Here is a 55,203-nt window from a genome sequence, read left to right on the forward strand (position 1 = left end):
CTCTACCGTTGTTTCCCTGTAAATTTTTTTTATTTCAATTAGTGAATCCTTTGTTTCTGACTGGATCTTTTTATGATGTTGAGGTTCTCACTAAGTTTCTTGAGCATCTCTATAACCAGTGTTTTGAACTCTGCATCTGATAGATTGCTTATCTCCATTTTGTTTAGCTCTTTTTCTGGAGTTTTGATTTGTTCTTTCATTTGGGCCATGTTTCATTGTCTTCTCATTTTGGCAGTCTCCCTGTGTTTGTTTCTGTGTATTAGGTAGAACTGCTTTGACTCTGTGTCTCGGTTGTGAGGCCTAATGTAGTAGGTGTCCTGTAGGGTCCAGTGGCACAGCCTTCCCTATCACCCAAGCTGGGAACTTGAGGTACACCCTTCTTGTGGACTGAGTACACCATCCTCTCATAGTTGAGTCTTAGTTGCTGTTGGCAGATCAATTAGAGGGATTTATCCAGGCCAGTTGGGGTCAAGGATGGGCTGTGACCACTTACCACCAACCTCTACCCTCCATGGATGATCAGCTGTGCAGCGGCAGGGTGGTGGTACTCTGACATCACCTGTATCTGTCTACTGGGTGCACTGGCCTTGGATTTCCCAGGTGGTGCAGGCCAAGGTCAGCCCCCACCTGTGTTTTACCCAGGGCCTCCATGCCTGAGCTATAAAGCACTCTGAGATGGCTGCTACTTGTGCTGGGCTTGGAGATGCCCAGGCAAAGCCAAGCTGCGAATCTTGGCTGGCTGGTGTTAGTGCCAGGCCTGGGGTTCACTGAGGCCAAGTGTTGCTTGTTTGAGAGGATTTAGGAAGTTGTGCAGCATGAGCCAAGACCAGGCATTCATATGGAAAAACCACTTGGGGGGCTAGTAATTTGGGTGGGGCAGAGTCTCTAGGGATCTCCAAGGTGGTCAAACACTATTAGCCAGGTTGAAAGAGTCTTAGATATGGCACCAGCTTGTCAGCTCTGTGGCTGTGGGGGGGAGGGTTTAGCAATGGGACAATGGCCTCTGCTCACTTTGATGCCCCAGGAGAAAGTTCAGTTTCTCCCAGTACGCTTCTGGTGCCTTTCAAGCTGCTACCTAAGCGCTGGAGCTCAGAGGGAGTGAGTCTGAGTAGGTGAGTCTGTGTGTGTGGGTTCTTTAAGAGGAACTGCCTGGGGCTCCAGCAGTTCCTTCTGCCAACTCAAATTCTACTGGTTTTTGCAGACAAAAGTTATGGGGATTTATCCCCATGGCACGGGAACCGGGGCTGGGAAGCCTGGTGTGGGGCAGGGACTCCTGGCTCCGGAGATATCCCTCCTGAATTTTTATCCACCACAAGTGTGTGTGGGACCAGCCCGTTCCACATCTGTGCTCTCCCTACCAGTCTGGATGGATGTGGTTTCTTTAATTCCATAGTCGTCAGACTTCCATTCAACTAGATTTCTGATGTTTCTTAATGATGGTTGTTCTATATTTTAGTTTTAATTTTGATGTGGCTGTGCAAAGAGGCAAGTAATGTCTGCCCATGTCACCATATTGACTGGAAGTGCCTCAGTAATTCTTTCATGAACAAAGTTTGGGAAATATTGCCAGACTACTCATGTGAGAACTGGGCTAAATTATGTCCTGGGAGAGTCTAGCAGGACACTCTGCACTGAGTTAGAATAGATGAAATTGTAACCCAGTGGGTTTGTGGAAGATGGATTTCTGGTCCTGATTTGCTGGTCTCTAGTAGAGGGCTGATGGTGTCTAATTGAAGAGGGCAGGCACATGCTCAGGCCCATCTGGAAGAGCTGGGTCAGGACAAGGACTGAGGCAAAGGCAGAGCAGACCAAATCTTGCCAGCTCTAGACCTGTGTTTCCAATGGCCTTCTAAACATCTCCTGGGTGTTCCTCAGAAACCTCTATTGGTATTCTGGAGTTGGCTTATACTCTTCATTATTTTATTTTATTTTAAATTTACTTGTCTTAAAGAATTTTTAAATTTATTTTTACAGAGAGGGGAAGTGAGGGAAAAAGAGAGGGAGAAAAACATTCATGTGTGGTTGCCTCTCATGCGCCCTCTACTAGCGACCTGGCCTGCAACCCAGGCATGTGTCCTGACTGGGAATTGAACTGGCAGATCCTTTGGCTTGCAGGCCAGCACTCAGTCCACTGAGCTGCACCAGCCAGGGCTGTTTTTTTCTTTTTAAAAAGATTTTATTTATTTATTTTTAGAGAGAGGGAAGGGGGGAGAAAGAGAGGGACAGAAATATTGATGTATGAGAGAAACATCAGTTCATTGCCTCTTTCATGTGCTTTTTTTAGAGCAGCCTTAGATTCACAGCAAAATTGAGAGGAAGTTACATGTACCCATGCCCCCATACGTCATAGCCTCCCCCATTATCACCAACTCCCCCCAGAGTGGCATATTTGTTACAGTTGATGGACTTGCACTGACACATCATCATCACCCAGAGTCTCTAGTTTACATTAGGGTTTACTCTAGGCATTGTGCATTCTATGGTTTTGGATAAATGTATAATGGCATGTATCCACCATTATATCATTATGCAGAGTAGTTTCTGCATGATGCTGCACTAACCCTCCTCTGTACACTGGGTACTAGACATATCAGGGTAGTCACTTTGAAGGGTTATATAAATGTCTAATAATTGCGTTGTACACCTGAAGCTGATGTAATAGTTATTGTATGGCAACAGTAATTGAAGTTTTTATAATTTTTAAAAATAAAACTGATAAAATAAATCAATAAAATGTTTAAAAGAAATCAACGGTACCACTATAAAATGATGATTTCATTCCTAAAAATGGTAAGACTTCAAAAGTGAAAAATTGCCCATTAAAATGCAACTGAAACCACAAAATGTATTTCTTTTGACTGACCCCAAGGTGGTCTACAATATTTTGTGATGTTTATATTCCATTTAATCTCTCAGCAAAAATGTAAGCAAGTGATACTACAACCTAACTATTATCCTTCAATAAAAATTTCCCTGATTAAAAAAATCCCATTCATCACTCCTCAAACCCCTAACCCTTGGCAACCACTGATCTTTTCACTGTCTACATAGTTTTTCCAGAATGTTATGTAGTTGGAATCATACAGTATTTAGTCTTTTTCAATGGACTCCTTTCATTCAATAATATGCATTTAAGGTTCCTCTATGTCTTTTTATGGGTTGATACCTCATTTCTTTTTAGCAAATGAATAATATTCCACTGTTTGAATGTACTAAAGTTTATTTATCCATTCGCCTACTGAAGGACATCTTGGTTACTACCAAGTTGTGGCAATTATGAGTAAAGTTACCATAAACATCTGTGTACAGGTTTTTGAGTGAACAGAAGTTTTCAACTCCTTTGAGTAAATACCAAGAAGAGACATTTCTGAATCATACGGTCAGAGTGTGTTTAGTTTTGTAAGAAACTACCAGACTGTCTTCTAAAGTGTCTTCAAAGTGTCTTTGTATGCTCACTAGCATTTGGTGTTGTCAGTGTTCAGTTTAGCCATTCTGATAAGTGCACAGTGGTTGGTATCTTACTGTTGTTTTTTATCCTCACCTGAGGACATTTTTTTTCTTATTGCTTTTAGAAAGAAAGGAAGGTAGAGAGAGAAAAACATCCAAGTGAGAGAGAAACATCGATTGGTTGCCTGTGGTATGCACTCAGACCAGGGATCAAGCCTGCTATCCAAGAATGTGCTCTGGCCAGGAATCGAACCCACAACCATTTAGTGATGAGATGATGCTCCAACTAACTCAGCCTCACTGGCTAAGGCAAAGTGTTTTTTTTTGGGGGGGGGAGTACACTTATTAATGCTGGGGACAGTGAAACAAGCAAGGGCCCAGGATAGAAGAAGTAACAGGAGAGAACCTAGGAGGGGCTGTTTTGGCTCACTAGAAACATTATAGGAAAGAAGTGAGTCAAGGAGGGGTTGCTGTCAGCTCACCAGAGAGCCATAGAAAGGGGGGCTGTGGGGACAGGTTCAGGAGGTTAGCCCAGGATAAGCTGTTGGTGCCCATTGCTCCCCTGGTTGTAGGTGTTGTGAGGAGTAAGAGGTAAGAGGGGGAAGGGAAAGCTGTGGTCATGTACCCAGGAGGGAGAGCATGCTTATTATTCCGTTTTTTAAAGAAGATTTTATTTATTTATTTTTAGAAAGGGGAAAGAGGAAGAAATAGAGGGAGAGAAATAGCCATCTGTGGTTGCCTCTCGCATGCCCTCTACTGGGGACCTGGTGCACAACCCAGGCATGTGCCCTGACTGGGAAACGAACAAGTGACTTTTTAGTTGGCAGGCTGGTGCTCAATCCACTGAGCCTCATCAGCCAGAACTTTATTATCCTGTTAATGTTTGTGGATCTGTGGTGATGATCCCTCTTTCATTTCTGATATTAGTAGTTTTTGTCTTCTCTCTTCTTAGCTTGGATAGAAGCTTATCAATTTTATTGACCTTTTCAAAGACTCTGCTTTTATTTTCATTTATTTTCTCTATTGATTTTCTGTTTTCAATTTCATTGACTTCTGCTCTAATCCTTGTCCTTGTTAATTTTTTTCTTTTGCTTGCTCTGGATTTGATTTGCTCTTTTTCTCTAGTTTCCTAAGATGGAAACTTAGATTACTGATTTTTAAATATTCTTTGTTAATACAGGCACTCAATACTATAAATTTTTCTTGTTGATAATTTGTTGTATTTATTTTTTAATCCTCACCCAAGAACATGCTTATTGATGAGAGGGAAAGGGAGAGAGAGAGAGAGAGGGAGAGAGAGAGAGAAACATCAGTTGGTTGCCTCCCATACACACCCTGATCAGGAATCAAACCTGCAACCTTTTGGTTTATGGGACAATGCTCCAACCAAGTGAACCACCTGGCCAGGGCCACCTCCACCTTTCTGATTTCTGTGTACAAAATAAACCTGGTGTCATTAGATTTTTTTTCATACCCCATTCCAGGAAGTACTGCAATACAGGGTTGATGCACAGAGTGGATGAAGCAAGATCTTATTACATCTCCCAGCTCCAAAAATTCATTTGATATAATGTCCTTGGATAGAGGATGTATCAAATATTAAACTGATAAGAATAGATACTACACTTGGTCTTAGCCAAAAGGCCAAGAAGCAATAGGTGTCATTAGATTTAGCATGATTATTTGCATAAATGCATCAAGAATGATAATGAACACATAGGCCTTTAAAAGTTCGCTTTGCTAGAAGTTTTCATAAGGAATTTCACATTAGACTTTTAAAAGCCTTCTGGAGCCCTGGATGCTGTGGCTCAGTTGATTGAGCACTGGCCTGGGAACCAAAGTGTTGCTGGTTGGATTCCCAGTCAGGGCACATGCCTGGGTTTCAGGTCACATCCCCAGTGCGAGGTGTGTGAGAGGCAACCACACATGGATGTTTCTCTCTTACTTTTTCTCCCTCCCTTCCCCTCTCTCTAGAAATAAATAAATAAAGTCTTTTTAAAAACCCAATAGCTTTTAAAAAAGAGCCAACCAATGAGTGCATAAATAAGTGGAACAACAAATCAACATCTCTTTCTACCTCCCCCAACCCCCATCCAGCCAGAGCTGGTAGCTAACATTTACTAACACATAGTGGACACCTCCAAGTCAGTATGTTCCAAACCAAACTCTTCTTCTTCTGTCAAACCTGTTCTTCCTCCTAGAGTCCCAATCCATGTGTGAACAACGTCGCCACAGGCTCAAGTAAGACATTTTGCTTTGTCCATGGCTACTTTCTCCATAATCACTCACCATATCAATCACTGATTCTTACCAAGTCTCCCCCAGAGCTATTTTCCTGAATTAATCCTCTCTGTCACTATCTTAGCTCAAACTCTCATTGTTTTTCTTTCTTTTTTTTTAAATATTTTATTTACCTTTTTAGAGGGGAAGGGAAGGAGAGAGGAAAGAAACTTCAATGTATGGTTGCTTCTTGTGCATCCCCTGCCGGAAACTGGCCTGCAACCCAAGCATGTGCCCTGACTGGGAATTGAACCACGATCGTCTGGTTCGCAGGCCCGCGCTCATCATTGTTTTTCTAAAAAGATTTTATTTCTTTATGTTTAGAAAGAGAGAAAGGGAGGGAGATAAAACATCAATGTGTGATTGCATGCCATCAACCTGGGTCTTGGCCCACAACCTAGCCATGTGCCCTGACTGGGAATTGAAATTTTGTGGGGCGACATCCAACTTACTGAGCCACACCAACCAGGGCAAACTCCTATCGTTTTTTGCCTGCCCGATTGCAATAACCTCCCGAATGATCTGCCTGCCTCCAGTGCATCTGGGTATTATTTGCCAGGTAGTCTTCCTAAAACTCATCAATGCAGCCTAGACGCTTGTGGACATGAAGACCATAGCTGGCCTTCCTTTACCTATGGGAGGATGTCTGAGCTCTTTAGCAGCACCCACAAAAGCCTTCGTAACCCTGACTGGTGTAGCTCAGTTGTTTGGGCGTTGTCTCACAAAGTGAAAGGTTGCTGCTTCAATTCCTGGTCATGACAGGTGCCTGGGTTGCAGTTCGGTCCCTGGTCAAGGTATGTAAGAGAAGCAACTGATCTATGTTTCTCTCCCTTTCTTTCTTCCCCCCTTCCCCTCTCTCTAAAAATAAATTAATAAATAAATAAAATATTTTAATTAAAACTTTCATAATCTGGCCTTAAGACTCATAGTTTGCACCTCTCCCTACCATATACCCCAGTATAAATTGCTTATTGTTCATCAGATGTGTCCTACTCTTTCAAAACTTTATGCCTTGATCCATGTTATCCCCTCTGCCTGGAATCCTCTGCACCACTCAGAGCCTGGGAACTTTCTCCTCCTCTTTAAAGACCCAATTCAGAGTTCATGTTCTCTTTGAGCTCTCCCAAGAAAAGTTAGTTTCTTCACCTCCATACACACAATCTGTTTGTACCTCTAATAGAGAACTAATCACATAGTATCGTAGCTGCCTGTTTTTTACATGTATGACTTCCCCACTAGACTGTCTTACCCCAGTGCCTACCATAGCACTCACAACATAGTGAGAGCTCAAAAGTGTTGTTTAAAGAGTGGTTAGGGCCCTGGCTGGTGTAGCTCAGTGGATTGAGTGCAAGCCTGCGAACCGGACGATCGCGGTTCGATTCCCAGTCAGGGCACATGCTTGGGTTGCAAGCCAGTTTCCGGCAGGGGCCAGTTCCCGGCAGGGATGCACGAGAAGCAACCATACATTGATGTTTCTTTCCTCTCTCCTTCCCTTCCCCTCTAAAAGATAAATAAATAAAGTATTTTAAAGAGTGGTTAGGAGCGTGAATGAATGGAGTTGATTCCTAGCTCTGATAACTGGACTGTTCTCTGGTTTCTTATACAAAAGCATCTCTTAAGCCCTTTTTCTGGCATCCCCAGCTCCTTAGTCTTACCTTGATGGCCTGTCTAGCACCATAGTCTTGGCAGGAATAGCGCTTCACTTAGCTCTGGCCAGAGCTTTTGACATCTGACATTCTTCTCTGGAAGACCATCTGCTGCTGGCTGCCAGATACCCTGGCTGCCCACCCCCTGCTTGTTTGGGCTTCCTGTGAGTGTCTGCTGCATCCTGGTTACCCAGATGCTTCCTCTACCTGCCTGTCTACAGAGCTGGCTGGGGGCCATGCTGCTGCTCTGGGATCTTCTGCTTTACACTGGTCTTCCCTCCCCGTTCCAGCTTCCCTTGCCACCAAAGTCATCCCATTTTTATCATTGCCCAACTAAAAGATTAGGTAGAGAACACTGATTAAATTCATGAGCTGTAGACTCTGACTAAATTCAAATATCACCTTTTCCACTTACAGCCAGTTGTGTGATCTTGGGGCAAGTCACTTCTTGTCTTTGAACCACAGTTGGCTTATGGTGTCAAATGGGCCCGATAATGATACTTACATCATAAGGTCAAGATGAGGTTTAAATAAGACAATGTGCTTGACATAGTACCTGGCACATAGTAAGTACTCAAGAGCTATTTGCTATCATTATTATTTTTATGTTCCCAATATCTATGACATCCAACAGATGTGCATTGAGATGGGAGGAGGAGAAGAAATGACAGTCACAAGTTACTGAAGCATTCCTTATCAAAGTCTACTTGATCTGCTAATTCCATTCCCACCTCAGATGCAAACACTGTATGGCCATTTTTTAAAGATTTTATTTATTTATCTTTAGAAGGGAAGGAGAGAGGGAGAGAAATATCAATGTATGGCTGCCTCCCGTGCGTCCCCTGCCAGGAACCAGGAACTGGCCTGCAACCCAGGCATGTGCCCTTGACTGGGAATCGAACTGCGATTGTGTGGTTCACAGGCCCGCACTCAATCCACTGAGCTATACCAGCCAGGGCTGTATGGACATTTGGTTCTGTAACTCAGTTGTTTCTGAAATCCCACCTCCTTCAGGAATCCTTTGCCATTGACGGCCAATAGCTTTACTCTCCCAATCTCCCAAAACTTTCCCAATAGTCCACCCCCACTTTCCATTGCAATTACATGCATTTATCCTGACTCCTTTGCCCCAAATTGCACTAACCCCCGGATGTGTCACTGGTGTCATCACCTGTGAACTACACAGTTTACACATTAACCCACTTCCCCTCCCACGTGTATGTGCTTTCTTCATTTTTGGTGTCATTCAACCCTTGTTGCCTCTGATTGTTAGGACAAGGATTGTGTATAAAGGAATGAGAATAGACAGAGCCCTGGCACAGAGAAATGTTTAAGAATTGTCTTGTGATGTAGATGAAGGAGAGGAGGTGGAAGTAGAATCTAGAAAGTAGATTGTGTCTCCACTTAATGTTCCCTCCAACAGGGGCAGAAAGCATGCCGCCTCTTTCCTGGTCATTGGCTACATTCCGCTCAGAGACTGGAGGGGCAAGCCTGGACAATGCAAATGAGCTGTGGATGGGACTTAGCCAGGGGACTTTCAAAGGGGAGCTGAGGGGCTGGCTAAGAGGGAATAGCAAAGGAAGGTGCCTACATTTCTCAGCACCTGTGTTTGCCCCAAGCTGAAAAGTACTTTTTTAAATATATTTTTTATTTATTTGTCTTTAGAGGGGAAGGGAAGGAGGGAGGAAGAGAAACATCAATGTATGGTTGCTTCTCGTGCATCCCCTGCTGGGAACTGGCCCCTGCCAGGAACTGGCCTGCAACCCAGGCATGTGCCCTGACTGGGAATCAAACCGTGATCTCCTGGTTCACAGGCCCACACTCAATCCACTGAGCTACACCAGCCAGGGCTGAAAAGTACTCTTTTTATCCCAAAGACACAATACCAGAGTGTAAAAACTCCCTCCCATGAGAAGCCTACAGACTGGGTGGTCTCTGAGTCTTTAGCCTTTGGTATGACACTCAGGATTTGTTGTGCACCCACTATGGACAAACCCTATACAAGGAAGGCGGTGTTAAACTTAGGCAGAACTGCAAGATTTCAATCACAGTTTTTGCTGTGGCATAGAAGTGGTGATGATTGCCTGGGCATGAAAGAGCAACTTAGCCTACAAATGCCCAAAGGGGACAAATTTAGCCAGCTCCTCACCAGCTTCCTACTGTAGATCTATTCGCTTCACTTGACCTTGTCCAGGAATTCATGCTGTGAGGACCTGCATGGGCACAGCGTGGCAACTGACCCTTGCCTCTATGGAAGTCATTTACCTATTTAAAGGCACTGGGGTCCAGGACAGTTTCTTAGTTCAGTCTTATCCCCCTACTTGGTTTTGCTTCCTTTTCTCTCTTCCCTCTATTAATTACTCAATGTCTGTTTCCTCTTCAGGAGTGCAATCCCCGGCAAACTGGTCATTTATGCCTGATGCAGATGCCTGAGACCCACAAAAATGTTTGGAAACTTTCAAGCCTGATTGTGCCTGCATGGATTCCTCCCTCACTGAGGCCAGCGTTGGAGTGGGGCAGCTTGACCTTGGCTAGGTACTCAGAGCTGCAAGGGGTTTGTAGTTGAGCTGGAAACAGAGGTAGGAGCCCGGCTGGCATTTCTCACTCACCCACCCCCATCACGTGAAAGGGAGAGTCCAAAGCACAGTCACAGGTTAAGCTCCTTATAAGGAAATGAACCTCCTTTTTCCTATGCGAATTTTTTTGGCTTCCATATGTTTAAAGTGCCTTGTAAAAACTATACCCGACAGGATTCACACAACCCATTCCCCTAAGGGTGGGGGAACTCGGAGCCAAGAGAGAAGAGATGGGCGGGGCAAGTCTGAGAAAGGCATGTGAGAGAAAAATTTCAGGGATGAGTCATCAAAAAGAAGCTGGAAAAGAGAGCGGAACTAGTCATCTGAGCTGGGAAAGAGACGAGCATTCATTAGAGCCAGATCGTGTCAATCACATCTGTTCCACAAATGATCTGAGAGCCTGCCGGGTCTTTCCAGACGGAAAAGGGGTCTCGGTGGGCGGTCTCAAGGCTTTGAAATAGGAGAAGATATTGCAAGCATCCGTCAGAGGAATCTGAGGCAGCGCAGGCAGGTTTGTTAGAAAGATGGCGTTTGTTATCAAGGTCATATGGCCACTTTATAGCACTAACAGAAACGCTAGTGAGAATAATAGAAAGCGCTACCATAGGGTCCAGATTTTCAGAAGCAGTCTCGAATCTATCTCTTTAACAGCAAACACACTTGTATTTGTCAGAACACCTGTCCTCAAAACATCATCAAATCAATATGTGAAGGGGTCGAGTTTCACTGGTGCTCTTTGCCAGATGTGTCTTGGGGAGCAGAAGAGAGTGGGGGACCCCAGGGGTCAGGATAAAAGGCAGCACTGGCCAGGCCAGAGGCCACCTGGAAAGCTGATTGTACCAGAGTCTGCCAGTGTCACCAGATCTATGTCAGGTTAAAGTGCACGTAGCTCGGTCTAACCTCTGACCTTTCACTTGTTTTGACAGGTTGCCCTGGCCAAAAAGGACTTGGTTGGATGTCTGCACATTGCACCAGACAAATTTACCTAAAGTTGGATTTTGGTCAATCCATGATAGGATAAGAAAGTGCTTGGTTAATGTGAATTAACCAAGCACTTTGTGAATCAAGCACTTTGTGTGTATGTTCTTGTCATTTTGTTTTCTAGCAGATGTTACTTTTTAAAAATTGCAACCCTACTGTGTCTAAAGTACAGTATAAAAAGGGGGTTGTTAAGTTCTTAGGCAGTCCAGTTAGGGGGCCTCCATTCATGCAGGCAGGTATAGTAGAGACCAGAGGAGAGGCCGGGCATGTACAAGCAGTGATCTGAGAATTGAAGCCTTCTAATCTAGCTAATTCTTTCCTTTTACCCTTCAGCCATTTTCATGCTCCCATCCACCATCCGTACTCCAAACTGAAAGCAGGCACTCGGGAGAACCTGAAAAGGCTATGCCAGGGACAGCGGGGCACTGCAAGCGGGCCTGACACGGAGGCAGTGGAAGAGGGATGAACTTTTTCACAAGCCTGGTCTTGTCCTTACTCAGCTGTCCTGATTCCAGCCATTCACTCATCCTACCCTCTGCTATTACCTTCTTGTGAGGCATCATTAGACCAATCTGGTTTTAGTTTTACAAACCACGTTGAGTCTATTCAGGAAGAGGATTAGAGGGAAAAGGGGCCACCATATCTGTTCTATTCTCCAAGGCCCCATTTCTCCCTCCCCTAGCTTTTTAAAGATTTTATTTAGTTGTATTTTTTTAAATTTTATTTATTTATCTTTAGAGGGAAAGGGAAGGAGAGAGGGAGAGAAATATCGATGTATGGTTGCCTCTCGGGAGTCCCCTGCCGGGAACTGGCCTGCAATCCAGGCATGAGCCCTGACTGGGAATTGAACCGCGACCGTGTGGTTCGCAGGCCCGCACTCAATCCACTGAGCTACACCAGCCAGGGCTATTTAGTTGTATTTTTAAAGAGAAGGGGAGGGAGGGAGAAAGAGAGAGAGACTGTGGAGAGCAGGACCAATAAAATGGCATTGGTCTAGTCAAGATACCATAAAGTATATAGAACAAAGTCTCCACTTTGTCACTCATGTCAACCAAAGGTGGCTGTCAGTCAGCCAGGACACTTTGGCTCAAGAGGGAAACTACCTACCCAAGTCAGAGCAGACACATCTGGCAAGGAGACATACCTAAGATATCTGCACACATGACCAGAACAGCCGTGTCTACAGAGGGGGACGACCCATAGATAGGCTACTGGGGAAATTCAACACTTGCCAGCAGGGGCATCAAGACACTTAAGAGACCCAGAAGGGTGGAGCACACCACTCTCAAGGTATAACCGAGGCAGGCTGCAGACCACTGCTGAGACAGCCGAGCTCCACACCCCAGGGGGCTGCTCCACACCACGCTGACCCCCCTTGACATCGGCCACTGGGGGCTCTGCCCTGCTGGACTGGGGACTTCGTCTGCCCTGCTGCCCACTTGGCTCCGGAGATCCTTCCCTGCACAATGCTGACGACTCCCTTGCCTACTGTGCTGTGTCCCGGACCTGCAGGCTGAGACTCTGGGACTCGGGCTTAGTATCCCCCATTGATAGCTGTGTGTGTGTTATTTCTCTTACACTGTTAGAGTGTGAGTAGGATATCAGTGTGTGTTGATGTTCTACTTTGAGTGAACCTGCATTCAGTAAAAGCCGAGTGAATAGCATGGTGACTATGCGTGACTCTGGTCTATTCCTTGGTGCCGGGCCACTCAGCAGGCAGCTAGCCGGGCAGTCGTCCAGCTGACTTTTGGGAAAGACTGTATCATGAACACATGCTCGTGGCACTCATAAAATGTCCTTCATATATGATATATAGATAATTTAAGACACAGGTGGCAAACACAGGGCCCACGTGCCAAATCCGGCCCTCCTACCTTGCTTTATTCAGGCCCACACCTTGTTTCTATCCAGCGGCAGCGCTGAGCTCTCGCTTAACTGTTAAGGAGTAGTTACATGTATACAGTCCTAAAGTTACATTTGGCCCTTTAAAGGCAACTGCAAGGCTGTTGTGGCCCCCCGTGCAAGTGAGTATGACACCCCTCGTGTAAGAGAATCAACTGAGATACTGTTAAAATTAAACAGAAGAGTTTAGGTGTTTTTTGTAAATTATAGTTTATTGATTATGCTATTACAGTAGTCCAAATTTCTCCCATTGTTCCCCTCTACCCAGCATCCCCAACTCCCTCAGGCAATCCCCACACCATTTTTCATGTCCTTGGGTTATGCATATAATTCTTTGGCTACTCCATTTCCTATACTGTACTTTATATCATCCTGGCTATTCTGTAACTACCTATTTGTACTTCTTAATCTCCTCATCTAGAAGAGTTTAGGTTCTGTTTTACATTTTTTTAAGATTTTATTTATTTATCTTTAGAAGGGAAGGGAAGGAGAGAAGGAGAGAAATATCAATGTATGGTTGCCTCTCGTGAGTCCCCTGCTGGGAACTGGCCTGCAACCCAGGCATGTGCCCTGACTGGGAATCGGACCTCGATCCTTTGGTTTGCAGGCCCACGCTCAATCCACTGAGCTACACCAGCCAGGGAGTTTAGGGTCTAAATCAATAACTTCTCTATAGAAAAATAATATCTAGCCCTGGCCAGGTAGCTCAGTTGATTAGAGTTTCATCCTGATATACCAAGCTTGTGGGTTCAATCCCTGGTTCAGGGCAAATACAAGAATCAACCAATGAGTGTACAAATAAGTAGAACAACAAATCAATGTTTCTCTCTCTCAAACAACAACAACAACAAAAACCCCAATTATCCAAATGGAGGAAAAAAGATCCCATTTACAGTAGAAAAACAAACAAACAAACAAACAAACAAAAAAGATGGGAATAAACCTAACAAAAAATGTACAAAGAACTTACATGAATAAAACTACAAAACATTGCCCTGGCCAGCAAGGCTCAATGGATTGAGTGCTGGCCTGTGAAGTGAGAGGTCATTGGTGCGATTCCCAGTCAGGCACCTGCCTGGGTTGCAGGCCAGGTCCCCAGTTGCAGGTGTGTGAGAGGCAACCACACATCGATGTTTCTCTCCCTCTCTTTCTCCCTCCCTTCTCCTCTCTCTAAAAATAAGTAAATAAAGCCTTTAAAAAATATTACTGAAGTCTACAACTATGAAAATATGATAAGTGGATAGATGTACAATATTCCTGAAGGAAAAGTTTCATAATTTAAAAAATCTCAAGTAACTAAATTTCCATAACAATTTCATTGGGATGTGAGGGGAGAGGTGGAAACACTCGGCAAGCTGGTTCTGAATTTAAACTGGAAGAATATGCAAAAAGAACCAAGAAACCTTTAAAAGGGGGAACAAGGGAAGACTTACCTACCAGGTATCAAATTATTATACAAAGCTGTGATATGGCTCAAAAATACACAAACAGCCCTGGCTGGTGTAGCTCAGTGGATTGAGCATGGGCCTGCGAACCAGAAGATCATGGTTCAATTCCCAGTCAAGGAACATGCCTGGGTTGCAGGCCAGTTCCCAGCAGGGGACACACGAGAGGCAACCATACATTGATATTTCTCTCCCTCTCTCCTTCCCTTCCCCTCTAAACATAAATAAATAAAATCTAAACAAATTTTTAAAAAATATATTAAAAAAAGAAAAGACAAACAGATAAATGGAATTGAATAGAGGCAGTTACATAGGGGAATTATGTATATGACAAATATAACATTTCAATTCCCTTCTGAGACACCTGTAAAGGTACACTAAAATAATATATAAAATACATACAAACCCCAAAGGACAAAAAGTTCCAAGGGTTCTCTAGTGGCAGGAAAGTCATTTGAGAAATGGTAGCTGAAATAATATCTGGGAAGAAATTCTGGTCTAGTGCAGAGATGGACACAGATGAGAAGAGGCCATTTTACCAGTAAAACTATGGAAAGCTCCAGGATCCAAGACATCAGGTACAGCAGAGAAGGGGCGTGACCCAATGGAAGCTGAAAAAAGAGTTTAATTACAAGTTTATATATGAGCCCTGGCTGGTGTAGCTCAGTGGATTGAGCATGGGCTGTGAACCAAAAGGTCACCGGTTCGATTCCCAGTCAGGGCATATGCCTAGGTTGCGGGCCAGGTCCCCAGTGGGGGGCCACATGAGAGGCAACCACACATGGATGTTTCTCTCCCTCTCTTTCTCCCTCCTTTCCCCTCTCTCTAAAATATATATATATATATATATGTATGTGTGTGTGTGTATATATATGTATATATAAATATTTTTTTAAGTTTACACATGATTATTCATTAAAAAAATCCTCACCCTCTCCTACAATCAGAGGAAACATAAAATAAAAATGAGCCCTGGCTGGTGGCTGAGCGGATTGAGCGTGAGCTGCAAACCAAAGGTTCTCCAGTTTGTTTCCCAGTCAGGGCACACATCTGGTTGTGGGCCAGGTCCCCAGTAGGGGGCGCATAAGAGGCAACCACACATTGATGTTTCTCTCCCGCTCTCCACCTCTTCCCCTCTCTAAAAATAAATAAAGAAAATACGTTTTAAAAATGAGATACTGGGAAGAACTGAGGGTGGGAGATGGGGGTGGGTGCAGCGGGACAAAGTGGTGATGGGAAAATGGAGACAACTGTACTTGAACAACAATAAAAAATCAGATACCATTATTTGAACATCTGGTTGGTAAAAAAAATCTTAATTGATAACAGAAAGTATTGATGAGGGCCATTGGGAAACTGTTGGGTGGTCATGTAAATTGCAAGAGCCTTTATGGAAGAAAATGGAGCAGCATCTATTAACATTTTAGATACGGAAGAATGTGTGTGGCCCTGGATGGTGTGGCCCTGGCTTTGTAGGCCAGTGGATTGAGCACTGGCCTACAAACCAAGGGGTCACCAGTTTGATCCCCAATTAGGACACATACCTGGGTTGTTGGCTGGGTCCCGAGTGGAGGGGCTCACAAGAGACAACCACACATTGAGGTTTCTCTCTCTTTCTCCCTCCCCTCCATCCTCTCTAAAATAAATAAAAATCTTTTTAAAAAAGAGAATGTGTATGCCTTCTTTCCAGCAAACTTCCTTCTATGAATTTATCCTTAAAAAATATGAGCACAAATATTCAAAGATACATGTACGATTTTCATTGCTGTATAATATGTAACAAAAAATTGCAAACAACCTAAGTGTTCATCAATAGCAGAATAGTTAAATAAATTATGGCATATCCATGTAATAAAGTACTATGCAGCAAAAGAATGTCAAAGATCTATACATACATACATATATATATATATATATATATATATATTTTTATTTATTTATTTTTAGAGAGAAGGGAAAGGGAAGGAGAAAGCATGGGAGAGAAACATCAATGTGTGGTTGCCTCTCATGTGTCCCCTACTGGGGACCTGGCCTGCAACCCAGGCATGTGCCCTGACTGGGAATCGAACCTGCGACCCTTTGCTTCACAGGCCCGTGCTCAATCCACTGAGCTACACCAGCCAGGGCTATAAATATTTTTTTTGAGATCTATACATATTAACATGGGAATATAAGGACTATAAGGTGATATATGCTTAAAGACTAAGCAAGTTACTGAAAGATATTGCAGAATGATTCCAGACTGGCCAAAAAAGAAAAAAACACTTCTCCATACATATGTAGGTTTTCACTCAGACTTTTACTATATGTCTCCATGTGTCGTGTGCCAATATATGTTTACAAATGCATAGAAAATGTTTGAAGGATACACACAAACTACTAACAGTGACTTCCTCTGAAGAATAAATTTAAAGCTTCACAGCCTGGCTCGTGTGGCTCCATGGATTGAGCACTCAAATGGTGGCAGGTTTGATTCCCAGTCAGGGCACATGCCTGGGTTGTGGGCCAGGTCCCCAATAGGGGGTGCGTGACAGGCAACCACACATTGATGTTTCTCTCCCTTCCTTCCTCTCTCTAAAGATAAATAAATAAAATCTTTCTTTGAAAAATGTAAGGCTTCAACTACTTTGTTTTCCACTGTATTCACTTCGGCAAGTTTTTGTTTTGTAAAGATGAAAGAAGCTCTTACACCAGAAAGTTGAATATTTCAGTGCCACACTGATGCAGACGATACTCAAATCTATCTTCTGTGCAGACTTTTCTCATGAATTCCATTTCTGCATTTATATTTAACTGCCTGCTAGCACTTTCACTCATGTTTTACCCTCATCTCAAACTTGTATCTAAAATAAAATTAATTATCAGGATATCCAAATAGTATTACTTCTAGTTCCTCATTTTCCAATTTCTTTAAAAAATTTATTTATTTATTAGATTTTATTTATCTTTAGAAGGGAAGGAAAGAGAGAGAGAGAGAAATATCAATGTATGGTTGCTTCTCGTGTGTCTCCTGCTGGGAAGTAGCCCCCGCTAGGAACTGGCCTGCAACCCAGGCATGTGCCCTGACTGGGAATCGAACCGTGATCCTTTGGTTCACAGGCCCGTGCTCAATCCACTGAGCTACACCAGCCAGGGCTCTCATTTTCCAATTTCTATTAAAAGCATTAGCCCTCTTTTGGTGAGTGCTTTTGACATTTTTCATTGCTTTTATTTATTTCTTAAATTTAATCTTTATTATATTTTTTCCCATTACCAATTAGTCCCCTAGCATTAGCCTTCTATCCATTACTTAAGGTTGAAGCCTTGGAGTCCTTGCCTTATACCCTCTCCTATCACAAAAAAATGAAGTCTAAGGTATTTTTCTTCCTGTTAAATATCTCACATGTCTCTTTCCTATCTATTGTTTGCCACCCTAATTCAGACCTCTCACTCAACAAATATTTACTGAGTATGTATTAAGTGTGTGCTGGTCAGTTTTAGGTGCTGGAAATTGTGTGGAAAGACTTGTGGAGGAGCCAAGATTTGAACCTGGGCAGCTTGATGTTACAGTTTTGTCCTCCTAACTGTTAACGCTATAATTGATTCTTATGTAGGGAAATCTCAGTTGATATGGGCTATGGAGAAATCAAACAGGGTAATGTGATAGTAACTTGGATAGTAGGTGCTGGTTTAGAGAGCATGGTAAAGAAAGGCCTCTCTGAGAGGTGATTTTGTGTGTGTGTGAAAGAACTGTTTCTCACTGTGGATTTTGCTGATTGCGCATGCATAGGACAGTTCTGTATTTCCTGCAAATTGGCAACTGGATCCAGAGACAAGATCAAACTTGGCTTCCATCCCTTTAGTATGCCTATCGGATAGGCGTAATGTTTGATGTCTCTCTCTCTCTTTTTGTCATCTTAGAAGCTCTTTTTTAAAAGCTTTCATTTATTTATCTTTAGAAGGAAGGGAAGGAGAGAAGGAGAGAAGGAGAGAAATATCAATGTATGGTTGCCTTTCATGCGTCCCCTGCTGGGAACTGGCCTGCAACCCAGGCACGTGCCCTGACTGGGAATCGAACCGCGATCGTGTGGTTCGCAGGCCCGTGCTCAATCCACTGAGCTACACCAGCCAGGGCATCTTAGAAGCTCTTAATGCAGGGGTGTCACACTCATTTTCACCAGGGGCCACATCAGCCTTACAGTTGTCTTCAAAGGGCCGCATGTAATTTTAGGACTGTGTAAATGTAACTACCCCTGAACTGTTAAGTAGTTGAAATTACATTTGGCCCTTTGAAGGAAACCGTGAGGCTGATGTGGCTGGTGAAAATGAGTTTGACACCCTTATGTTAATGTTTACCATCTACATCTGTTTATCAAGGGTTGCAGAATGGTGATATTCTTTTTTTTCTTTTTCTTTTTTTTATATTCCAATTTTACTATTATTTTCTTCATTGGAATAGGTTTGTGAAAAGACAGGTCTCTCGTCGCACTGTTTTGTTATCTAGTTCATCTAGGAAAGCAGGATAAATGCTTGATTCTCTCCTTTTATTTTTACGTTTTAAAGATTTGATTTATTTACTATTAGAAGAGAGGAAAGAGAGGAAGAGAAACATCAGTGTGTGAGAGATATATCCATTGGTTCACCTCACATGCCCCCAACTGGGGACCTGACCCACCCACAACACAGGCACATGCCCTGATGGGAATTGAACTGGCAACCTTGCAGTTTACAAGTCGGCACTCAGTCCACTGAGCCACACCAGCCAGGGCTGATTCTCTCCCTTTATTGTTGAATTTTGAAGGTAATGAATTGGTTTTCTATCGTGAGTGATGATATTTGAGCTGAGATAGGAATGACAAAAAGGAGCCAGATATTCAAAGACCTAGAGAAAGACTATCCCCAGGCAGGGGAATCAGACGGGATAGAGGTACTAAGGAAGGAGTGAGCTGCTTAAACTCAAAGAACACAGAACAGTAGCATGGCCACATTACTTTTCACTCCTACCTGTGGAATTACTGCATTTTGCCTAGTATAATGCACTCCCATGTATAATACGCACTCACAATTTTGGCCCAAACTTTCAGGGGGAAAATTCTTTCGTTTTAATTTTTTCATTCCATTTTTTATTTATTTATATTTAGAAACAAAACCAATGATTGTATTCCAGGGTACTATTTTGCATATGGATATTGTTATTGCTTTCTAGAGTCACACTGTTAACACATAAGCATAAATAGAAAAACATTTATATAGATACGAACTTAGTATTACCCATGTATAATGTGCATCCTATTTTTCCCTCAAAAATTTGGGTAAAACACTGAGCATTATACATGGCAAAATATGGTTTCCTGTTATAGACTGACCATGTCCCCCTAAAATTCTTATGTTGAAATCCTATCCCCAGTGTGATGGGATTAGGAGATGAGGCCTTTGGGAGGTAATTAGGACTGGATGAGATCATGAATGGGATGGGTGCCCTTCAGGGCGTCAGGACAGAGTTGCTTTCTCTGCTCTCCACCAGGCAGAGGGCGCCCTGATCTTGGACTTTCAGCCACCGGAACTGTAAGATATACATTTCTGTGTCTATAAACCACCCAGGCTATGGTACTTGGTTACGGCAGCCTGAATGAAGACATATCTCTTCAATCAGGGATGTCAAACTCATTTTCACTGGGGGCCACGTCAGCCTTTCAGTTGCCTTCCAAGGGCTGAATGTAATTTCAACTCCTTAATAGTTAAGGAGTAGTTACATTTATACAACCCTAAAATTATTTCGCCCCTTCAAAGACAACCACGAGAAATGATGTGGCCCCTGGTGAAAATGAGTTTGACAGCCGTGTCTCAAATCCATCACTCTCCTCCACTCTTTCTGTCAGAGCAACTTAGTCTGGGGAGTCATACTGCACCCAAGCAGCTCTTTCTACCTACAGAGTTAACTCCTTACTCACCAGAACCTCACAACTCTGTGTATGATTCTTTTTTTTTTAATATATTTTTTAAACATTTTATTTATTTATCTTTAGAGGGGAAGGGAAGGAGAGAAGGAGAGAAATATCAATGTATGGTTGCTTCTCGTGCATTCCCTGCAGGGAACTGGCCCCTGCCGGAAACTGGCCTGCAACCCAAGCATGTACCCTGACTGGGAATCGAACCGCGATCGTCTGGTTCGCAGGCCCATGCTCAATCCACTGAGCTACACCAGCCAGGGCCGTGTATGATTCTTTTTTAACCAAAAAAAATTTTTTTTTGAAGATTTTATTTATTTATTTTTAGAGAGGGGAAGAGAGGGAGAGAAACGTCAATGTGTGGTTGCTTCTCATGTGTCCCCTACGAGGGACCTGGCTCACAACCCAGGCATGTGCCCTGACTGGGAATCGAACTGGCTACCCTTTGATTCACAGGCCAGCACTCAGTCCACCGAGTCACACTAGCCAGCACCGTGTGTGTGATTCTTTTTTGCTGGGAATGCATCTACAATTTTATAACAAGTGTCACTGGAAAATAAGATTCATTTATTACAGGCAAGTGTGGTTGCCACCGAAGAATACAGGCTTTGTGGTCAGACCTGAATTTGACTCCAAGCTCTGACACTTAAGAGCTATTTGACCTAGGGAAAATTATGTATCCTCCCCTAGCTTCAGATTCCTCATCTACTAAAAAAATGATAATAGCCCTGTCTGATGTAGCTTAGTGGATTGAGAGCCAGCCTGTGAACCAAAGGGTCGCCTGTTTGATTCCCAGCCAGGGCACACGTCTGGGTTGCAGGCCGGGTCCCACGTGGGGGTTGCACAAGAGTCAACCACACATTGATGTTTGTCTCCCTCTCTTTCCTCTTCCCTTCCCCTCTCTAAAAATAAATAACATCTTAAAAATTATTTTAAAAAATAATAATGCTTTAAAAAACACTGTCATGAGCCCTGGTCAGTGTGGTTCAGTTGGTTGGAGTGTTGTTCCATGAACTGAAAGGTTATGGGTTCAACTACCAGCGAGAGCACATGTTTAGGTTGCAGGTTTGGTCCCCAGACTGGGTGTATGTGAGAGGCAACTGATCAATGTTTTTCACATCGATGTTTCTCTCCCACTCTCTCCCTCCCTTCCCCACTGTCTAAAATCAATAAGCATGTCCTCAAGTGAGGATAAAAAAGTACACTGTCATGAGATTTCATGAGAACATATAATACATATATATATATATTTCAGGGAGTATAGAGAAAAATATATCTTTATCACAGTGCTTAAATTATAGTAAAAGCCCAACAAAGAGTAGTTTATACGTAATTTTTAAATGACATTTATACCAAGCCTCTAGCAGAAGCTCCAGTTTCAGTGATGAATTCCACCTGCTTAAAACCTCAGTCATTGCTAAGGGCCGTCCTGAAGCCATTTGAGAACATCCCAAACCTGAGGGCCCCACTGGGATCATAGAAGAGGAACTTGACACCATGCCCCTGTGGCCTAGCACAGTCCCTCTGACGAGCCTGACGGGAAACCAGCAAGGCCCTTGGTTGATCAATGAGATCTCACACCAATGTAACACTTTCCCAAACAACTTCTGTGTCTCTGATCACATCACCTCCAACCTCAGAGGGGTCTCTAGGTATTTTACCTTTCACAACATCCAGACCAGTAATTATCTCCCAGGTACACCAGACTCAGTGCTACTGTCTCTGGGACCCCTGACTGCACTGTCCTCTTTCCTCCTTCCCACTCCCCAAGTTCCAGCGCACTGCTAGAAGGAGAACCCGGCAGACCGGTGTGAATGCACGCCGTCCAGTTTCAACATGGCCCTTGCCGCAGCTCAGCAACCCTTCTATTTGTCTCATGCATCCCTGGCACTCTCCCCACAGGGCCTGTTGCAGACCTTCCTCTTTCTTTTCAAACTACAAATTCCAATCTCCTCTCCTTCCACAGACTTCATATTAGATACTCTCATCAGAATAACTGTCCCTCTTGCAACACATCGATAATAGCTTTCTCACTTCCAGGCCTGTCCTCAGGCCATGCAGTTCCCTTCCTGGGAAAGTGATCACCGATCTCTTATGTATCCTTTCAGAGAGGTTTTATGACTCTAACAAGCAAAAATACGAAAATATGGAAAAGAGGGAACTTGTGCTGGGCATTCAAGATAAGTAGGCTTTGAATAGGTGGAGGAAAAGGGGACGATACCCCAAGCAGAGGACACATCCTGGGCAAAAGCACAGAGATGGAAATGAGTAAGATATATTTAGAAAACGGGGTATAGCAAATAGAGTAATCCCCGGAGAAATAATCCCAGCTGCTGCCTGAAGTGCTACCTCTCCTTTTCCAGTTCTGACTTCAGCCTGATCATTCCTCCACTGCCTGTCCTGCTCCACATACCAGCAGACGGGAAATCTGACACTACATGGCCCCTCACCCTCCTATCTTGCCTAGACTTCTGTTACTATTTATTGAGCTTTGACCCCCAACCATCTGTTTCAGTTCTGATAAAGAGGTCCTAGCTCCTTCCTGAGTCACTCTCCGAGCCAGAAACCTTCCCTTTCTTGGGTCACATGGACAATTTGCTCACATCACTGAAAACAGGACAAGAAATTAAAAAAAAAAGATGCATTGTACAGATGTTATTGATTTTACCAATATGTATGACAGAGGTCAAGGAAACAAGTAAACTATATAATGGAGATGTAATCAGCAAAAGTCAGACTGTGTGAAACTCTACTGAAAAACAACTCCAATTTCCTCAACCAAAACTTCCAAGGAAAAGAAGAAATGAAAGGGAACCCTTAGTTTAAAAGTGACATATAATATGTACCCACCAATCACAATACATAGACTTTATTTGGAGACTGATTCAAACACACACACACACACACACAAAAAAAAACAACCCAACATTTATGAAACTACTGGAAGTTGAAATACTGACTTAGTATTTGATGAAATTAAGGAATTATTGCTTGTTAATTTTATATGTGCTAATGGCACTACAATTGTGACTTTTTAAAAAAGGATTCTTACCTTTTAAAGATACATCATTTAGGTATGGAATATTTAGGTATGAAATATTTAGGTATGGAATGATATCATGTTTGGGATTTGCTCCAAACAATGTGGGAGGGAGGACACAGAGGGAACAAGAATGCCCAAGAGTTGAGACTAGTTGAAGCGGAGTGGTATATGAGGATTCATTATATTATCGTCTACTTTCGTACATGTTTGAAATTCTCCATGTAAAAAAAGTTTTAAGCCCTGGCTGGTGTAGCTCAGTGGATTGAGCTCAGGCTGCGAACCAAAGGGTCACCAGTTTGATTCCCAGTCAGGGCACATGTCTGGGTTGCAGGCCAGGTCCCCACTGTGGGCCATGTGAGAGGCAACCACACATTGATGTTTCTCTCCCTCTCTTTCTCCCTCCCTTCCCCTCTAAATAAATAAATAAAATCTTAAAAAAAAGTTTTAAGATGTTATTGAATTGCTAAGTATCTGCGAAAGTGTGTGTGTGTTATTCTGAAAGAGTGGAACAGGAGGAGCTGGAATTTGAGAAGAGGAAGGTCTGGAACAGGCCCTGTGGGGAGAGTGCCAGGAATGTATGAGACAAATAGAAGGGTTGCTGAGCCGCGGCAAGAGCCATGTTGAAACTGGACGGCGTGAATTCACACTGGTCTGCCTGGTTCTCTTATCAGAGACACAGAAGTTGTTTGGGAACGTGGTACATCGGTGTGAGATCTCATTGATCAACCAAGGGCCTTGCTGGTTTCCCGTCAGGCTTTGTCAGAGGGACTGTGCTAGGCCACAGGGGCATGGTGTCAAGTTCCTCTTCTATGATCCCAGTGGGGCCCTCAGGCTTGGGATGTTCTCAAATGGCTCCAGGACGGTCCCTAGCAATGACTGAGGTTTTTAGCTGTAGTCTTGTGACCTCAAACAAGCTATTTCCTTTTTTAAGCCTTGGTTTCCTCATTTATAAAAATCTGGGCAAATGGCCCTGGCTGGTGTGGCTCAGTGGACTGAGCTTCCGCCTATGAATCAATGGGTCGCTGGTTTGATTCCCAGTCAGGACATATGCCTGGGTTGCTCGCCAGGTCCCCAGTAGGGGGCATGTGAGAAGCAACCACACACTGATATTTATCTCCCTCACTTCCCCTAAAAATAAAACCTTAAAAAATGGGATAACTGTAATAGCATAATCAATAAAATATATTTTTAAAAAAGAATAGCAAAATCTGACTGGCAAGAAAATGCTATATTCTTACTGAAACATATAAAATTGGATACTGGGGATGTGTCCCTCCTAAGAAAAAAACACCCTAATTTTCCAAATAGTCTGTGGACAAAGCTTTTGCTAAAGAGAAAGAGGAATGATAGTACTAATAATAGCAAACACTTATATTGTACTTGCTATATGCCAGACGCTGTTCCAAATACGTGTTAGCTATTAGTACTGTAATACTCAGTTCAGGGCTTCAAAGGAAAGTTATGTCCTAGAGAGAAAAATGTGCGAGCCACTGGCATGTGGGTGATATTTCAAATCATGGGCATAGATGAGAGTGTACAGAAGAGTTACATATAAGATAGAAGGCCTAGGGGCTGAGTCCTCAAGAACTTCGTCACTGAATGGCCAGGTAGAAAAGGAGGAGCCTGGAAAGGAGACCAAAAGGAATGGCCACAGATGCAGAAGGACAGCCAAGAGGAGTGGTGGGTCACAGAAGCCAATGTGTTTCAAGGAAGACACCATCCTGGGTGGCAGGTTTTTCTTGAGAGATCAAGCAAAGTGAGGACTAAAAAAGTAAGTATCCATTGGATTCAGTGACTTGGTGGCCCATGGTGACTTGATCACCACAGATTGAGAGGGTTGGAAGACAGACTGAAGTGTGTTGTGAAGGGATTAGAAGGCAGAAAATGGAAAAAGTAGTTATTTCAAGTTTAGTTATAAAGGAGAGAAGAGAGTTAAGTAGTAGCTAGAGAGGGAAATGGTGTTTGTAAGATTGGAGAGACCTGAACCTATTTAAATGCCAATGAAAATATCCAATGAGAGGGAAAGGTTGAATATACAGGAAAGAGAAAAAATAACTAACAGTGTTAAGGTTTCTGGGAAGATGTGAGGGAATAGGATACAGAGCACCACAGGGAGAAATGAGAAGTATAAAAGGAGACAGGGAGAGGATCTGTACTAATGTGAGCAAATATAAATATATCATAGCGGGAAGTGGGGGATTAAATTAGATAATACGTGCAAAGCGCTTAGCACGGTGCTTGGCAGGTGAGTTTGTATCAGAAATGGTAGCTGTGGTTGTTGTTATCAATGTTATATGCCTGCTTGAAAATTTCTTATATTTTAAGCCTTTGAGTTATGTAAAATGAGCCAGTACACTGCTTTATCAAAGCTATGAATTTGAAATTTCATATATGAAGTTTATATGCAACAAGTGTTACTTGAACTTTCTGATTCCTCACCTCCATCCTCTCCTGGATTTCTGGGTAGCTTCTGGTCCCCTGATTTTGACAAGAAGATAGAAAAAAGTTGTACATTAAGATCAGTGCACTTTATGCCCCAGCCTGGGACCGCATGCACAACCCTGGCCATGGGCCCCGACTGGAATTCGAACCAGTGACCTTTCAGTTTGCAGGATGACACCAAACCAACTAAGCCACGTGGGCCAGAAGTATGATCAATTGATTTTCAACTATAGTGCCAAGACAATTCACTGGGGACAGAGGAGTTGTCCAAAAATGGTGCTGGGACAATTGGATATCGATATGCATAAATGTAAAGCTGGACCCTCTCCTTTGGCCCACATACAAAAAGTGAACTCAAGATGGGTCAAAGACCTAAATGTAAGAGCTAAAACTATAAAAGTCTTAGAAGAAAAAAGTAGGAGCAAATCTTTATGACCTTGGGTTAGGCAATGGTTTCTTGGATATGACATCAAAGTATAAGAAACCAAAGGAAAATCAGGGTCACGGGACTTCATGGAACACCATCAAGGAAGTGGAATAACAACACACACGATGTGAGAAAATACGTATAAATCACGTATCTGACAAGAGACTTGTCTCCAAAATATATTTTAAAAAACTCTTACAACTCAATAAAAAGACAAATAACCCGATTAGCAAATGGGCAAAGGGTATGACGACATTCTTCCAAATTAAGAGACAAACTGCCAATAGGCAAATGTAAAGATGCTCAACATCATTAGCCATCAGGGTAACGCAAATTAAGACCACAAGATTCCACTGCGCACCGACTAGGATGGATGTAATAAAATAAAACAAATAACTGTTATTGAGGATGTGGAGAAATTGGAACCCTCTTCCACAGCTGGTGGGAATGTAAACTGGTGCAGTCTCTTTGGAAACAGTTTGGCAGTTGCTCAAAAGGTTAGAGCTACCATTTGACTCAGAAGTTACACTCCTAGGTATATACCCAAGAGAAATGAAAACATAGGTCCGCATAAAAACTTCTATTGTACGTGGATGTTCAGAGCAGCACTACTCATAACAGCCAAAAAGTGGGAAAAACCCAAATGTCCTTCATCTGATAAATGGATAAACAAAATGTAGTATATCATATGGTGGGATATTATTTGTTCACAAAAAGGAGTGAAGTCCTGATACATGTTAAACATGGTTGAACTTTGAAAATATTATTCTAAGAGGCCAGTCAAGAAAGAACAAATAGTATACGAAACGAGTCCATTCATATGAAATAGCCACGATAGGTAAATCCATGGAGGCAGAAAGTAGATTAGTGATTTCCCAGGACTATGAGTTTGAAGGGAAATTAGGAGCGACTGCTAATGGGTACAGGGTTTCTTTTGGAGTGACGAAAATGTTCTAAAATGGACTGTGGTCGCACAGCTGTGAGTATGCTAAAAAAAAAACATTGAACTTTACACTTTAAATGGGTGTTGTATGGTATATGAACTGTATCTCAATAAAGCTGCAAAAAAAAAGTACTTCTTCCATGGAGCCTTCCCTTTCTACTTACAGTCCACATTCATCTCTCCATTCTCGCAGTTCCTACAGTTCTTAAAAACTGGACTGCACCATTTAGCACTCAGTTTAACTACCTGATAATGTTTATTATCATTTCCTGTAGCTTAGCAATGACTTGTCGGCCAGACTGTAATTTTCCTGAGAGGAATGAATAAGTCTGCTGTTTCTCAAATATCTCTAAACCACCCAACCCATAACTGGGCACATAGTAAGTATTCAGGAAATACCCAGTGGCTGTGAAGACTAGATCAAATGTTCATGTGTTTGTTTCTGCATGTGTGTGCCCAACACACACAGAAGTTGGGGGGGGGGATGAATACAATTTTACATGGTGAGGTGAGAGAACGACACTATGTGAAACTGTAGAATACAAGATTTATTTAAAGGAAAACACAGCATGGTTTGGATACTTCTGTTCTCCCCTCCTTCAGCCTCCTGCTGCTCAAGACCACATGGTCAACCATACCCTGGTCTCTGAGACCCTAAAGAGAGTCATTGAGGTTCTGTCCCGTCACTTGACTGTCTGGTGTCCCTATTCCCCCATTGCTTCCTCCTCCTCCTCCTCCTCCTCTGTCCAGCTCAGATCATCTGAATCCTCAGATTCTTCCTCATCCATCTCTAAACCATCCCCTGCCTTAGCTTTCTCAGCTAGTGAGTCAGGGTGCTCCAGCTGGGCCCAGGATCCTGGGTCAGCCTTCACCAGGGAGATTTCAACCCGAGATGGCATCAAGGAGACAGAGCTCTGCTCCACGTTTATGACCTGAGGAAGAGGGAAAGGTAGAGGAACGGAGAAAAAAAAAAGAAAATGGGGACATCAAAGGGATTGAGGTCAGGGTGGGATGGTGATAAATGACAGGGAGAAAAATCCAAATGTAAGGTGGGGGAAACGATGGAGAAATAAGACAACATAGTAAAGGAGAGAGAAAGAAGAAAGGAAGGAAGTGGAGAGGGAAAAGGGGGAGGAGAGGGAGAAAAAGAGGGAGGGAGAAGGTGAGAGAGAGTTTCAAAGCAAATGAAGAGAAAACCTCCACTTTTTCCCACAGCAGCTCCTTTCCTGAAGACACCCTCTCTTCACTGCAGTCTGGCCCTTCTTTTCACCCCACCTGCCCCCCTCCTGTGGCCCCTTATCTTCACTTACCCCCCAGAGCTTCATCTGGGCTTGGAATACACGGTTACCATCAAAGACAATGTGGACATGAAGCTGAGAGAAAAGAATGACAGGGATAGTAACAATGCCAGAAGAGCAAAATGAGTCATTAAGACAATGAACCAGGCCACAGCTATGATCCACACATCCATAAGTCAGTCAGATAACCATGGCCTAACAGCTCTACCTTCCTGTCAGGGGACTGTGGAGCCCACATGTTAACCACACACAGCCACTCTGCCTGTAAGATTGTAATATCACCCAATTCACTAGCCTCCTATCTGGCATCAGACATTCCTCACCTCAGTTTGACTGGCCTTCACCCAGTTGAACGCAGGAAGTGGAATCTGGCCATACACAGTCACCACTACTAAGGAATCTGTCTGGTGCCAGTCATGACGGCAAGATGCTGGTAGCTAAAGAGAAGATGTGAAATGCTGGTAAAAAAAAAATTAACTCTTAACCCAAGAGGAGTTCTCACGGTTTCTGTGGAAAAGAGACAGGGCCTCAGAAATATTACCACCACCTTATATTGCAAGGCTTCCAGGCTGTTGAGGGATAAGGAGCAGTATCTTATCTGGTCCATATAAAAGGGAGAAGATAGCGTAGCTATGAGGTACAGGGAGGAAAAATAATTTCTGCAATTGGATTCTAATCAAGAGTTCAGGAATGTTGGAGCTTACCTGCTTTCCCCAGTCATGCCTACCAACTCTGCATCCTGGCTGTGCCAGGAATGCCCCAAAATCCAGAGTCTGGATGCCACAACAGCTCCAAGACTTCATCCTGAGATAGGAAGATAATTCACCTGAATCCCTTTCCAATCCCACAAGCCTTCACTCCTACCTTATTCTATCTTATGATCAACATTGGGAGAAACCTTTCTCGAAGCCCACCCAGTACTCTCCCTTACCCCTCATGAAATCGAGGTGCTCCTGGGTGGTAGGTACATGGAGTAGCATCACTCTCAGGGCCTTGGTAAACCTAAAATCAAAGAGAATAGAAAAACAATCAGGTCATTCTAAAGTGTACCCCACACGCCGTGGCTGGTATGTTTCAGTGGACTGAGCACCAGCCTGCCAACCAAAAGGTTGCCAGTTCAATTCCTGGTCAGGGCACACACCTGGGTTGCGAGCCAGGTCCCCAGTAGGGGGTGTGTGAGAGGCAACCACACATTGATGTTTCTCTCCCTCTCTTTCTCCCTCCCTTCACCTCTCTAAAAATCAATAAAATCTTTTTAAAAAGTATACCCCACACAACCTCGTATCTATTCCCGGTCATCCCTAGGGCATAGTATCCCTCAGCCACACGCTTGAGCCCCCACAAACTCTCACTCACAGCATCACATCCTGGGTTCTGGCAGCTGGAACCAGTCCGGATCAGACTACTGTCAATTCCTAGGCCAGGGAAACAGAGTCAGGAACCTATCCATTCCCTCCACCCAATTGCCGCTTTCACTAAATTCCAGTCTGTGAGGCCTGTCCTACTAAGAACCCAGTTACCTGCTCCGGATTCGTGGTCTAATTCCTTCTGTTCCAATGCCATTTCCAGGGCTTGGGATATATTTAGTGGAAGCTGCTTTGGAGGCAACTCTGACCTAGGGATAAGGGGGAGTGATTTAGTTCTGACTCATTAACCATGATTGACAGCTCCAACACTCCCCAGTACTAACGGAGTCAAAGAAGTCTGGTGAAAGTGGGGTTAGGGTTGGAGAGGCCGGGTAGCAGCCCCATCGCCAGTTTTCCTCTGTGGCGTCCCAAATCCCTGACCCTGGGGAAATCCCCAGGACTTCTCTTGCCCATCTACTCGGTTGCTTTAAATCTCGTATTTCTCTGTAGAGTTGCACCATTTCCTCTTCCTCTGATTAACTGTGGACCTAATATGGCTTTCTTCTGTTGTGCACACTATTCCCACAAAATTAACTAACTCTTCTCTGCCGCCTCTTGGCTGCCAATATTGCTGCACCCTTTTCTTGATGTAAAACTATTTTAGCCCTGGCCAGGTAGCTCAGTTGGTTGGAGCACCATTCCTATAGGCTAAGGTTGCCGATTCAATCCCCGGTCAAGGCACATACCAGAATCAACCAATGAATGCATCCATGGGCGGAACAACAAGCCAATGTTTCTCTCTCTACCCGTCCTGTCTCTCTCTAATCAATTTCTTAAAAAACTATTTTAGCCCTGGATGGTGTAGTTCAATGGATTGAGTGCTGGCCTGCAAACCAGTCAGTGGTTGGATTCCTAGTCAGGGCACATGCCTGGGTTGCAGGCCAAGTCCCCAGTAGCGTGCATATGAGAAGCAACAGCACAATAATGTTTCTCTCCCTCTTTTCCCCTCCCTTCCCCTCTCTCTAAAAACAGAAACAAATAAAATAAAATAAACTATTATAAAGCTCTTTTCCAAAAAGAGAAGAATTAAGTCCTTCCCATCAGTCCCCCTTGCATTGTAACTAAGTATGTGTTCACAGGGGGGCCACGTGCTCTGTTAACATAGCTATCCCATCACCCCAAACCACCCTACAGCAAAGGACACTATTATTTCGGGACAGATTTCCCCCATGACACGAAATATACACCAAGTCCTGACACCTGGTCCTCCTCCCATCTCCCTAGCTCCTAAACCCCAGTGACTCATTAGTAGTCAGTCCTAGAAAGCTCCATGAATGTAGCAAAAACTCTGGAACTTCCTCTTTACTTGGGCCTCTCTCGGAGCAAAGCCTCTGCTGACTTTGGAATCGCAGTCAGTGTTTGCTCCTGAAGTGAACTGCTTGTGCCAGGGCCCTCAGGTTGAGGGGCTTCAGGGAGCTTCTCAGCACAGTGTGGTCCAACAGTACAGCCCTAGTACACAGGATAAGGAGAGAAGGATTAGAGATAGAATCCTTCTATTGGGGCAGAATCTTAAGGAAGAATTTACCTTGATGTTTAAGAACTCAGAGAAATCTACAGTTCGCTTCCGGCAGCAGGACCAACCCTGATAATGAGACCCAGCTCAGCTTAGATTCCTGGGTGCATTTCCTTTGGGAATGGCTCTTGCTATGCCCCCCTCACCTACACCTCACCTTAAGTGCATCGTGGAAGATTGGGATCCCAGGGTGATGGCAACAGGAATCTGTGGATACCGGTCGAAGGATCAAGGAAGGAAATGATACCAAATGTCACCTCTTACCTCTTCCCCAGGTTTACATGCTATGGGTTTTCCATATAATACAAAAAAAACAACAATCAGTAAAGATCAAAGACCGCCCAGACCAGTTTAACTAGTGCAGGTATGCTAAATGTTTCTACTCCTTTAACAGACTGCCCGCAGAGGACCACTCCCCAGCACCCACAGAGCCCCCTGGCAAAACTAAGATTACTCACCAGGAAAGTTGGTACTGGGGTCAAAGTGCTGCCCACAGCCTTTGTTATGGCACAGCAGAGACATGGAGGCGTTGATAAATTACTGAAAGGGTATTTCAAGGAGTCTGGCTGCCGAGTGGGGAACACCTCTTAGTCTGGAAGCTTTTAGTTGCCTGGAAGGGCCAGCTGTGGCTATCTTTAGTTCAGGAGGCGTACACCTCCTAACATGGGCAAGGGAACTTCAACTGCTCTTCCCAACCAATAGGAAAAAAGCTCAGGAGCATTTCAGCTCTGAGGCTCAAGGAAAGGATCAGGCAGAGTAGGGCTTGGAACTTGGGTGAGGTCAGCGAACCACTGAGACCGTTTTAGATTTACCATGCCAATTCCAACCCTCTGACATACCAGCAGCTGCTCAGAAACAAATAGCAACGGAGACCCCTCCCAGCTCAATGAGGGTACCCCAGCCGCCCAGCCCATTTTCTTTCAGCTTCCTTCCCATCCGTATTGCTTCTGTGTGCCACCAATAGCACTGATCTTTGTCAACCACTTCACCCACAGTATGCACCCAACCCCTGCCATGTTTGCCTAGATGGATACTTTATAAAACCTACCGCTCATCTCCTGAGACAGAACCCCCCTCCCTCCCTTCCCCTTCAAAAATAGCACAGAAGATTAAAAGGCTTAAAATGTATTTTAATAAGTTGATGCTGCATTACTGCTCCATTTTCCAGAAAAACTCCAGAGGTATCAGGGACAAATCAAACATGGTACACCAATTTAAAAAATGCACAGCATAACTACCTAAGATAGGCAAGGCTAAGAGCTACTGTCGAACATTCAGCATACAGCAACCCTGTTCCCAAGATTGTACTAGGCCTATCAAGAAAAGCTGTTATCGGCACATCAGACACAAAACCGCCATTCCTGGGTCGTCCCTACCCAAGAAGGAGGAGGCAAGTTAACACAAGATTTTTTAAAAGATATACTAAAATGAAAATGTCTAAGAGAAAATGTCTTCCTTAGGACACGAAGGGATAATATATGGGATATAACAGAACCGTATGTATGTTATCTGTGACCTCTGCGGACATTTGCCTGAATTCCCACCTGGGAGTGAACGAAGTGATGGGGCTAAATTCATTGGGGGATGTTGGTGGGTTTTGCGGTATATGTGGCAGTGTCTCTGGGGTTGGGGAACTTAAGAATGAGAAAGCAAATACAATAGGATAAACAAAGAATGGAATGATCAAGATTAATGGGGGCTCTAACTGGATCCATGTTGCCATTGTTCCCTCCCTCCCAGGCCCTCAATAATCTCATGAGACTTCAGGAATGCACCACACAGATATGATTAAATGATATACCATACAGAATTCATTTGTTAAATATTGCCCCTCCCTTGCCCTCTGCCTCCAGCATACTCTCTAGATAGAGTAGTACAGGCAGGGAAGACCTAACTATTGGGAGGAATCCCTAACACTTTTCCAGGGTAGAATTCTGGCTAGTCCAAAAAGGGTCCTTCTCTTAAGGGTTTTGGGGAACTAGACAATGCAATTTTATTAGTAACGGCGACGTTTGTTTGGAGCAAATTCAGCTCCAGGAGCTGCACGGTTGAATGCAGGAGGGGTTCCACCAATTGCCCCTATTCCTTCCATTGTAGCAGCTTGGCCGAAGCGTTCGGTAGTTGGTGGGGTCTTAAAGGGAAAAAGAGTAACATTATGATATAACCTATGTCCTAAGCTTCCCACCCATATGCAGCCCCTCCCTTGGAGGCCATCTCCACCCAATTTTTCAAGGCTCCTGATGTTGGGGGTGCCTAAGCCTGTTTAAAACTCTGTGGATAGACGTCCCTGAAAGAAAGGTTGCCTGGATTACAGACCCACCCACCCATCCTACCTTTAACTTTCTAGCCCTATTCTTATTGGCTAAGCAGTACCACAGACTAAATTCCTAGGATGGGTAAATTCTACCTACATCTTTTGTCCTGAACTAGGTACACGGACAAGGGCAGGTGACCACTATTCAAGCAACCTGAAACTTACCCTGTTTTAACATTTTTGACATGAGAACTAAAACTACCTCAGGATTAGATGAACCATAAAGCCTTTTGCATTCACACCTATTTTAGGTGATAATGCCTAGCCTTCACTGCCTTCTTGACAAAGAACCTGTTCATCCAGGGAAGCAACAAAACAGTAAGACGGGCCTATCAGAGGCCTCTGCTTACTCTTAATGAAGTACAGTTTGAGATTGGGTTTGTTCAAAAATAAAGATCTTGAGGTTACATTTAACGGACAACAGTGGTTCTAAACACTGTTATCTACAGCAAAATTATGGCAGGCCCAGGGACTGTGGAGGCAAAGTCTTTTCTTCTCCTATCACCATTTAGAGTTACTCTAAGGCCCCACATTTTATTACCAATCCCAAGGTTCCATCTGGCATCATAGTGGCAGGTCCTGGAGGAGCTGGGGTACCAGCCGGCACAGGAGCAGGGGGCATGGCGCCTCTGTTATTTATGCCCATAGCACCTAAAGCAGAGCAGTGTGATCAGTATAGGAGACACATATCATCAGTCTCTTTCTGTTCTAAAGGAAACAATTCAAGATCTTTGGGCTAAGACATGTCCCCCCCCCACCAAATGATGCTCCCAGAAATGTGAACTACTTAAATCTGGCCTATGTGATAAGCTACATAGTTCAGCAGAGATGAGACAAAAATGGAAATCAGAGCCATTAACCTCCTGATTCCTTACCTCCCATAGCCATCTGGCCCATCCGTATCTCCTGCTCTCTCTAAAAAAACAAAGAAACACGCTTTGTGTCTAAGACGGCACTGCATTCTACCACACCCACTGAGGACCATACACTAGGGGAAGTAGACAGAGTGATAACACATCCCAAGTGCACTGGGACCAAGCTGAGGAACACCAATAGCTCCTCCCAAGTTATGCAGTGAGTTCAAGACCAGCTAATAGGACACAAGTCAGAGCCTCCTCTTAGGTATAGGAGAGTTGAAAGGAGAAAGATGGTTGAGTTCTTCTACAACTCCAACAATAGCAGGGGACACATCAAGGTTGCTACAGAACTGGATTTACCCCGCCCTGCAGTCACTAAGTCTAAACTGCATATGCTGGGCCCCATCCTACACTGCCTATGGGGCAAAAAGAGCTCTCCTTCAAACCTTACCTTTCTTTCCTGTGAATTCTTTCTAAAAGGAATTGCACAGACTAGAAAAATTTATCATAACCTGGTGTACTGTATAGCCCTAATGGCAGACGATTCATGGTGGCTTTATCATATCACGACTGGCCTGGTACAGCATGGGCATAAAGAAGATATACCGCATCAGGGAAGGTTCCCTTGAATCCTTCCTGCTGCCTCCGCATCATTTCTTCCTGCTGCCTCCGCATCTCTTCTTCACGGCGTCTGCGCTCCTCTTCCTGCCTACACAGAGAATCACCAACGTATTTAAGCAGAGGCATTCCAGAACTTGAACAGATAATAGGGGACTCAGCCAAAGGGATCAAAAGCCCAGTGAAAATTATCATAGTTCTCCAGCAAACTCAAGGTTAAATGTGCCCAGCTCTAAAGCAGCCCAGATATGTCCCTTGGGGGAAAAAAGTTCTCCTTTCCCAAAGGAGCCTCATGAGACCAGCATTCAGCTTCAGCTGCTTTCTCTTTGGGGTAGCCCTGAATAATTCCCAAAACAACAGGCAACTGAAATATCTCCCGTCCAAAGGGAAAACTTCAGAAATGGCCAGAAATGTTTGCCACTATATTTACAAATGCACGAGGTAGCATGGTGGTAGGAACCACTAGTGAGAAATTACCTTTTAGAGTTGTTGGAGAAAAGGGGGTGAGAAGGGTTACCTGAGCTCCAGTTGCTTTCGTTTTTGCACTTCTTGGTTGTGCAGCTCTTCCATCCTCCGAAGTTCTTCTTGACGTCTCATCAGATCTAGAAAAACAACATACCAATTGAGAATACTCTTCGTTCTCCTCATATGGGCCCCAAAATTTTCCATAATTAAAGATCTAGGAAATAAAGGGGATATATAATCCCCGAGTGGCCATCCGAGGTATCCAGATTCCAAAAATAAAGCCAAACCTATTATTTCCTTTCTCCACAGAATCCAGTATTCTCTGCCACATCTCCAAGCTCATTTGCCTACCAAGATCAACAAAATATTTCAGAGAATAAAAGTAGAGGTTTAGGCTTTTCTCTACTGATTGATACAAAGAAACTCCGGAAATAAACTTATTTTGGTTCTTTTTCTAGTTTTAAGACTTATAAGGCCTATACTCACCCTGCCTCATTAGCATGACCTGGTGCTCATGGCGAGCAGCCTCCATCTCCATCTCCAGTTTCTCACGAGCTTCCTTAATGTTGCGGTCCACTTGGTCCTGCTGCTGTTTCTCCATTTCAATAAGTGCCTTCCAGCGCATGGCATACTCATACTCAAAGGAGCCAGGCTGTGCAAATCTAGGTGGCTGCTCCCGCTCCCTAAAGACAAGGTTCCTGGGTTACTAAAACTCTGTCCAAGATTCTAACTATGCAAGGCATCCCTCCCAAGGGCCAAGATAATGGCTGCCAATGAAGGCTTATAGCAAAGGCCTGCCTCTTTTACACACCCTTTTACAAGCTTCCTTAAGAACAAACACCTAACAGGGAATCTGTCAGGACTACATACTTGTGAAATTGCTGGTTCTTTATAACCAGCTTCTCTGGAAGTCCCTCTTCATCATCTAACTGGTCCATGGGCTCCACAGTCACAGGCCGAGGAAACCTGGGAAAAAACAAGATCAAATTATACCCTACACTAGGCTCCCTTTCTACATCTGCCACTGACACAATGAACTAGTTTTAGAGGTCAGGACTAGACAATTAACGTTTGAAGGGATTTTATACCTAGTCCCAAGTAACCGATTCCTTTTAATAGCACTATGTGGAACCTGGGATTGATAGGATCAAGTCAAGCTTCAGATCTCTGAATGGAGCCTTAAAAAAGATGTTCAAAGTAAGAAGACACGGGTACTTAAGTGCAGCCTAAATATTTGGGTATCTACAGAACTCCAGATAACTTGGGGTAAACACCAAGATGTTGCACGCACAAAACTACTTTCAGAATTATAAAACTTCAAAGGGAAGACTTAATACTTATTACATGACAACCTGCTGAAGGACTGAAAATGTTTACTTCTTAATCCTCACACTACTTGCATTAACTTAAGATCGCACTGAAAACCCTACTAGAAAGCTGAATCAGTATCAACAGTCTTTAAATGAACAAAGGAATAGGGTTCCTAAAGGCTAACTCCCCAAACCACAAAAAAAAAGTGACTATCTAAGGTCTATTTCTGAAAATGACCCCTCACTCACGTAGTTAGCAGAAAGGAGCCTTCACTGCATCTGTCCAGAGCTTTCCGAGCAGCTGGCTTCCCTGAGAATTCAACAATGCCTTTTCCAGAGGGCCTTCCTCGATCATCCACAATGACTACGGCCCTCTCCACCTGGCCGAACACAGAAAAGGCTTCCTCCAGCAGTTCGTTGGACACATACTGAGGAAGGTTTCTAACTGTAAGGGATGCACTATGGCAGGCAAAGCGCACCCGCAGCTGCTTTCCACGGAGTGGCATATTGTCCAGCTCCACTTTAGCAATCTCTGCCAGAGTTCTTGTTTCCTAGAAAGCAGAGGAAGTAAGAATAATTCAGTTTGAAAGAACAAATGCACAGTTACCAAGAGTCTAAAGTAACACAGCTCAATACAAAATGCCTCAAAATAACAGGAGTTTGGCTACAAGTGTATAACAAACATGGATCGAACTGGGAGAATGGAACTGTATGTTTCAGTTAACTCTTTGGTTAGCATAAGTGCTCTGATGGCCTTGTAATAATCCAACTGGAAATCCTAAAAGTTAACAACACTTACATGGCCATCAGTATCACAGGTTATTCTCCCAAGTGCTAACATATCATGTGGACAATGACCAGCCTAAAACCTACACTTAGAATACAGTAGCTAGAATATTTAAATTTCAGCTAGCTATATACAAGTTACCAGAATCACTTATATCTTCCAAGAGGCCTCTTTAGAACCACACATCTTGATGGGACCCCCTTCACATCACTGAAGAGGAATCTGAACCCCAGAGAACATGACTTGCCTATAGAGTCTTGAGTGGTCAATCTGGAAGGAATACTAGTTCTGACCACATCATGTTCCTCACTAATGAAGACAAATAATGCCTAGAAAGGTGGCCCGCATACACTCTATATATTTCTTAAATCAAATTAGATTTAAAAAAAAACAGATCTATACTTAAAATAATTAAGATAATAAATTTTCTATTATATGTATTTTAGCATAATTACATTAAAAAAAATAGATATAAAGAAAACTGTCCCCTCATGGTTTTAAAGAGTCTTAAATGAGACAATACATGTAGTAGAAGGGCTTTGGAAATAAATTATATAAACTTTGACTATTACTAAAATAAAAACCTTTTCCCATTTTTTCCGGGAAAAAACCCTTTAACATACTAAAGTATTTCTGAAGAGTAGTAAATAGAGGAAGAGCATATATAAAACAAGATGAACTGTGAATTGTTAATTTCTGATGCTAAGTAGTATGTGCAGGTTTAATATACTACTCTGTCTACTTCCGTATTTTTAAAATTTCCTAATTAAAAAAAAGTTCCAAAGGGCCTACTTTAGTCCTACTATCTTAGGCAAATAAACCTATGTTATTCTTAAAACAAAATAAAAACCTATGAGGTTTTAAGAGACAATCTGAGAATTATTTACTAATTTTCCATACCCATCATTCCCCAGCTTTGCTCTATAAACCTAGTTGCTTACCAAGCGGATAAAGCCAAAGCCCTTATCCTTATGAATGAAGACTTCGCCTGCCTTCCCATATTTCTCAAATAGTTTCCTCATTTCCTCCTCAGTGATGTCAGGAGGAAGATTGCCCACAAAGAGCCGGCTACGCTGGGTGAAGGTCTTCTCTCCTGGTTTCCTAAAATTCTTCAGGTCAATAGTCAAGCCTTCATCTGAGAGAAGACACATAGTCAATCAAAGATTGAGGAAAGAGATTTACAGTCATTCTCAAAGAGCTACAACTACTGCTAGTTTAGGAAACCTAATTGCTATAGGAAAACGAAACACTATTTCCCATTGCAATCTATCCACTAACCACTTATCCTTAAGACTGTGAAAGCAGTATCAAGACATCTGGGGGGATGTCTCAAAAGCTCTACTGTGGTCCAGGACCCAACCTAGACTAAGTCATAGACAGAAAGACAATACAGGAGCTACTGGCCAAAGAGAAAATTATGCAAGTCAAGGAATTCATGTGAGAAGGGACAGATTTTTAAATGTAAAATATAACTGCTCCATTTCCCTATCTCACCAATCTTTATAACCTTAATAGTTCCCATTCTTTCATACTTGGGGATAATAGAATGTAAAGAAATAAGTTAGAAAAGAGTATTCTTTGTAGAAATCAAGAGGGTCGAAGTAGGTTCTAGTCTTAGAGAGGCATACCATAGGTGTTCCAAGTTTGCTGAACAACTGGGAACATACCTTTAAAGACTTTTCACCAATTAAAAATGGGCTGGCACAGGCCATAGGCTAAAAGTGTAATAATTACTCAGTACCAGACTACTTCCCCATTAAGTCTTAAAGACTTGTTCTATACGTTCCCTAACTACCAGTCATCTGATTACCTCAAAGAAACTAAGCTGAGGTAAAACATGCAGACATCTGTTTAGCAGTAAAATGTGTAAACACAGCAAAGCAACCTAAACTCAATTGCTATCCTATAACATGTCTGCTCCTTGGTTTCAGAGAATCAGCCCTTTTCTATCTTAAGAAGTATTAAGAAGTAAACCGAGAAAAGAAAAAAAAAGAGAGCCATTTTTAAAAATAATCCCAAAAGACTAACCTAAAATCCAAGAACCCATTCCCAACAGGGAACTTATCTCCACCCCATCACTTAGCATGCACTCACTCTGGCTGCTGGCTTGTTGCCCATTTGCAGGTATTGGTGGTGGCGGTTGCTGCTGTTGCTGCTGCTGCTGCTGTTGCTGCTGCTGCTGGTGGTGCTGCTGGTGGTGATGCTGATGATGCTTCCTCGGAGCATGGTTTTGCTTCTCCAAGTTAAAGGTTTTATTGCTCTGCATTTTTAAACCCTAAAAATAAAATATGAACTGTCAAATACATTCAGTGGTAGCAATGCAATCAGTCACCTTTACTACCCTGGCTGTTGCCAGACCCAAACAATTGGTTATTTTAAATAGTGTGGCAAAGGGGCCCTGACTGGCATAGCTCAGTGGATTGAGTGTGGGCCTGCGAACCAGAGGATCACAGTTCGATTCCCAGTCAGGGTACGTGCCTGGGTTGCAGACAAGTTCCCAGCAGGGGACTCATGAGAGGCAACCATACATTGATGTTTCTCTCCCTTTCTCCTTCCCTTCCCCTCTAAAGATAAAATAAATAAATAAAAAACTAAAAAAAAAAATAGTGTGGCAAAGGAGTACATTCAAAAATAATATAAAAAACAACCAGGCATTAGCAGTTATGTGGCACATAGAAACTAGACAAGTACCAGACAAGAGCTTGTACTAGGAATGACTTGTGGCATCTGCTCGTTCAATAATTTTAAACATAACAGGGAACTACCTTCCCAAAAGAATCTAACCCCCTAAAAATGGACCCTCTCATAATATTAAAGCACATTAAAAAATACAACAGTGGAAACAGATTCTGGTTGTCACAATGACAAAAATTAGTAAGCCTTGTTCTTCTATGGCACCTTACACAGTCCTAGCCTACACTAGATACTATGGAATGAACAGCAGGAAAAGTATGTATGGGCTGTAGAGTTAGACATACTTAGGTTCCAAGCATGGTCCTAACACCAGTCATGTGCTACTTAGTAATAAATTACTTCTGCATCAGTTTAAGCTACTATAAAGAGTATAATAAATACCTACCTCTCCAAGTGGCTATGTCTACTAATAAATACGTGAAAACAGTAGTTCAAGTACTGGCACATAGTATAGTAAGCACTCAGTAAATATTGTTGCTAATAACAATAGAAAATAAATGGTTACCAAAGCAATAAGAGCAACAAATAAAAAAATGAATATATAAACATAAAATATTAAATTCTGTCATTTAAAAATCAAAATAACAGCCCTGGCTGGTGTAGCTCAGTGGATTGAGCATGGGCCTGCAAACCAGAGGATCGCAGTTCGATTCCCAGTCAAGGCACATGCCTGGGTTGCAGGCCAGTTCCTGGCAAGGGACATGATACATTGTGTGTCCTCGGCAGAGGCAACCATACATCGATATTTCTCTCCCTCTCTCTTTCCCTTCCCCTCTAAAGATAAATAAATTTAAAAAATAAAATAATTTAAAAAATAAAAATAAGATTAAAAAACAAAATGAAAAGTCTTGGTACAATTCAGACTTAATTCAAAAGTTGATGGTTTTAAACTGCAAATTTTCTAACTGATCAGTTTAACAAACTGAGGACAGACGTCAGCATTCAGACAGTTCTTTAGTAAATGAAACAAAAGGGAAAAGTCAATTCTAAATCTTTCCCCCTGAATATAAGATCCTGTAGTCAAAATTCAGCTAAAGGAAAGACACAAAAAATAATGTTTTCTTTGTGAATACTGTGTTAACATAATATGATTTCTTTAAAATAGTACAACTTATATTCCATAGATGCACTTATGAAATACTCTATCCAAAAGTTGTTTCATAACACAACAGATAACAAGTGCTATCAAGATAAGATGTTCATATTCTTTAACTCAGATATTCCTAGAAATTTACCCTAAAATGTAACTTTTAAGGACACCTGGACAAAACCAAGGAGGGGGGAATGGGGGGCAGTAGTGGGGAGAAAATGGAGACAACTGTACTTGAACAACAATTGAAAAAAAAAAGAACCCTGGTTGGTGTGGCTCAGTGGATTGAGCACGTGGGCCCGGGAACCAAAGGGTCATTGGTTCGATTCCCAGTCAGAGCACATGCTCGAGAAGCAGCCACACATTGATATTTCTTTTCCTTTTTCTCTCCCTCTAAAAAAATAAAATAAATAATAAAATCTAAAAAAGAAAGTGCATTTTTAGACATTAGGGTAGGACTGTAATCTGTTCTTCAAAGATATTTCTCAAGCCCTCGCTGGTGTAGCTCAGTGGATTGAGCATGAGCCTGCGAACCAGAGGATCGTAGTTTGATTCCCAGTCAGGGTACATGCCTGGGCTGCAGGCCAGTTCCCAGCAGGGGACACATGAGAGGCAACCAAACATTGATATTTCTCTCCCTCTTGTTCCCTCCCCCCTCTAAAAAAACCTAATTAATTTAAAAAAAGATATTTCTCAAAGTTATTTGCACAGTAAATTCTAAATATGTTTATTCTATTTCTGGGTCTTAAGCCACATAATATTGCAAAGTCATAGACAATTTATTCCAGCATTTAAATTGTCAATACATAAATGGTCTTAAATAAATTGGGTTAAAATCCCCCACATACATGAAATATCCACTCGATGGCCTTTATGGTAACAAAACAATAAAACTGACTTACATACCCAAAATTTGGGGAAGAGTTTTTAATAAATTATGGTATGTCTATACAATGGAATGTTACACAGCATTAAAAATTCTGAAGACCATACAAACATAAAAAATGTTGATGCTTTAAGAAGAAAAAGATTTTTTTTAAATGCATGAATGTAGACAAGTAACAAAAGGTAGGAGAAAATGACAAATGTCCTGCTTGTAGGTTATTGATTTTTTTTTTTACTAACTTTTGTTACTAATTCATTCAACAAATAAATATTCACTGAATGCCTATTTGCTGGGCAGTATTCTAGGTGCTTGGGGAATATCAATGAACAAAGCAAAGATTCTTACCTTCCGGGATCTTACCCTCTAGTGAGAGACAAAACAATATACATAATAATTACATAGTACTTAAGAAAAGGCGTTACTAGAAGATAAAGAAAAACAGGGTGGTGGGCAAAGTAGATAGGCAATCTATTTTTAGATTTTTCTCTCTAAAAATAGATAGGGAGTGAAAGGTAGATGATAGCAATTTTAAATAGGAGCTGTGAGGTAAGCCCCACTGGAAAGTTGACACTTAAACCCAGACTTGGTCATTTATGTCACTTCATCAATTTTGTTTCCCATTAATAAGCACTTATGACAAAACACTTACTTCTTACTTCTTTGTTATCTAAAGACCCAGTACTAAAAACAGTCACTGTTAACATTCTGGTATATACCCTTCCAGTCACTGATTTATATATATTTGTAAGTACTCAAAATAGGGTATTATAAAAACTATTTTATAAATTTATATGACTATTACATAATAGTTTTGTAGTTCCTTTTCTACTTATGACATATGACTGACAGTTTTCATGTCTCTAATCTTCTACATTGTTAATGGACATGGTATTCAGCTGCTAACCAAGCTACTGCTGTGTTGGACACCTGAGTTGCTTCTAATTTCTCACCATTATAAACAATGCTCATGGCTAAACCTTGGGGCACAACCCTGAGCAAATATTCCTCTCACGATTTCCATTTTTGCTTCTTTACCTTCCAAAAAATACATTATCAGTTCAATGACTGTAATCATAATGCACCATTGTATATTCAGCTTTTCTTAATTTCTACAATGTCAACATAATTATAATTTTTAACAGCTACACAAACCTCAATGGATTTACTAAACTATTGAACTACTCTCTACTATGAGACATTTAGGTTGTTTTCAATGTTTTCTTATTATAATGCTGCAGTAAATATCTTTGTGGTTGTAGTTTTCTGCTTAATTATTTCCTTAGGATAAAAACAGAGTAACTAAATCTGACTCTTGCCACATAGTGCAACATCGTTTTCTGAAACAGTTGTAACAACTTTAAACGCCATGAATAACAGTTTCACAGAAAATGGAATACCTTTTTAAAAACAGAAAATCATAATTTAAAAATAAAATACACAAAGAAATAAAAACATGTAAAATTCAAGGTCTATCGCAGCAACAGTTGGAGGCAGGCTAAGGTGGGCATTAGAATCAGATCTTTTCCTATTTGGGTTCTGGCTATTAAACACCCCTCCTTTCCCTAATGCCAAAATGACCTATAACAGAAACTTGAATTATCTTCAGTCATTTCTTCAACTAGGTCTTCTTATCTCTGGCTAGAATCCAAGGAGCCTCTTACTCTACATTTACATCTTACCCACACCTCATCGTTTCATTTCAAAAAGGCCATTTTAGGGGTGGGTTGGGTGGAGGGGGGCAAAAGGGAAAAAATTGGGACAGAAGTTACAGAACGAACAAACAAAAAAGAAGAGCCCAGGCTGGTGTAGCTCAGTGGATTGAGCATGGGCCTGTGAAGCAAAGGGTCACAGGTTCGATTCCCAGTCAGGGCACATGCCTGGGTTGCAGGCCAGGTCGCCAGTAGGGGACACATGAGAGGCAACCACACGCTGATGTTTCTTTCCCACTCTTTCTCCTTCCCTTCCCCGCTCCTTCTCCCTTCCTCTTATTTTTATTTTTTAAATTATTTTATTTTTTTAAATTTATTTATCTTTAGAGGGGAAGGGAAAGAGAGAGGGAGAGAAATATCGATGTATGGTTGCCTCTGCCGAGGGAATAAATAAATAAAATATTTTTAAAAAGAAGAAGAAGAAAGGCCATTTTACAACTTCTTAGTAGGAATGACCTTCCTCTTTGAAACAGAAGTGCTAGGATGTTCTAAACCATTTAAGATTACTTCAAGGCAGGTTAGTTTTGAATTTAGAAAATGCAGCCTGGTAGTTAAGAGGCTATGATAAATATCATAATATATGTTACTTATCAGCCATTATGTGTCAGGCACCAAGCTAAGTCTGCATTCTCATTTAGTACTCACAACTATTATACTTCTGAATAAGAAAAATGATGCCCATCCAAGGTCACACAGTATGATGGACTAAGGAATGGAGAATCTCCTACTCATCACTATACCACAAGCTTTGTAATCAAACTCACCTCGATTTCAGAGTCCAACGAACTTACTAGCCACGTCACCTAACTTCTGAGCCTCAGATTCCTCACCTGTAAGATGGGGGTAACAATATCTAACTCCCAGGGCTGGTTATTTTAAGGACTAAATGAGATCACGTACATAGCAGGGACTTGTTGGCTGCCACTGCCCTTTACACATGGTAGGTGCATAAGTTAGACAAATGTCATTAATTACATTCTTCCCCCACTTTTTTTAATTATTATTTTTTTAATCTTTAGAAGGGAAGGGAAGGAGAGAGGAAGAGAAACATCAATGTATGGTTGCTCCTGGTGCATCCCCTGCTGGGAACTGGCCTGCAACCCAGGTTATGTGCCCTGACTGGGAATTGAACCGCAATCGTCTGGTTCGCAGGCCCACGCTCAATTCACTGAGCTATACCAGCCAGGGCCTTCCCCCGCTCTTCTGAATTCTAGCAAAAATCACTTGTATAACCAAATTCCCTGACCTTGTGTTTTTAAGTATTTCCATAATGTTAATCTTTATAATCCCGCCTCAGTTTGTCCTTTCCCAAGCAGACAATAGTGAACACTAAGCAATGTCATATGAAATCACCTTCTTATGATGACCACCAATATAACTTGGAAATAGGAGCAGAAATTTCTGAGTAATAAATTCACTGCCCCCTAACCATGGGACCTTTGAGAAGAGAACAAATATCAGCAGCAAGGACTTCTGTCCAAAAGACAAACCTGGATGAAGGACTTGCTTGACAAAATACGTATTGTTGGTTTAGAAAGACTAGGGATACTGGGCACAAACTTTAGGTACAGGACACCAAGTACTATATCACACATATCTAAAATCTAAATTAAATGTCCCCTTAATTTTCAGGCTAAGGATCAAATTTTTAAGTGGAAACAACAGGGAAAATCTGGTAAAAACCTACCAGATTAAGATGGGCTCCAGGTTATGAACCAGCCTTAAAGATGTAGAATCCACTGACATGGTAAGGTCCTTTAAAATAAAATTTCTAAGAGTTTCTTAGGACCTTCCATTTAATAACAAGTAAGTTGGGCAAAGACAGTATAAATCTAGTTGGTGCCCCCTCCACTAGTTATCAGATTTACCAAATTAAAATACACAACATAGAAAAATTTTAATTTACGACGAAAAATGAATTTTTTGTGTGTAAATCCTATGCAACGTAGAGTAAAAAACAGTTCTCTTGTAAAATTCTATTTAACGGAGCGTCCCATATTTTACCTTGCTACCCTACACCTACCTCAACCTAGATTTAAGATAGTAAAGTGCCTCCCAGTCATCTCTAATCCTGACTTCTGTTAAGAACACAAAGAAAGGTGTCACCTTACGATAACCACTTCTCCAAGTAGAAAATACTTGATAAAGAAAATCCATAAAATTAAGTTCCATTTTTTTTTAAAGTGATGCTACCCATGGGTCGAGTAGCTAGGCACCAAGACTTAAAAGCGGGGGGGTGGGGGGGCGCACACAGGAACCAGGGGAGGAACGCATCGGGGTCCGCGCGAGCAGACGAACTTCGCAGCTAAGAGTTTTCACAAAGAAACACCGCCCGGGGGGCTCAGTTGCTCATTCGGAATGCAAGGCCTCGCGAGGCCGAGGGGAGGAGCGCCCGACAAAGCGCCTCCTCCTCCTGCCCCCACTCCAGGGCTCTGGGATGATAGACCCCACACCCTCAGACCCAGGGAACTTACTGACAAAACTAATATTCGAGGCCACGTCGCACAAAGAAACGCGGCGGGAGTCAGGTTTGAGGGCGATAAGCCCCCGCGCGCAGGTGGACCGGTGAACGCGTGCGGTGGCGGGGACAAGGCCTCAAGGGGCCTTGGAACGATCAGCCAGCCTCCCTCCAAACCTAGCCTAGCCCCAGCCTCTTCCTTCAGCGCTTGTCGCGAGAAATCCTGCTCCTCTCTCAAAAGAGAAATAAGTCGTCCCCAAACTCACCCTCTACCGACTGTTCTTTCCTCAGAGTAACGGCGACGCTACACGGCCTCCACCGTCCCAAGAAAAGAGCGCGCGATGGCCGGAAACGAGACGACGGAGTTCGGTGCCTCCCCAGGGACACAAAGTGGCATTCTCAATTGGTTATGTAAACTGCCAATCAAGGTTCATCTTCAGAGGCGGAATCAGTTTTCCGCCATTTCTACGACCCTATTGGCTGTTGAATGCGAAAGACTTAGGTTCTGGTGAACGACAGATGGGGACAAAGAGCGAGGCTTCGTAAGTAATGCGCATGCGTTAGTTGCGTCCGCTAGAGGCCAAAAAGGAAGGGGGGAGAGGGATGGAGGCTCGGAAGGAGAGATGTAAACGGGCTAACGGAAAGACTGGAAGACCAAATGATGGGAGGGGGAGAGGAGAGGGGGGGAAAAGGGAGAGAGAGAGGAAAATGGAAAGAGAGGGCGAAGGGAAGAAAATGCGTGCTAGGCGTTCTCTGAGGATTCCTGCACTGCGCCTGTGCAAGAAGCAAGAGTAACAATGTCATTGTATTCGGTGTCATAGATCTAGCCTTTTCCTACTGAAAAAAAAAATGCCCCGCCATGTTTCTTTTTCACACTTCCTCATTAGGGCTTGCATTCTGACACTTCATACTACATACACTTTCTGGGTGCTTCGCCTGCTGCCAGGACTGCCCATGGAGCCCAACTGAAATAATCATCACTATGGTTATGGTTACAGTAAGGAGGGGAGGGGAGAAGGATTGATGCCCTATTCGCTGTGAATACACAGAATTGTAGCCAGGTACTTATTTCCATGGTAACCAGGAAAACCAGCAGTCCAAATGCCACTATTGTTCCCAAGATTTACAGAAATTCAACAGGTGTCATCATTGCCATGGGTACATTGTAAATCTCCAGGTCAGTCTGTTCTCGACCCTGTAGGACACCAGTTTTCCAGCAACACCTAACTAACCCTGTGGTTAATAAAGGGCTACGAGGCTCAGCTGATAGGTGTTTGTAGTTAATTCCCACTTATTAACTAATTCACACTGAGGGTTTCTGGGTGCTCCAATTGGCTCCACTTTATGTGTGGAAATAGTGAACTAGACCTGTACTGTCCAATAGAGCCTTCTGCAACGATAGAAATGTTCTGTGTCTGCTCTGTTCAATACAGTAGTTACCGGCCATATGCGACCATTCAGGGCTTAAAATGGGACTAGTGCAACTGAGGAACTGAATTGTTAATTCTATTTCATTTTAATTAGCTAAAATTTAGTCATATATAGCTAGTGGCTACTATAATTGGACATACCGTCTAGACCAGTGGTACCCGAACTTTTTGATAATTAATAACACTTCTATTATGAAAAAAATACCTCTATCATTTCTGAAAAAGTTTTTTCCTGCTGGTGAAAAAAATCAAACAATACTCAATAGCATAAAGAGAAAAGTCTCTTTCTCTACTCACTCCAGTGGTTACAATTATGATTACTTTCTTGCATTTCTATTATCTATGTTTTTACTGTTCTGGTCAAACAGAAATGTTTATACTTCTTTATATACGTAGGATTAAGCTACACATACTTTTCTGAGTCATGGCCTCACTGAAAAAAATACTTTACCTATCTTTCCATATAAATACATAAAGGTTTATAGGGACTTTTTAATATTAAGTACCACATGATGGCTTTTGGTATCTGTTGTAGGAAAAAATGACTAAAAAGGTACTATAGATTCAGAAGTGTACATCATATGTGAATCTCCTCGGGACAACAACGTAGGCAAAGAAATGTTAATGGTAACAAACATACTGATAATTTCAGTACTATCAGCAAATAAAAGAACAATAGCATATTAGAGGTAGAGTGGTAACTCAAAGGAATGAGGTTTTGCTCCAATGGATCAGGAATGGCTTCATAGGAAAGAACACCTTTGAATTGGAATTGGGTCTTAACCTAGAGGTTGAATTCAGACCCGGAATGAGTGGGAATTAACTACAAAAACCTATCAGTTGAGCCTCCTAGCCCTTGAGCAACCACAGGGTTAGCTAGGCATTACTGAAAAATGAAGGTGATTGCCTGATTGGTGTCCTACAGAATATAGAATCAGTCTGACCTGGAGATTTACAATGTACCCATGGCAATGATGAGACCTGTTGAATCTCTGTAAATCTTGGGAACAATAGTGGTTGTTTGGACTGCTGGTTTTCCTGGTTACCATGGAAATAAGTACCTGGCTACAATTCTGTGTATTCACAGCGAATAGGGCATCGATCCTTTTCCCCTCCCCTCCCCTCCTTACTGTAACCATAACCACAACCATAACCATAGTGATGATTATTTCAGTTGGGCTCCATGGGCAGACCTGGCAGCAGGCGAAGCACTCAGAAATCTGATGAAGTGTCAGAATGCAAGGCCTAATGAGGCAGAATGGCCTACGCTTTAGGTAACTTGTCATGGCTGAAGAGAAGTGGGAGGCTGAGTAATAGGAAATTAGGCTAGAGAGATAGGCATAGGCCAAATCATTAAGGGCCTGTCCTGTACTTCCAAGTTTGTACTTTAATCTGTAGGTGATGGGGAGACATTGAAGGGTTTTTTAAAAGATAACATATTGTCCTTTCTGGTTATAACAGTAATATAAAAGTAGTGTATGCTTTTTGAGGGGAAAACTTGAAAATACACATAAGTATAAAAAGCATCAATCTCACTATGCAGAAATAACTTAATATTTTGGTATATTTTCTTCCAGATTATCTATCACACATATGCACTCATGTGTGTGTGTGTGTGTGTGTGTAGGGGATTTATATATGTAGATACAGGTAGATACATAGAGACAGAGACAGACTGAAAGGCAGTGATAAAGAGAAATTTGTTCTGTGTATGATGAGTATGAACTTCAGAAAGATCACTGTATTTATGTCTAAAGCTGCTGGGAAATACTGCCACAAACTCGGTGGCTTAAAACAGCAGAAATTTATTCTTTCATAGTTCTGGAAGCCAGAAGTGTGAAATCAAAATGTTGGCAGGGGTCATGATCCTCCAGGAGGCTCTAGGGGAGACTGTTTCTTGTCTTTTCCAGCCTCTGGTGGATCCGGGCCGCATTCCTTGGCATATGGCTGCATCACGCCACTCTCTCTGTGTCTTCGTGGTCACGTGGCCTTTTCCTCTTTGTGTGTCAAATCTCCCTCTGCCTGGTTTTTTTTTTTCTGTCACTAGGTTTTATTTTTTATCACTTTTTGTTGTAGAAATACAGCTGTCTCCATTTTCCCACCGCCACTACCTCCCACCCTCAACCCTACCCCCTTTGGCTTTGTCCATGGATCCTTTATACATGTCCCTTGATGACTCTTTCTCTTCTTTACCCCTTATCTCCCTCCCCACTCCCCTCTGGTTACTGTCAGTTTGTTCTTTATTTCAATGTCTCTGGTTCTATCTTGCTTGTTTGTTTTATAGATTAGGTTCCACTTATAGGTGAGATCACATGGTATTTGTCTTTTACCACCTGGCTTACTTAGCATAATGCTTTCCAGTTCCATCCATGCTGTTGTGAAGGGTAGGAGCTCCTTCTTTCTTTCTGCTGTGTAGTGTTCCATTGTGTAAATGTACCACAGGTTTTTGATCTACTCATTTACTGATGGGCACTTAGGTTGTTTCAAGCACTTGGCTATTATAAAATGCACTGCTATGAACATTGGGGTGCATAGGTTCCTTTGAATTGGTGTTTCAGGGTTCATAGGGTATAGTCCCAGAGGTGGAATTGCTGGGTCAAAAGGCAGTTCCATTTTTAGTCTTTTGAGGAAATTCCACACTGTTTTCCACAGTGGCTGCACCAGTCTGCATTCCCACCAACAAGGTACTAGGGTTCCCTTTTCTCCACAACCTCACCAGCACTTATTGTTTGTTGAGTTGTTTATGATGGCCATTCGGACTAGTATGAAGTGAAATCTCCCCTCTGCCTCTCTCATAAGAACACTTGTCATTACATTTGGGGCCTATCTTGATAATCTCTCCATCTGAAGATTTTTAACGTAATCATATCTGCAAAGTCCTACCTTTTTTTTTTGCCATAAAAGGTTCATTTGCAGGCTCTAGGAATTTGGGCAGGGATATCACTGGGGGTGCATTATTCAGCTTACCACAATCACCCTGGCAACAGTGTGTAGCAACGATTGGAGGAGATAAGCGAGGAGATAGGGACATGTGCTAGAACACGCAAATAATAATTTCAGGTGAAAGATGAAGAAGGCCTGAACTAAGAGAGTGGTTGTAGGGATGGAAAAGGAAACCAAATCTAAATATTTAGAAGGTAGGATCAAGGGGACATAATAACCAGTTAAATGTATGAGGGTAAGAAGTGGAAGATGACTAGAATGATACCCAAGGTTCTGTTTTGGGTGCCTGGTTGTGTCGTTGTGCCACTGACCAGGAAAGGAAACAGGAGGCAGAGCACCACTGGGAGAAAGTCAATCGGTACAGTTTTGGTCAAGTTGAGTTCAAGGTGAGAGGAGTCAGCTAAGCAACATAAGGGCCCAAGAGAGGCTCTGACAGGTCATTGTTTTCTAACTCCTATCATTATCAGTCATATAATGTTCATTGATTACTTTCAAGGTACTGAACATAATAATATGTGGTCTATCACTACTAAGATTGATTACTGTGTAATCAATAAATTAAATAAATTCCCAAGCAACTAGATAAACAGGAAGCATCAAACAAGAAAAAGTGAATGGCTGTGATCAGTGTGGCTCAGTTGGTTGGGTGTTGTCCTGCAAAGCAAGAGGTCACTGGTTCAGTTCCCCATCAGGGCATGAGCCTGGGTTGTGGGTTCAGTTCCTAGTCAGGGCGCATTTGAGAAGCATCTATGTCTCTTTCCCTCTCTTTCTCCTCCCCTTCCCCTCTCTCTAAAAATAAATAAATAAAATTTATTTAACAAAACAAACAAAAAGGAAAAAGTGAATGGCCTACTGTGCATGACTGTTTAAAGAACTATAAGTGGATGTCACCGATGTTCAACATTGTACTAGAGGTTGTACCCAGGAAAATTGGCAAGAAAAAGAAATAAAAGTTATCCAAAATGGAAAGCAAGAATAAAACTATTTGCAGATGACATGATCTTGTATGTAGAAAATCCTAAGGAAACCACTAAAAAAATGAGAACTAATAAACAAGTTAAGCAGAGTTTCAGAATACAAGATCAATACAGAAAATTGAATTGTGCCCTGGCTGGTGTGGCTCAGTGGATTGAGCGTGAGGCTATGAATCAGAGGGTCGCTGTTTCAAGGGTCAAAGCACATGCCTGGGTTGCAGGCCAGGTTCCCTGGGGTGGGGAGCATGAGAGGCAACCATACATTAATGTTTCTCTCCCTCTCTTTATCCTTCCCTTCCCCTCTGTCTAAAAATAAATAAAATCTTTTTTAAAAAGAGCCCCGGCTGGTGTAGCTCAGTGGATTGAGCGTGGGCCTGCGAACCACACGATCACGATTCGATTCCCAGTCAGGGCACATGCCTGGGTTGCAGGCCAGTTCCCAGCAGAGGACTCACGAGAAGCAACCATACATTGATATTTCTCTCCTTCTCTCCTTCCCTTCCCCTCTAAAGATAAATAAATACAATATTTTAAAAAAGAAAATATAAAGGTTATATTATAAAAAACTGAATTGCATTTCTGTATATTTGCAATGAACAAGTTGAAAGCTAAAGTGAGGAGCATTTGCAATAATGTGAAAGAGAATAAAATGCTGAAGAACAAATTTAACAAAAGAAACCCAAAACTTATACTCCTAAAACTACAAAATATTATTAAAAGAAATTCAAGATCTAAATAAGTGGACTTTGATTAATCAGACAACAAGTGTTAACAAGGATGTGGAAAAACTGGAACTCTGTTGATGGAAATATAAAATAGTGCCGCTAGCCCTGGCTGGTGTGCTTCAGTGGATTGAGTGGCAGCCTGTGAACCAAAGGGTCACCAGTTCAATTCCCAGTGAGGGCACATGCCTGGGTTGTGGGCCAGGTCCCCAGTTGGAGGCATATGAGAAGCAACCACACATTGATGTTTCTCTCCCTCTTTCTCTCTCCCTTCTCCTCTCTCTAAAAATAAATTTAAAAATCTTAAAACAAAACAAAACAGTGCAGCTACTTTGGAAGACAGTCTTTAGAAGACGGTCTGGCAGTTACTCAAACAATTGTAAACATGAAGTTACCAGACCCTGGCTCAGTAGCTCAGTCGGTTAGAGCATTGTCTCAATATGCCAAAGCTGTGGGTCCATTTCCAGTCAGGGCACATACAAGAAGCAACCAATGAATGCATAAATAGGTGGAACAACAAATCAATGTTTCTCTCTCATCAGTAAAAAATAAACACAAAGGGGGGTGGGCTGGGATGGGAATAAAAGACAGAAAGCTGTACTTGAACAATAATTAAATTTTTAAAAACAGTAAAAAACCCCACAAAGTTACCATATGATCTAGAAATTCCACTCTTCATTATCTATCGAAGAAAACTGAAAACCTCTGTCCACATAAAAACTTGTATATGTGAATGTTTATAGCAACATTATTCAAAATAGCCAAAAAAGGTATATCAACTAATGAATGGTTAAACAAATAATGGTATATCCATACAATGGCATATTATTCAGCTGTAAAATGGAATGTAGTTTTGATCCATGCTACAGCATGAATGGGCCTTCAAAACAGTATGCTAAGGGCAGAAAACTGTACTTGAACAACAATTAAAATAAAATAAAAAACAACAAGAAAACATTATGCTAAGTGAAAAAGGCCAGTCACAAAAGACCACATGTTATGTGATTTCATTTTTATGAAATGTCCAGAATAGGTGAATCTACGGAGACAGAAAGTGGAACAGTGCTTGTATAGACTGTGGGGGATGGGGAGATAGGAGAAGATAGCTAAAGTGTATGGGTTTCCTTTAAAAAATTTTTTTTTACTTTATTAAGTTTTAGACTGAGGGGACAGAAAGGAAGGGGGGGTGAGAAAGAGAGGGAGAAAAACATCCATGTGTGGTTGTCTCTCCTGCGCCCCCTACTGGAGACTTGGCCCGCAACCCAGGCGTGTGCCCTGACTGGGAATTGTACCAGCAACTCTTTGGTTCACAGGCCAGTACTCAGACCACTGAGCCACACCAGCCATGGCTAGCTGACTTTCTGTGGAGTCAATTGAAATATGTTGCCTTCAAACTGGGAGAGATGTCTGGACAGGACAGAGTGAATGTTAAAGAGTGGAGAAGAGTCAGAATCAGAGTACTAAGTCAGACTTGCTGATAAGGACAAATGGGCGCCTTTCCACCTATCCTTTTTTTCACATTTCACTTATCCCACGTTTCACTTATCTTTCTTTTTAAAGATAAAGATAAAATTGAGCCCGGGCCTGCAAACTACACAATTGCGGTTCGATTCCCAGTCAGGGCACGTGCCTGGGTTGCGGGCCAGTTCCCAGCGGGGGACACATGAGAGGCAACCATACATTGATGTTTCTCTCCCTCTTTCCTTCCCTTCCCCTCTAAAAACAAATAAAATTATTAAAAAAAGATAAAGATAAAGATGCCCTGTTTTTACCTGCCTGCCTTTGCTTCCCTCTTGTTTCCCTCTCCTTATTAAGCCTTATATTATAGAAGTATTGCTATAGTTTGATTTCACTGGGGCTTTTCCCCTTTGTCTCTTTTATTCATCTGTCCACCTATCCATCCAACAAATATTCATTGAGTATCTATCAGGGACTATACTAGATGCTGGAGACAGAAATGAGGAAGAAGTGGTCCCCATTGTTGAGTAGCTCCCAGGCTAGCATTTTCCCAGTGTCTCCCTGAATGCATATTTCCCTTTTCTTCATTTCAGGGTATTTCAGAATGCTATAAAACATTAAATAAGAACCCATGTTTTGTAACTGCCCATTTGTACTGCTTTTTAATTTAAAGATTTTATTATTTATGCTATTTATGCAGTTGTCCCAATTTTTCCCACTTTGCCTCCCTCCACCCCCCCCCCACGAATCCCCATACTGTTGTCCTGTCGGTTTGTGCTTCTTAGTCCCTTCTCTTGTTTACTCAGCCCCCAATCCCCCACTCCTGTCTGGCAACCATCAGCTTCCTCTCTGTGTCTATGAGCTTGTTTCTGTTTTGTTTGTTTATTTTGTGTTTTAGATTTCACATATATGGTATTTGTCTTTCTCTGTCTGACTTATTTCACTTAATACCCTCTAGTCACGGGGATGTAAAGTACAGTATAGGGAATATAGTCAATAATATTGTAATAACTATGTATGGTGTCAGGGGGGTACTAGACTTATCAGGGGCAATCACTTTGCAAGTTATATAAATGTCTAACCACTAGGTTGTGCACCTGAAACTAATATAATATTGAATGTCAAATGTAATTGAAAAATAAAAAAAATTACAAAAGAATCCACATCTTTCCAGAGTGAGTTTTAAAGGGTGAACCTTACTGTGATCAATGA

General features: G+C 42.3%; 2 protein-coding genes and 1 non-coding gene across 5 annotated transcripts; all 3 read right to left on the bottom strand.

Annotated features, from left to right (window-relative positions):
* Nucleotides 1-4,912: 4,912 nt before the first annotated feature.
* On the bottom strand, nt 4,913-5,103 carry LOC118995148 (U2 spliceosomal RNA). The gene has a single exon (XR_005068216.1). It is a non-coding gene; the product is annotated as a U2 spliceosomal RNA (small nuclear RNA).
* Nucleotides 5,104-14,549: 9,446 nt separating this feature from the next.
* On the bottom strand, nt 14,550-32,330 carry ITGB1BP2 (integrin subunit beta 1 binding protein 2). Of its 3 annotated transcripts, none has more exons than XM_037057856.1 (11): nt 31,735-32,330; nt 31,434-31,483; nt 31,289-31,345; nt 31,070-31,212; nt 29,878-29,972; nt 29,714-29,772; nt 29,289-29,359; nt 29,062-29,161; nt 28,681-28,794; nt 28,370-28,432; nt 14,550-14,888 (listed from the first exon to the last, which is right to left on the bottom strand). In XM_037057856.1, the coding sequence occupies exons 1-11, from the start codon at nt 31,796-31,798 to the stop codon at nt 14,655-14,657; spliced, it is 1,050 nt and encodes a 349-aa protein (XP_036913751.1). In that variant the 5' UTR covers nt 31,799-32,330; the 3' UTR covers nt 14,550-14,654. The 3 variants fall into 3 exon arrangements, with proteins under 3 accessions (XP_036913751.1, XP_036913771.1, XP_036913761.1); XM_037057866.1 differs by lacking the exon at nt 14,550-14,888 and adding an exon at nt 27,587-27,991; XM_037057876.1 differs by lacking the exon at nt 31,289-31,345.
* Nucleotides 32,331-32,385: 55 nt separating this feature from the next.
* On the bottom strand, nt 32,386-46,836 carry NONO (non-POU domain containing octamer binding). Its single transcript, XM_037057888.1, has 11 exons — nt 46,731-46,836; nt 39,722-39,902; nt 38,569-38,762; nt 37,090-37,391; nt 36,401-36,496; nt 36,017-36,213; nt 35,583-35,667; nt 35,054-35,156; nt 34,466-34,505; nt 34,132-34,241; nt 32,386-33,407 (listed from the first exon to the last, which is right to left on the bottom strand). Exons 2-11 carry the CDS (start codon nt 39,891-39,893, stop codon nt 33,273-33,275), a joined length of 1,434 nt encoding a protein of 477 aa, XP_036913783.1. The 5' UTR covers nt 39,894-39,902; nt 46,731-46,836; the 3' UTR covers nt 32,386-33,272.
* Between the last annotated feature and the right edge of the window lie 8,367 nt (nt 46,837-55,203).

The sequence above is a fragment of the Sturnira hondurensis genome, unplaced genomic scaffold (assembly GCF_014824575.4).
Source record: "Sturnira hondurensis isolate 20B ecotype Veracruz unplaced genomic scaffold, ASM1482457v3 Scaffold0000982, whole genome shotgun sequence".
Lineage (NCBI taxonomy): Eukaryota > Metazoa > Chordata > Mammalia > Chiroptera > Phyllostomidae > Sturnira > Sturnira hondurensis.

Coding starts and splice junctions, on each gene's coding strand:
- ITGB1BP2 (XM_037057856.1), bottom strand. CDS start 31,798: ATGTCTCTGCTGTGCCATAACAAAGGCTGTGGGCAGCACTTTGACCCC. Junction 31,213..31,288: donor CTGAGTTCTTAAACATCAAG/GTAAATTCTTCC, acceptor CCTGTGTACTAG/GGCTGTACTGTTGGACCACA. Junction 28,433..28,680: donor TGAAGGCCAGTCAAACTGAG/GTGAGGAATGTC, acceptor CTTTTCTCTCAG/CTTCATGTCCACATTGTCTT.
- NONO (XM_037057888.1), bottom strand. CDS start 39,893: ATGCAGAGCAATAAAACCTTTAACTTGGAGAAGCAAAACCATGCTCCG. Junction 36,497..37,089: donor GGCTCCTTTCTGCTAACTAC/GTGAGTGAGGGG, acceptor GTTTTTTCCCAG/GTTTCCTCGGCCTGTGACTG. Junction 34,242..34,465: donor GGGCCAGATGGCTATGGGAG/GTAAGGAATCAG, acceptor GCTCTGCTTTAG/GTGCTATGGGCATAAATAAC.